The 72,089-nt window shown below is 37.2% G+C and overlaps 3 protein-coding genes across 3 annotated transcripts; 1 reads left to right on the top strand and 2 right to left on the bottom strand.

Moving 5' to 3' along the window:
- Window positions 1-6,271: 6,271 nt before the first annotated feature.
- LOC140154724 (growth hormone secretagogue receptor type 1-like) lies at window positions 6,272-7,414 on the bottom strand. The gene has a single exon (XM_072177290.1). The coding sequence runs from the start codon at window positions 7,412-7,414 to the stop codon at window positions 6,272-6,274; it is 1,143 nt and encodes a 380-aa protein (XP_072033391.1).
- Window positions 7,415-39,006: 31,592 nt separating this feature from the next.
- Window positions 39,007-43,206, bottom strand: LOC140155926 (thioredoxin domain-containing protein 17-like). The gene is made up of 4 exons (XM_072178945.1): window positions 43,031-43,206; window positions 42,344-42,425; window positions 41,085-41,166; window positions 39,007-40,471 (listed from the first exon to the last, which is right to left on the bottom strand). Exons 1-4 carry the CDS (start codon window positions 43,167-43,169, stop codon window positions 40,403-40,405), a joined length of 372 nt encoding a protein of 123 aa, XP_072035046.1. The 5' UTR covers window positions 43,170-43,206; the 3' UTR covers window positions 39,007-40,402.
- Window positions 43,207-43,626: 420 nt separating this feature from the next.
- Window positions 43,627-54,570, top strand: LOC140155925 (nucleolar complex protein 4 homolog A-like). The gene is made up of 11 exons (XM_072178944.1): window positions 43,627-43,817; window positions 45,854-46,081; window positions 46,569-46,673; window positions 46,830-46,976; window positions 48,787-48,918; window positions 49,641-49,803; window positions 51,224-51,284; window positions 51,830-51,940; window positions 52,740-52,903; window positions 53,678-53,874; window positions 54,375-54,570. The coding sequence occupies exons 1-11, from the start codon at window positions 43,722-43,724 to the stop codon at window positions 54,498-54,500; spliced, it is 1,530 nt and encodes a 509-aa protein (XP_072035045.1). The 5' UTR covers window positions 43,627-43,721; the 3' UTR covers window positions 54,501-54,570.
- The last annotated feature ends 17,519 nt before the right edge of the window (window positions 54,571-72,089 follow it).

Genomic DNA, 72,089 nt, shown 5'->3' with positions numbered 1-72,089 from the left:
TATGGGTGAATCGAATTCAAGTGATCAGTGAAGCTGTCAACAACCGATCTCTTGAGAATCACCATGGTATCATCAACATAGCGACCATAGAACACGGGTGGCGTGGGGAATGATGAAAGCGCAAGTTCTTCAAAATGATGTTCCACGAAAAGGTTAGCGATGATGGGGCTAACCGGAGACCTCATCGCAGCGCCCTCACATTGCGAGTAGAATGCGCCATTATGGATGAAATACAGTATGTAGTCTTGAGGCACACACCTAACAAGTCCGAAATCTGTCATGTCTGTTGTGGCGTAAGATTAGTGCGTTCAGGCAATGAGGTATCATTCGTTAACAGATCGTGAATAATACGAAGGCTTTCGTCGACGGGCACAAAAGGGCAGTAACGTCGTACGATAGCAGACACTCATCATCACCGACAATAATGTTAGAAAGTTTGTCAACAAGATCAGCACTGTTCTTCAAGTGCCTGTCAGTTTTTCCTACTAAAGGAGCGAGGAGGTCCGCAACATATTTAGCAGAGTTGTACGTGATAGAGCCACAGCTGGCAACAATTGGGCGAAGGGGCACGAAGCCTTGTGGATCAGGGCAATCCGTAGAATTTCGGTACATCAGACGAAGTTGGGTACAGTCTACGGTACGTGGGTACATTAATAGCACTACTGTCTCTCAAGGATTGCAACACACTAACAAGTACGAGGAAGTAGGGTCTCGTTTCAGCGGAGTGTAAGTCTTAGAATCACCCAAAAGTTCTTGTGATTTCTCTAAATAGGTCTTTTTTTTTTGATCACTAGAGAGCTTGCGATTTCCAAACGTCGTGATCGTACGCCCGTCTTATCCATTCAAAATCACTCTCCGGTATCGATGCGAGGTCGCGTATTTAGCCAGTTTTGAAGATTTTGCACGTATGAAATGAACGTGGAGACAACGTTGAAAATGCACAAGGATAATGAACATACGAAGGAAAGTTTAACTATTAATAATTATGATCCTTTTTGACTTCATTCATACGCGCGGTTCATACGTACAGATGTCCATTGAAATGCGTGTGAGATTGGCCGTGTAAAAAATCAGATTGTAATTTGCCCACGGTCGACGTTGAATTGACATTTTGTACGGCGTTACGACGGTTCATGCAACGCGCCTAATTAAAACAAAAAAAAAAGGTCTCATTTTGAAAGTTAGGTCGTGATATATGGATGTAGTGGTCCTTAATCTACCAAAATATTTGTTTGTTTTTGGCAACCATAATATTTGGGAAGCACTGAATTAATTTTAAGCAGCATGTCAACCTTGGTTTTTATTCAAAATCAAAAGCATGTTGTATTGAAGTAGACATACGACACCAATAAATTTCAATTTGTTCCAGCCGCCTTGTTCTCCTTTTTGACATACGCACATTTTGAACGCCGTATAAACGCATGGTCCATGCAGCACGGATGGAACATCGCTATCTCTCTATACAGCAAGTAGGCAATATCATCTCACATCCCTGGTACAAATACGAGGGTCATTCAAAAAGTTCTACCTCCACCATCGCATCTCTTTTATCTTAAGTGTCAGGATATTGAAATTACCCATGATTTTACTCTTAAATCTTGGCTACAAAATAAAGTAATTAGGTGAAAATGTGGTATTTAGTTGTTTAGATATGTTGGTTAGAGCGAATACAGATTTGGTATGTCGGAAACGGTTTAAAAAAAATTAAGCCTAAAGTTGATTGATAGTATGTGGATCAAATAATCTACCAATATTCTTCCCACTCATGAATCTGCTAAGGTCTTAGCTGACGACTTTGCCACTTTCTTTGATGAGAAAGTCCAAAAGCTTCATGGTAACTTTAAGCAGACAGAGTACTGCCCAGAATAACACTCTCTGGACATGGAAGAAGTAGAAAAACCTTACTCTTTCACCGTAGTCATGGTAGTGTGTCCAATCTGAAATTTCTGTCTAAAGTGACAGAAAAAGCAGCTATTGGGCAGCTCCAAACTTACCTTGATGAAAATTGATTGTGCCCAGAGTTTCAAAGTGCTTATCGGAAACATCACAGCTGTGAAACTGCGCTGAACCGGGTCTTAAATGTCCTCCTTTTGTCTGTTGACGAGCGAAAGGATGCAGTACTAGTTCTCTTGGATCTAAGTGCCGCATTCGACACTATTGACTACAACATCCTCTCTCAGCAGCTTAAGACCAGATACGGCGTTACAGGCAGTGCCCTTATGTGGTTTGACTCTTACATGCGTGACCGCAAGCAAGTTTTCAAAATTGGTGACTCTAGATCAGAACCACACAATTTGCTTACCTGCGTTCCTCAAGGGTCTGTTGCAGGCCCAAAAATATTCACTTTGTACGCCGCCCCGGTTGAAGACATTGTTAAGCGTTACCAAGTCAGCGGGGTGTACTATGCAGATGACTCTCAGTTGTATGTTAAGATCGACACAAATATTATTGTTCCATCTATAAGTGAACTTGAGAAATGTATCAAGGAAATTAAGATCTGGACTGTGCAAAACAAGCTCTCTCTGAATGACAGTGAGACTGAGGCTATCCACATATCATCCCGCTACTCACATAACGTGGACATTGATTACATCATTGTGGGTGATACTGTTGTTGAGACTGTCAAACAAACCAAAGATCTCGGTGTTCTCATCGATGAAAATCTCTCTATGATCTCCCATGTAAATATTCATTCATTCATTCATTCATATTTTATTTCCATAAAAATCAAAGACATTACATAAAAAATAATATATATAAACACGCTACATATGGAAGAAAAGGCTGGAAGACCAAAAAGGTCTGAAAGTTAGCCTTTCCCTGAAATCAAATTAAATTAACAAAATAAATCAACATCACATAACATAACCAAAAGACAAGGGAAGGTGGGGGGAGGTTCTCACGGAAAAGATTAATTATATTTAGAGATCAGTTTTGTTTTGAATTGATTACGGAAATGTTTAACAGATTTTGAAGCTTTCAGATTTTTATCTAAAGAATTCCAAAGAATTTTGACCTCTTGTACGTATGGCATGATCAGAAAAGACTTTCTTATTTTTGGTTAGATTTAGGTCATTTACATATCGTGGTGTCTTGTAGTTATGTATGTCAGAACGTTTGGTAAAATAATTATCAAATGAACAGGGCAGCTCATTTATAGAGTGCCTGTACATGAATGTACCTAATTCCAGTGTGTACATATCTTCAACTTTTAATATGTTATAATTAGCAAACAATGGCGCTGTGTGGTCTCTATAGTGACCGTTTGCCACCGTTCTAATAGCCCATTTGTGAATTTTTACAATTTTATTTAAGTAAGTTTTACATTTATTTCCCCATAAAAGTACTCCATAATTCAAATAAGGCAATATTAACGTACAATAAAGTGTAAATAAAATACGATTTGAAACAAAATGTTTCAATTTATTCATGACACCGACATTTCTTGAAATTGTTCTAGATACGCAATCTATGTGACATTTCCAAGTGAGACATTCGTCTATTAGTACACCAAGGAATTTAGTTTGATGCACTCTTTCTGCTTAACACTTGCCGCTTCGCTTCGCTCGCCATTAGAAATATTAGCCGTATGCGCAAATATCTCGATCAAAATAGTACTGAAAAACTGGTTCATACATTCATCTCCTCAAGACTCGCCTCAAACAATAGCATTCTCTATGGGCTTCCAAATGTTCAGATCAGCAAACTACAACGCATTCAAAATGCTGCCGCCCGGCTTGTTACATTGACTAAGAAGTGCGAACACATAATTCCAATTCTTAAATCCCTTCATTGACTGCCTGTACAGAAGCGCATCATATACAAGCTTATGGTTCTTACTTTCAGATGCCACAACAACCTGGCACCTGACTACTTTGTAAACTCATCACCATCAAAAAGGGTAATTCGTAATTACGTCCTTATTTTAAGCAATACATCTTGACGTGGAAAAAGATGAGCAGTTTCTTTATAACCTTGTATATATTTACAAAATGTGCATACGACTTATTATTTTGATTTTAACTTATACCCCAATTAGTACGACTTAAACCAACAAGTACTCACCCAATCGAAGTCAACAACCTATGGAAAAGGGTCAATATGAAGGCTATTCTGAACATGTATCGGTTTTGTTGTGCAAAAGACACGATACCCAATAATACTGTACTATCTGCAAGCATTATATTGATTCAATTATTCAAACAAAAATCAAGCAGTTTAATCATTTTCAGAAAGAAATCTGTAATGATTTTCATATAAATGTGGGCAACCTTTCTTAAAAATCAAAATTAGCCTTTCTTTTCACGCCGTTTCCGAGGTCCCAAATCTGTATTCGCTTTACCAACACATCTTAACAACCAAAAATCACGTTTTCATCAAATAATTTGTATTTTGTATGAATTTCCTGGCATGTAAGATAACAGAGATGTGACGATGGAGGTAGAACCTTTTGAATGACGCTCGATAGCACTGGAAAAATATAGTTCCTGTCCAAAGAGCTCCATATCATGCATATTAGTACATAATTGACCTCTATGTTCCTGCCATCCCACTCAGTGCCGGCATTTGACGTTCCGGCAGACACAGCCCCCCATAATTTTTTGAAAAAGTGAGGACATCCCCCTAACAATTATAACAAAAGAAAAAATAAAGCAATAATTGTCCTGTATATTTGCCTTCTTAGGGCCGGACGCACCATTAGATATCAAGGGGGACTGGGTAGTTTGGGCCATGACAATATTTGTTTTAGCACCTCTTTTTCAGTGAAACAAAACAAATTTAGCACCTCGACGAAGCAAATTGGGTTTTTTAACACCTCGGCGCGTAGCCAGGGGCAAAATAAACAATTCGGGAGAAAAGACAAAAACAATTCATCAATTTGACCCGGTATTATCGGTGGTATAAATACCTGAGACGAATATACCTAAATAAAATTTTTAGGTATATTCGTCTCAGATAAATACATATTCCGGTTTTTTTTAGAGAGACTGTACATGTAAACCGTAAAGTCTTCGAGCTTCCAAGAGGGGCTTTATTGGGACATTATGATATTTTACTCTCATTTTGGTCCATATTGAAGCTAAACTTGACAATTTGACCCGGTATTATCGGTGGTATAGATACATATTTCGGGTTTTTTTTATTTAGAGAGACTGTGCATGTAAGCTGTAAAGTCTTCGAGCTTCGAGGGCGGGTTAGCGCAGCGGTAGTTCCCTCGCTTTGCACCACTGAGGTCCCGGGTTCAAGCCCCGGCGCGGCCCAAGGACTCATGTGCAATTGGTTTATCCCGATTCCATTCTCGCTCTCGAATGTTTTCTCCGGGATCTCCGGTTTCCTCCTGTATCGCAAAAATCGGTGATTAGTTGTTTGGTTATCAAAAACTTCCTTCACCCAATGGAATTTGGGGAGCTGCATAGATAATTGGTGGATGTTACAATCTAAATGCGGATAGGTGTGCGCCGTTCGGCAGCAACCTAGTTGATGCGATCTGATTGTGATGAGTCACCATTGCAGCGAAATTACAGCGCTTTGAGTCCTCTAAGATCTGGAGAAAGGCGCTTTATAAATCCAAAATTTATTATTTATTATTATTTATTTATTTATTCATTATAAGCGGCTTTATTGGGACATTTGATATTTAACACTCATTTTGGTCCATATTGCCATATTCAAGCTAAACTGGTGAAATATGGTGCAAAAGTGGAATAAATTCGCGCGATCAGTACTTAGGGTAATGTATATGCCCGGGGGGGGCACATCAAAAATTTTTGGTGGGTATGCTCCCCCGGAATTTTGAGGTGGTGGGTCTTTGGGAGCTGGCGGCGTACCGGTAAAATGGGGTCTTTCGGAGCTGCGAACCGGGCTGTGAACAAGTAAAATGGGGTCTTTTGGGGCTGCGAAAAGTCAAAATCAAGGGTCTTTCTTGGCTTTTTGGTTGAAAATCGCCTGAAAAAACAAGAAATATGAGGAATGAGCAATTTTTGGGTCTTTTAGAGCTGAAATTATCAAAATCAAGGGTCTTTCGGAGCTTTATTTTGGTCAAATATAGGGGTCTTTCGGAGCTGCGAAACCCAAAAGGGGGTCTTTCCGGGGAGCATACCCGTATGGTCATTTGTGTTGAGTGCCCCCCCGGGTGTATATGTGACTAAAAAGGTCCTCTAAGTTGCACTTTTTTCTAAGATTGTAGAGTTTACAATTCTATACAATTATGATACAATTATTTTCAGTTTTGGTCTGAAGAAAATGTTATGCTTTATTGCAGCGCTTAGAGTCACATTATTCCACTCTCCATATGTCCTTCGGAAAGAGCTACAGTAGCGATTCCAACGTTAGTCTCGGCACTCTTTTGTCTTTTACCACCAAACGCTTTCCTGAATGCTTCTCTATATCTTACGTTTGTTGCACTGTAAACGAATGGGTTTACTGACGAATTAACGGCAAACATAGCTTTTGCTAACAACACAATCCTATTCGTTGTAGTGTTTTCGATCACACTTACACCCAATAACTCATCCAAAATATCAGTGATATTGAAATAAACAAAAGGGGTTATGCAAATGTAAAAAACGATCCCATTGATGACCAACATTTTTGCTACTCTATTACGCACGTCCACTGGATCGGCAGGTGCAATGGTGATGTCACTTTGATGTCTAGCCCCTTTTGAAAGTACCGCGGAACGCTTTGATAAGTTTACAACAATCCCTGCGTACATTCCGAAGTTTATTATTGCCCCAATAATGCAAGCGACAACTTGCGTTACATCTGAAGCAATTTCAAACACGGAGTAGTACGCTTCGCATTTAACGATAAACCGAGGAAGTTGCAGATGGCTCAGATTTTCTGGCCATCTCAGACAACTTGTTTCAACTAAGGCATGTCCAGGTGCAACTATACCCGCTAGCACAAAAGATATCAGCCAACATACCACAACCAGTTTCTTTGCTCTTCCTTTAGTATTTACTACACGATGCTTCAGAGGAAAGCATACTGCTAAGAACTTTTCTACACTTGTGACTGTTATGAAACAGATGGACGAAAAAAAGCAGGCATTCCGAATCATATGTGAGGAGACACATCCTTGAGGATTTGACCAAATGTTACCTACTTTAATCGGTGTTGAATGGTAATGGACAAGTGTTTCCCACATGACAAACGTTATTGCTAAAATGTCACTAACTGCAAGATTTGCTAGAAAGAAATTGGTAATACTTCTCATTTCTGGTATTTTTGCAATGACATACAGGAAGGCAATATTAGCAATAAGTCCAATAAGCTGAATGCTCGGGATGACATAGGCATACATGATAAACTCGCTATCTGTTACGATCCACTTGTAAGCTGTTTCCATATCAACGTAAAGTATCTTTGATGTATTGGAACACATTTCTTCAATCTCATTCATGGTCAACATCGTTGTATTGCTGCTTTGCGAATTCCACAGATTGTCGTTAGGGTGTCACGAGACACGACTGTTCATTTGTCATCGTTATACATATATCCAACGATGCAAGTCCAAAAAATAAATTTGTTGTTTACATAATTATTATTCATCAATATTCATGACTAATGGCAAAAAACCAATAACCAGAAACTAACAAACTGCAATACGCTTCACTCGGGCGGCCTTCACTGTACGACGTAGCTGCTCCAAAACTATAACTGTATGTCCAGCGCTTCTGATTATTTTATCATGTGTTTACGAATATTTTTCATCAGCCCACATATAATTCTGATGCTGGTACAGAAATAGCAAGAGTTTCCACGCGTGCGTGTGAATTGCGCATGCTCATGCTGTAAATGCGCCGAGCCACTCAAGTTTCACGGTGTACACAATGAGTGGCCAAAGATTTCTTACCTAAACCATTTGTAAACATGATTTGCCCTTTTGAGCAAAAACACCCCTGAACAGAAATTTGGCGCGGATTCGCAAATTGTACTCCCTAAACAAGGGTGTACCTGAAAGATACCACAAAGCTTCGCCCTCTTGTGACAAGATCAGATGTTAGTCTTTGTTCCAGCCCCCTTGTTCTCCTGATGTACACCTCGAGGTACGCACGTTTTGAACGCCGTATAAACGCATGGTCCATGCAGCACGGATGGAACATCGCTATCTCTCTATACAGCAAGTAGTCAATGTGATCTCACATCCCTGGTACAGACACGAAGGTCATTCAAAAATTCATTCCACCATCACATCTCTGTCAGGATATTGAAAATACCCATGATTTTACTCTTAAATCTTGGTTAAAAATTGAAGCCTAAAGTTTAGTAAGCATCATATTGTAGCTTTGGATAATCTCCATAAAATGTGGTTGTCCAATTGCTAACTCGGTATTAATATTTTGTTACTATTTGAACTCCCTGATATGCCTTGAACTTCAAAAAAATAAAACACGTTTTATAGTATAAGAAAGTTTTAACTTACGTCTCACTCGGAGCCACTTGTTTATTCCGTGGTTGTCACGTGACCGCTGGTGTTTCTAGGGTCACATGACTTGATGATGTTGTCATAGCTGAGAGGGAGGATGTGCCGGCCCTGGTCCCTGTTCAGGTTATATGAGAAGAAAACATCGAATTGTTCAACAGATACACAAATATTTCAACTAGACTACGCACACCGACATCGCCTGGCTAATAAATACTTGGTAGGGCCTACAGCAGAGATACTATTAATAAATACCCGGGATCGATACACGTGAATGTGCTATGCACGATTTGATATTCAGACGATAAATCGTTGGATACCGGGTAGAAAATGATGAATATCTCCCGTAATTTTTTTGTTCTAAAGAACTTAAAGAAGGCATATTTAGATCCTTGCACTTGAACATAGGCCTATGTGTTGAAAGGATATGATAGTCATTAGCTTGAGTATTGAGAAAGAAGCGTGCGTCTTGAACTCGAAAACTGACCAAAATTCTGATTTTATATTGCGTTGGTCCTGTATGGACTACAGCGCGTAGGCTATAGCTGCACTCACTACTCCCGTGGAGGCAGTATAAAAGTCGATGACCATTGACCTCAATAGCGTATACAAGCTTACTCACACACAGAGAAATCAATTACCCGGCTATTGTCAGTAGCCTTAGCTAGGTCCCTCGGCTCATTATGCGTCTCAAAGGTCGGAACAAAATGGCCATGCGTGGCTGTGGATTCAACCTACCATGGCGATTTCTGCCATGAAAATATCAGGCCAATGACACTGTGCTACGTTTAAGGGTAATTCGTAATTACGTACTTATTTTAAGCAATACATCTTGACGTGGAAAAAGATGAGCAGTCTGTTAATAACCTTGTATATACTTACAAAATACAACAAATGTGCATACGACTTATTTGAGTTTAGCTCCATATCGTGCACATACGTACATAATATGGAGCTTTATGCTCCCGCCATTTCACTCAGTGCCGGCGTTTGTCGCTCCGGCAGACACAGCCCCCCCACCCCCCCTAAATTTTGGAAAAGTTGGGACGTCCCCCTAACAAACAATAATAACAAAAGAAAAAATAAAGCAATAATTGCACTGTAAATTTGCCTTACCTTCTTAGGGACGCACCATTAGATACCAAGGGGGGCTGGGTAGTTGGGGCGTCCCCCTAACAAACAATAATAACAAAAGAAAAAATAAAGCAATAATTGCCCTGTATATTTGTCTTGCCTTCTTATGGACGCACCATTAGATATCAAGGGGGCTGGGTAGTTAGCACCTCAGTAAAGCAAAAGAAAATTTAGCACCTCGACGAAGCAAATTGGTTTCAACACCTCGGCGCGTAGCCAGGGGGCAAAATAAAAAACTTCCTGAGAAAAGACAAAAACAATTCATCAATTTGAACCGGTATTATCCCCGGGGGGGCACATCAAAAAATTTTGGTGGGTATGCTCCCCCGGAATTTTGAGGTGGTGGTAAAAGGGGTCTTTCGGAGCTGCGAACCGGGCTGTGAACAAGTAAAATTGGGTCTTTTGGAGCTGCGAAAAGTCAAAATCAAGGGTCTTTCTTGGCGTTTTGGTTGAAAATCGCCTGAAAGAACAAGAAATATGAGGAATGAGCAATTTTTGGGTCTTTTAGAGCTGAAATTATCAAAATCAAGGGTCTTTCGGAGCTTTATTTTGGTCAAATATAGGGGGTCTTTCGGAGCTGCGAAACCCAAAAGGGGGGTCTTTCCGGGGAGCATACCCGTATGGTCATTTGTGTTGAGTGCCCCCCGGGGTATTATCATGATTATCGGTGGTATAAATACCTGAGACGAATATACCTAAATAAAAAATTTAGGTATATTCGTCTCAGATAAATACATATTCCGGGTTTTTTTAGAGAGACTGTACATGTAAACTGTAAAGTGTTCGAGCTTCCAAAAGGGGCTTTATTGGGACATATTATGATATTTTACTCTCATTTTGGTCCATATTGCCATATTGAAGCTAAACTGGTGAAATATGGTGCAAAAGTGGAATAAATTCACGCAATCAGTGCTTAAGGTGCTAGATATGTGACAAAAAAGATTCTCTAAGTTGCACTTTTTTCTAAGAGTGCACAGTTTACCAATTCTATACAATGATATGATACAGTTATTTTCAGTTTTAGTCTGAAGAAAATGTTATGCTTTATTGCAGCGCTTAGAGTCACATTATTCCACTCTCCATATGTCCTTCAGAAAGAGCTACAGTAGCGATTCCAACATTAGTGTCGGCACTCTTTTGTCTTTTACCACCAAACGCTTTCCTGAATGCTTCTCTGTATTTTACGTTTGTTGCACTGTAAACGAATGGGTTTACTGACGAATTCACGGCAAACATAGCTTTTGCTAACAACACAATCCTATTCGTTGTAGTGTTTTCGATCAAACTTACACCGAATACTTCATCCAAAATATCAGCGATATTGAAATAAACAAAAGGGGTTATGCAAATGTAAAAACGATACCATTGATGACCAACATTTTTGCTACTCTATTACGCACGTCCACTGGATCGGCAGGTGCAATGGTGATGTTACTTTGATGTCTAGCCCCTTTTGAAAGTGCCGCAGAACGTTTTGATAAGTTTACAACAATCCCTGCGTACATTCCGAAGTTTATTATTGCCCCAATAATGCAAGTGACAACTTGCGTAACATCTGATGCAATTTCAAACACGGAGTAGTACGCTTCGCATTTAACGAGAAACCGAGGAAGTTGCAGATGGCTCAGATTTGTTGGCCAGCTCAGACAACTTGTTTCAACTAAGGCATGTCCAGGTGCAACTATACCCGCTAGCACAAAAGATATCAACCAACATACCACGACTAGTTTCTTTGCTCTTCCTTTAGTATTTACTACACGATGCTTCAGAGGAAAACATACTGCTAAGAACTTTTCTACACTTGTGACTGTTATGAAACATATCGACGAAAAAAAGCAGGCATTCCGAATCATATGTGAGGAGACACATCCTTGAGGATTTGACCAAATGTTACCTACTTTAATCGGTGTTGAATGGTAATGGACAAGTGTTTCCCACATGACAAACGTTATTGCTAAAATGTCACTAACTGCAAGATTTGCTAGAAAGAAATTGGTGATACTTCTCATTTCTGGTATTTTTGCAATGACATACAGGAAGGCAATGTTAGCAATAAGTCCAATAAGCTGAATGCTCGGAATGACATAGGCATACATGATAAACTCCCTGTCTGTTACGATCCACTTGTAAGCTGTTTCCATATCAACGTAAAGTATCTTTGATGTATTGGAACACATTTCTTCAATCTCATTGATGGTCAACATCGTTGCTTTGCTGCTTTGCGAAATCCACAGATTACCGTTAGGGTGTAACGGGTCGAGCTAGTCACGACTATTCAAGTCATTTATCATTACAATACCTCCCGGGTATGTCCAACGATACAATTCCAAAAAAAAAATAAGTTGTTGTTTACATGTTATTCATCAATGTTCGTAAGCAACAGTGTATCAATGACAAAACACTAATAGAAACTAACCAATTGCAATACGCTTCACTCGGGCGACCTTCACTCTAGCTGCTCCAAATTTTTAATTTAATTTCTGCTTACTTTATCATGTGTTTATGAATACCTTTCATCCACCCACGTATATTTCTGATGCTCACACAGAAATAGCAATAATGTTCATGAGAAATTCCTAACGTGCGCATTACGCACATGCTGCAAATGCGTGCGCCTTCCGATCTTGAGTCACAACCAGGCTAGCATTATTTCTTGTCCCGGGACCTCTGCACAAAAATATCGTTGTATGCCTATACATTTTATCAGAGGTTACCATCTTTAAAAATTACCGCATTCACCCATGCATGTACGTCAATATACAGACTAATGTAGACTTTCCTTGTTCCAGACTTCCATACAATCGTGCATGTTGTAGCCATATGGGATGTTGTAAACATACGGTAAGCCTACATACTTATAGAGTTGGAAAAATATGGCTGCCATCCCACTCGCCATATGGCCGAGATATAGTCAAACGTCAGTGCCGGTGTTTTGATGTTGAGGCAGACGCAGCGGCTAATTTCCCGCCAGCGTCTTCAGTAACGGCTGAAATTTGCACCGTGGCTTCCTCTGCAGATCGATCAAAGCCCCGAACAAAGGTAAATCATTTGTAATCTACCGGAAACCTCAGAAGGTCGCAGCGGATAATGCAACCGAAAATGGCTGCGGACACTGGGAAACGCGACGTCTGGTCACTAGTGCAAAAACGTTGGGCTATATCTCTACAGCCTGTCGTGTTGCGCACACGTTCCAAGACTGACAGGTCTCGGGTTCGAATCATTGCCTCATTCTGATATAAAATAGATTTGGATTTTAAATATAGGCTACTCAGTAAATAAATATCGCTTTATTCCGTCAAGCGGGAGTTAAAGCCATATTATAACATTTGCTGAGGAAGACGCCCTCACTGAATTTTTAAAATTCCTTTTTACACGATTAAATTGTACTTTATTAAACCAATATACCCTGCAAAAATCAAGACTCTAGGTGCTGTAGTTTTGTCAAAATCTGAGATTGAATAAAACGCCGGAACCGGCGCTTTATTATTACGATGGAATTATTAGTCGAACACAACGCACAGTACGTACACGGCGTGCGGGACGGTGATATACACAACAAAGGGTCGCACCACAACATGACCGAAGGAGTGGTACGTATTGGCGACATGTGCGCTGGTAGTAAATTCCAATTTTCTTTGCTTTGCCGTAGTTTTTCGGCTCAAAAATAAAAGGGATATATCTAACAGTAAAAGCTAACATTTTATGGCAAAGAAATGCTATTCTATTTTGTTTGAAAATGTTATAATATGGCTTTAAGTAAAGAAACAAGTATAAGTCACCGCGCGTACATACAGGCGTATCAGCTGGGAGGGGAGCATCTTTCACAATTTCAAATTAAACCAACAGACTCACAAAGCAGACTTCATGAGGCATTTCTTACTACATTGTATATAATAAAAGTGGTATCTTAGCTATCTTACCTAATTTGGAACTGCTAAATCCAAAAATGGCGAATAGTATTTTGATTCTATAACCCTCAAATAGATCCCCAAAATGACCCCATGCTCCGATTTCATAGGCTGTAAACGCACATATTTTGTGATCCTTGTGATGTTTAATTTTGATCACTGTATATTTTATTTTGGTGGTCAATTTCAGGGACAAACAGTGACGGCACCAGGAATTTTTCGGTGGGGGGCAAAATCGAAAACTTTTGCGCAAAAATGCCGCAAAAGTTGGAAATTTACTTAATTTTGGGGTTTTTACCTCAAAATTTGGGGCAAACTGGGAGGCAAGAAAAATATTTGGGGTTGCATTTCCCCCCCATGTAGCGTTCGCCACTGGGGAAAAGACTGAAAATAACGTGCGGTATTCGCCATGGCTTTAGCAGGTCCAAATTAGGTAAGATAGCTAGGATACCACTTTTACTGTATACACTGCCTCATTTCAAATATTGAGTTTTAGTTTTGGTTTTGGTTTTGGTCACGTGGTTTTCTATTGTCCTGCCTAACCACTTGAATCACAAGATATCGAACTCATTGTTTCTACCTTTTGTTTAAAACTAAACATTTGTGACAGGTAGTTTCGGTTTTGGTTTCAGTTTCTTATAAGTGGTGTGACGAATAAAATTACAGGATTTTCGAGTTACCTGATCTAAGTATACAAAAGAAATGTTTAAATTTCGCAGTGCAATATTCACGAGCAGAGAAGTCGAACAAAGCAGTCTACATTTGAAAGCATTGATTTAGTTTGAAAGCATTGACTTGAGACTACGAAATAGCCTAAGCTGATTTCACTGTGAAAATATATAGACCATCGAAATATTTGCATTCGACATTACAAAAGGGGCCACTATTGTAATTGTATAGGTGCTATAAACAAAATCGATTCATGTCCTTTATCCCATGTACCAGAATCGATGGAAGGCCATTATATGACCTCTAATAACCTAATGACTTTTACTGAAGCAATTTTTACTGCAAAAAGTAGAAGATAGAGGGGAGAAGAGATTGTGTGATGTGTGTGTGGGGGTGTGTGTGGGGGGGGGGTTGGAGGGCAAGGGGATATGGACCGGGAGAGAGAGAAACATATGAGAGAGAGCATTGGAAGTGAAAGAGAAGGGGAGAGCTCGAGATGAAGATATCGAATGTAGGGGAGGAGGAGGGGAAAGGGGTAATTTAGGGAAGATGTGGTTATATAGGAGGGAGCCCCTCTTAAAGAGGTATGGGTTGTGCTTCCTGGGATAATAAACTAATTCATAATCAAATCATCTCCATGCATCATCGTTTATGTTTCATACAAACAAACAAATACCCCACCCCACCCCATCCTCAATATACGCGCATGTATATGATTTCTATAGGCCTAGAACTCGTGAGTGTAATATGCCACCTACCGTCGACAGAGAGCATCAACTGTCGTCCGCGGGATAGATTTCCGATATCAATCATGATAATAATTATGTTAGCACAATAGGCTATTGTATACTTCTGGTTATATACCCTATACTGTGTCCTCCCAGCATAATAGTGTTATGATTGCAGACCAGATCAGCTCTACTTTTTAATCCCTTGATTTTTGGTTTCTGAACAAAAGAGAAACCAAAACTATATATTTGAAATGAGGGAATGTAGTAAGAAATGCCTCGTGAAGCTTAAGTCTGCTTTGTGAATCTTTTGGTTTTAAGTCACGCAAATTGCTCTTGCATTATATATAATGAATCAATAGACCCATATGGAATATGACGACCTTGGGTTTATAAATTACAATAATACAAAGCAAGCGATTCCCTTGCGACGGATTCCCAGTTCTTCTTTCGAAATGGCTCACGTATATTTTTCAATTTCCAATTCTAATTCAATGCATTTGTCTCTACGCACGTTCGTTCATGATAGTGTATGGCTTGGCTCGATTATTGATATCGCTATTAAATAAAATTGCATCATTCACAATGCATGGAATGGTGCAAAAACCCAAATAACTCGAAAAGTGACACAGTCAATAAAGTGACACATTTTTATATGATCAAATTAATAACCGTTTGTGTAAAATTTAATTGTTGGGTCAAATTGAATACCTGAATACAAAACCCACCCAAGTCCATACGTTTGCCAAATTGAGTTAAGCATGTGAAATTGCTGCTTCTACATAATCATGTAAAAACGAACGACACAGATCCACCCTCTATATACGTGCGTCTATTGAGCATGTGAAATCTTTTGCACACATATTATAGTACCCTAGCAAACAGGGGAAGATAGCTGACGAGCTAAATCAAGGTGATAGCCACAGTGATGACGGCATAAGTGGTACAAAAAACCCAGAAATGAAGCTGAATGGGCACAGAACATGATAAAAAAAGGCTGAAAGCAAAGGGTAAAGAATACACTATGTGATTCAAAAAACAACCCAAGTCCGGCACACCATACGAAGTCCACGAAATGCTAATTGTCATACCTAATACAGTTTAACCTTTGCATTTAAAACTTGCCCTATTTACCAGGTAAATCTAACTGACGGGAATTAAATACACAGGTGTTTTTTTGTTTTTTTTCTCAAAATCACTTTCCATGGACTTGAGTGGGTTTTGTATTCATGTATTCAATTTGGACAAAGCACAAAAATACTGCATTTTACTCCAAGTATCGCATCAAGATACATGTATAGGAATTGTTGGAATGAGAAACTAATGTGCCAAGCCAATACACCTATGCCCCTGTTATTGAAAGTCATGCTTCACCGAATGTGTCAGAGCACTAGGGTCTGTGGTCAGAGCAACAACATCTTAACTCCAGTGGAGTTCCATAGAATGTGCATTGGCTGCAGGGGGTCTTTTGCACTCGACACCACAAAATCTTATTTCCACGGAGTTTACGATCATGTGGTTTTGTCCTGGTTTTTGTGGTTTTTCTCAAAATGGCAATTTTGGAGTTAAAATACTCTTACCATGAGCCCTCGTTTTGTTATGTGGCTCTCCAATCTTCCCGACATTGATTGAGGGGATGGGGGAGGATTGTACTCGTCATAATATAGTAACACTAATTTAATACTATCAGAGCGGCAATGAAGTGTGCACTACTTTTTCCTTAATTGTATAGTCGTACTTCTTCTTCATCTTCTTCAGATGGTTCAGATTGGTTTTGAATTTCTTGCTAGCCACAACTTGTATGTAGCTCTATTAGGGATGTTCTTGCTCCAGCATCCATTGCCATTTTTTATTTCTGTTACAAAAATCCTCTAGAACCCGTCTCCTTCTGCTTGACCTTGAGTTTTTCATGTGTCCGACTGCTATAGGTTCTCCTCGGCTTGTACCGTCAATTCAGTTCCCGGGCACAGCGTCATTATCCCTATATCTTCGTGTCTGAAATTGCCATGACAGTAGGGCGAATCCACTAGTTGTTCAGCCGATTTTGTTCCGCCGTAATTGAATAGTTTCGAGATAAAACGCCGAGCACTCCAGGCAAAGTATAACACGCCACCTGTACCTGTACAAACATCACATGTATGATAGATGCATAACGTTTCTTTTCCACTACGAATATACGCATGCTCCGCTGCTGAAATCACGATCTGCGCATGCTCATTACCCTCTTTAACGTTACTAACTAAGGAAATTCGATTTTTTTCCCAGTTTTTTTTTCAAGACGCAGAATAAAGGTTGTCATCTTTCATTACAATCATATATCAAGTGCAAGCCTTCTAAAGAAAACATTAAGGCATCCACAGAATCAGATCTAAGCATCAATATCAAAAGGATATGGCACCACCATATGAATGATGAATGACATGATAGTATACAAATATTAACTGTCTATGAGTGTGATGGTCGAAATATAATCACGAGGTGAAAGATGGATTGTTCCACGAGCCGGAAAATGGAACAATACATCTTTCACCGAGTGATTATATTTCGACCATTATACACGAATTTAAGACAGTTAATATTTGTTTTATATCACTCATACATAAATTCTATTACTAAAATACTATTTAAGGTAGGAAATACATTTTTTCATCAACATAACAGGCGCACTTCGGCAGAGCACTATGATAGTATCACAGAGGAGTAAGATTATCTTACTCCTCTGTGGATAGTATACAAATATTAACTGTCTATGAGTGTGATTGTCGAAAGATGTATTGTTCCATTCCACTCGCCGTTCCGGCTCGTGGAATGGAACAATCCATCTTTCACCTCGTGATTATATTTCGACCATTACACGAATTTAAGACAGTTAATATTTGTTTTATATCACTCATGCATAAATTCTATTACTAAAATACTATTTAAGGTAGGAAATACATTTTTTCGTCAACATAACACCATGTTTTGCCCGTGATATACTTCATATTTTGGGGCCCACCCCATAACTAAATCGGCGAGTCCAAGAGGCAGCGCACGGCTTGGCGCAGGCGCACTACGGCAGAGCACATGATGGTAAAGACTATCACACGGAGAGGGTGATAGTAAAAATGATAAATGGTAATCAACCAATGAACTGTCTAGAATTTATGTATGAGTGATATAATAAAGACTATCACACGGAGAGGGTGATGGTAAAAATGATAAATGGTAATCAACCAATGAACTGTCTAGAATTTATGTATGAGTGATATAATAGCATATATAACCCATTCAGACAAACGTGCTTTTCTGTTAACATTATAGCTATAGAATATAATCACAAGGTTAACAGTTCTATAGTACAATGGAGCATAGTAAAATACTATACATGCTCTACAATCTTCTTTATTGTCTGCGTCAGTAAGACAAGTATAATATCAATATATCTCAATCAGGAGCTCACAGTTCTATGGAATTCTGTGCTCAGCATACAAAAATGACAACACACATTGGCTCAAAAAACGAAACAAATAAGCTCAATTTCAACGTTTTACGGGGACTATTTACGGGTTGCACATTTTGATTGCGAAATCTTATTCTGTTGTGCCTCCTTATCTCGTTCAGCAGACAAAAACGACAGCCAACTACGCATTTAAATTTGAGCCATCGCCAGTTGATAGCAAAAACACACGAAGTCAACATACACCAAATTAAAACCAACAGATAGAGAAATCTAATGGCTTTGTTTCAAAGTTTGTTTCAGCATCATACTGTATTCCGTTCTTGAGATATTTCAATTTTAACATTCACCGTGTAAGTCAATGCATGAGCTTAATAAACACCGGGTACCAAAATCGAGCAAATTACGGCATGTCTTGCGACATTTTCTTTCGTTAAAAAATCATGATATAAAATTCGTGTTTTTACTATCTTCTGAATATAGCTTCAATTAAATTGATGTGTAATTTTGGTCTCCACTTGTGCTATCTTCTGGAGTTCAAGTTGGGTAAAACATTCAAGCAGTTAGGCCTGCAGAGTGTTGTTGCGACATTATTTTGAAAAAGATTTAGGCCTAGTCCGTACGTCATACAAAGCGTAGAGCGGATGCGCGCAATACGCGTGGCACCAAAGTCGCGCGTTGTTATTTTACGCAATCAATTTGCAGTATGTGGCAAAACCAGCATGAGAAACAAAACAATAACATTGACCAAATGACGAAAAACTTTTGTTCATAATCCCATGTCAGAATATTATTAATTAAAAATTGTGTAAGACAGCATTTTGTTTAATCAATATATTTCTGCTCATAAAACATGTTTAGAGCCAACAGCAAGCCTTTTCCTAACATATTTTGAATTCATGCACTTTTGCTATCTTCTGAAGATAGCTCAAATTTAATGCATTTTGTTAATCTCTATAGACCTAACGAAATAATCGATGTTTTTACTGTTGTTATGAGTGGTGCTATCTTCAAAAGATCAAATTAAAATTTCTTAAGTGTTGCGATATGTTCTTTGGGTAGGCCTATAATTTTGTTACATCCATGTGTTTTTACTATCTATTGAAGATAGGCCTAACTGAAATTAAATGGATGTCACATGGATGTTGTCATTTTGTCTCCTCAACGAGGTAGCTTTATTTTAAAGCGGTGCTGTCTACTGAAGACAAAGAAATTTCCAATAATTATGACGGTCAAAAATAACCGTTTTTAAAGCAAGCAGAAAATAAACATGTTTAAAGGAAATCTTCACTACTTGAAATTTCACTTTGATCTTCAGTCGATATCATAGCACCAGTAGGCCTGATTCTATTCGATAATATCAATATATTATATCTTAATCAGGAGCACACAGTTCTATGGAATTCTGTGCTCAGCAGACAAAAATTAAAACATTATTTTATTTGAGCTATCTTCAATTTGCCGTTTTTACCCCATGCCGTGATTTCTAAGCTGTTGAAAACTCAAATTGAGATTTTACATTGATACATGATTTGCGCGATTAGTCCGCCAGAACAGATTGGAAATCAGTTTTTTCCTACACATAATTTCATAAAAACCATCCCAGGTTTAATATCGCATCAAAGAAACGTATCTCAGACACACGTTGGCTGAAAAAATTATACAAATAAGCTCAATTTCAACGTTTTACGGGGACTATGTACGGGTTGCACATTTTGATCGCGAAATTTTATGTTGGTGTGCCTCCTTATCTCGTTCAGCAGACAAAAACGACAGCCAACTACGCATTGAAATTTGAGCTATCGGCAGTTGATAGCAAAAACACACGAATTCAACAAACACCAAATTAAACCCGACAGAGAGAAAATCTAATGGCTTTGTTTCAAAGTTTGTTTCAGCATCATACTGTATCCCGTTCTTGAGATATTTCAATTTTAACATTCACCGTGTAAGTCAATGCATGAGCTTAATAGACACCGGGTACCAAAATCGAGCAAAACGGCTTCATGCAGATTAACAATGTCTATTAACTTTAAAACCCGGTTTTGAGCCTTTTTGAAGATTTTTGGGTACAATTTCTAGACTTTGAAGGCGCCTGCTAGGCCAATAAAGCGTTTTTCCCAATAATAATTCATCAGGGTGACTTTTTGTAATACTTGTTTATCATCATGGTTGAAATAGAACACATTTCATGAAACGCATTTCTTATTTTGCGCGAAGAATGTAAAAAGAACGCGTTCATAGCGACGGCCGTTACAAGCATTTAAAAGTTTTCAAAATCCCCATTTGTCACTTGTTAATTGAACTAGAGAAAATTTGTAGCTCAACACCGAAGATTTCATGTCTCTGCGACATTTCGTTCAAGAGAAATGGTGTTTTAAAGATCAGTGCCGAAACGCGGAAAATCGCATATTTCGACTTTTCCTCCAATATGCGAGAGTTTGTACAAAACTCACTAAACTGGTGACAGACAACAATTTAAGCACGTCTTTGAACCAAGTTTAATTTCTTTTCTAGATTTTCTGTCTTGCCATTTTGTTTTGGAAAGCACTTGTTAATGAGTGTAAAGTATAAACACCCCCCCCCCCCTGTTTCAGTAGTAACAATTATGATCTTTTTGCATAGGCCTACTGAATATGCAGCAAAACGGCTTCATGCAGATTAACAATGTCTATTAACTTTAAAACCCGGTTTTGAGCCTTTTTGAAGATTTTTGGGTACAATTTCTAGACTTTGAAGGCGCCTGCTAGGCCAATAAAGCGTTTTTCCCAATAATAATTCATCAGGGTGACTTTTTGTAATACTTGTTTATCATCATGATTGAAATAGAACACATTTCATGAAACGCATTTCTTATTTTGCGCGAAGAATGTAAAAAGAACGCGTTCATAGCGACGGCCGTTACAAGCATTTAAAAGTTTTCAAAATCCACATTTGTCACTTGTTAATTGAACTAGAGAAAATTTGTAGCTCAACACCGAAGATTTCATGTCTCTGCGACATTTCGTTCAAGAGAAATGGTGTTTTAAAGATCAGTGCCGAAACGCGGAAAATCGCATATTTCGACTTTTCCTCCAATATGCGAGAGTTTGTACAAAACTCACTAAACTGGTGACAGACAACAATTTAAGCACGTCTTTGAACCAAGTTTAATTTCTTTTCTAGATTTTCTGTCTTGCCATTTTGTTTTGGAAAGCACTTGTTAATGAGTGTAAAGTATAAACACCCCCCCCCCTGTTTCAGTAGTAACAATTATGATCTTTTTGCATAGGCCTACTGAATATGCAGCAAAACGGCTTCATGCAGATTAACAATGTCTATTAACTTTAAAACCCGGTTTTGAGCCTTTTTGAAGATTTTTGGGTACAATTTCTAGACTTTGAAGGCGCCTGCTAGGCCAATAAAGCGTTTTTCCCAATAATAATTCATCAGGGTGACTTTTTGTAATACTTGTTTATCATCATGATTGAAATAGAACACATTTCATGAAACGCATTTCTTATTTTGCGCGAAGAATGTAAAAAGAACGCGTTCATAGCGACGGCCGTTATAAGCATTTAAAAGTTTTCAAAATCCACATTTGTCACTTGTTAATTGAACTAGAGAAAATTTGTAGCTCAACACCGAAGATTTCATGTCTCTGCGACATTTCGTTCAAGAGAAATGGTGTTTTAAAGATCAGTGCCGAAACGCGGAAAATCGCATATTTCGACTTTTCCTCCAATATGCGAGAGTTTGTACAAAACTCACTAAACTGGTGACAGACAACAATTTAAGCACGTCTTTGAACCAAGTTTAATTTCTTTTCTAGATTTTCTGTCTTGCCATTTTGTTTTGGAAAGCACTTGTTAATGAGTGTAAAGTATAAACACCCCCCCTGTTTCAATAGTAACAATTATGATCTTTTTGCATAGGCCTACTGAATATGCAGCAAAACGGCTTCATGCAGATTAACAATGTCTATTAACTTTAAAACCCGGTTTTGAGCCTTTTGAAGATTTTGGGTACAATTTCTAGACTTTGAAGGCGCCTGCTAGGCCAATAAAGCGTTTTTCCCAATAATAATTCATCAGGGTGACTTTTGTAATACTTGTTTATCATCATGGTTGAAATAGAACACATTTCATGAAACGCATTTCTTATTTTGCGCGAAGAATGTAAAAAGAACGCGTTCATAGCGACGGCCGTTACAAGCATTTAAAAGTTTTCAAAATCCACATTTGTCACTTGTTAATTGAACTAGAGAAAATTTGTAGCTCAACACCGAAGATTTCATGTCTCTGCGACATTTCGTTCAAGAGAAATGGTGTTTTAAAGATCAGTGCCGAAACGCGGAAAATCGCATATTTCGACTTTTCCTCCAATATGCGAGAGTTTGTACAAAACTCACTAAACTGGTGACAGACAACAATTTAAGCACGTCTTTGAACCAAGTTTAATTTCTTTTCTAGATTTTCTGTCTTGCCATTTTGTTTTGGAAAGCACTTGTTAATGAGTGTAAAGTATAAACACCCCCCCCCCCTGTTTCAGTAGTAACTATTATGATCTTTTTGCATAGGCCTACTGAATATGCAGCAAAACGGCTTCATGCAGATTAACAATGTCTATTAACTTTAAAACCCGGTTTTGAGCCTTTTTGAAGATTTTTGGGTACAATTTCTAGACTTTGAAGGCGCCTGCTAGGCCAATAAAGCGTTTTTCCCAATAATAATTCATCAGGGTGACTTTTTGTAATACTTGTTTATCATCATGATTGAAATAGAACACATTTCATGAAACGCATTTCTTATTTTGCGCGAAGAATGTAAAAAGAACGCGTTCATAGCGACGGCCGTTACAAGCATTTAAAAGTTTTCAAAATCCACATTTGTCACTTGTTAATTGAACTAGAGAAAATTTGTAGCTCAACACCGAAGATTTCATGTCTCTGCGACATTTCGTTCAAGAGAAATGGTGTTTTAAAGATCAGTGCCGAAACGCGGAAAATCGCATATTTCGACTTTTCCTCCAATATGCGAGAGTTTGTACAAAACTCACTAAACTGTGACAGACAACAATTTAAGCACGTCTTTGAACCAAGTTTAATTTCTTTTCTAGATTTTCTGTCTTGCCATTTTGTTTTGGAAAGCACTTGTTAATGAGTGTAAAGTATAAACACCCCCCCTCCCTGTCTCAGTAGTAACAATTATGATCTTTTTTTTTTTTTTTACTGAATATGCAGCAAAACGGCTTCATGCAGATTAACAATGTCTATTAACTTTAAAACCCGGTTTTGAGCCTTTTTGAAGATTTTTGGGTACAATTTCTAGACTTTGAAGGCGCCTGCTAGGCCAATAAAGCGTTTTTCCCAATAATAATTCATCAGGGTGACTTTTTGTAATACTTGTTTATCATCATGATTGAAATAGAACACATTTCATGAAACGCATTTCTTATTTTGCGCGAAGAATGTAAAAGAACGCGTTCATAGCGACGGCCGTTACAAGGGGGCGCAACACTAAATAAGCGTCCCATAGGATAACGTGTGATTTCGGCCTACTTCGAGCGCCATTCCTGGCGTCCCTGCAATACTTGGCAAAATAAATTTGGTATCAAATTAAAGCTGTGTTTCTGTAGATTCTAAAACTTTTGTCGGCATATATCGATGACCGTTGACTTTTTTCGCTATTTCGCGGTGCAAAAATATGGCCTAAAAATATACTAAATTCACCACTCACATTTCAAAATCGGAAGTTGTCTTCATCCGCCACAGAGAATTGCTTTTGAGATTAAATGTCCGGTTTTTCTGCATCTTATCATTGAAGACACTTGTCGAATTCATATGAGCCGATTTTGAGTGATTTAAAGTGAACATGTCGGTAGATATGGTCGCTACAATCTTCTATTCACTATGGACTATATTAGCCGAATTTCGTTCTTACATAAAATGCGTAGTGATTTAGTGTTGCGCCCCCTTATAAGCATTTAAAAGTTTTCAAAATCCACATTTGTCACTTGTTAATTGAACTAGAGAAAATTTGTAGCTCAACACCGAAGATTTCATGTCTCTGCGACATTTCGTTCAAGAGAAATGGTGTTTTAAAGATCAGTGCCGAAACGCGGAAAATCGCATATTTCGACTTTTCCTCCAATATGCGAGAGTTTGTACAAAACTCACTAAACTGGTGACAGACAACAATTTAAGCACGTCTTTGAACCAAGTTTAATTTCTTTTCTAGATTTTCTGTCTTGCCATTTTGTTTTGGAAAGCACTTGTTAATGAGTGTAAAGTATAAACACCCCCCTGTTTCAGTAGTAACAATTATGATCTTTTTGCATAGGCCTACTGAATATGCAGCAAAACGGCTTCATGCAGATTAACAATGTCTATTTACTTTAAAACCCGGTTTTGAGCCTTTTTGAAGATTTTTGGGTACAATTTCTAGACTTTGAAGGCGCCTGCTAGGCCAATAAAGCGTTTTTCCCAATAATAATTCATCAGGGTGACTTTTTGTAATACTTGTTTATCATCATGGTTGAAATAGAACACATTTCATGAAACGCATTTCTTATTTTGCGCGAAGAATGTAAAAAGAACGCGTTCATAGCGACGGCCGTTACAAGCATTTAAAAGTTTTCAAAATCCACATTTGTCACTTGTTAATTGAACTAGAGAAAATTTGTAGCTCAACACCGAAGATTTCATGTCTCTGCGACATTTCGTTCAAGAGAAATGGTGTTTTAAAGATCAGTGCCGAAACGCGGAAAATCGCATATTTCGACTTTTCCTCCAATATGCGAGAGTTTGTACAAAACTCACTAAACTGGTGACAGACAACAATTTAAGCACGTCTTTGAACCAAGTTTAATTTCTTTTCTAGATTTTCTGTCTTGCCATTTTGTTTTGGAAAGCACTTGTTAATGAGTGTAAAGTATAAACACCCCCCCTCCCCTGTTTCAGTAGTAACAATTATGATCTTTTTGCATAGGCCTACTGAATATGCAGCAAAACGGCTTCATGCAGATTAACAATGTCTATTAACTTTAAAACCCGGTTTTGAGCCTTTTTGAAGATTTTTGGGTACAATTTCTAGACTTTGAAGGCGCCTGCTAGGCCAATAAAGCGTTTTTCCCAATAATAATTCATCAGGGTGACTTTTTGTAATACTTGTTTATCATCATGATTGAAATAGAACACATTTCATGAAACGCATTTCTTATTTTGCGCGAAGAATGTAAAAAGAACGCGTTCATAGCGACGGCCGTTACAAGGGGGCGCAACACTAAATAAGCGTCCCATAGGATAACGTGTGATTTCGGCCTACTTCGAGCGCCATTCCTGGCGTCCCTGCAATACTTGGCAAAATAAATTTGGTATCAAATTAAAGCTGTGTTTCTGTAGATTCTAAAACTTTTGTCGGCATATATCGATGACCGTTGACTTTTTCGCTATTTCGCGGTGCAAAAATATGGCCTAAAATATACTAAATTCACCACTCACATTTCAAAATCGGAAGTTGTCTTCATCCGCCACAGAGATGCTTTTGAGATTAAATGTCCGGTTTTTTCTGCATCTTATCATTGAAGACACTTGTCGAATTCATATGAGCCGATTTTGAGTGATTTAAAGTGAACATGTCGGTAGATATGGTCGCTACAATCTTCTATTCACTATGGACTATATTAGCCGAATTTCGTTCTTACATAAAATGCGTAGTGATTTAGTGTTGCGCCCCCTTATAAGCATTTAAAAGTTTTCAAAATCCACATTTGTCACTTGTTAATTGAACTAGAGAAAATTTGTAGCTCAACACCGAAGATTTCATGTCTCTGCGACATTTCGTTCAAGAGAAATGGTGTTTTAAAGATCAGTGCCGAAACGCGGAAAATCGCATATTTCGACTTTTCCTCCAATATGCGAGAGTTTGTACAAAACTCACTAAACTGGTGACAGACAACAATTTAAGCACGTCTTTGAACCAAGTTTAATTTCTTTTCTAGATTTTCTGTCTTGCCATTTTGTTTTGGAAAGCACTTGTTAATGAGTGTAAAGTATAAACACCCCCCTGTTTCAGTAGTAACAATTATGATCTTTTTGCATAGGCCTACTGAATATGCAGCAAAACGGCTTCATGCAGATTAACAATGTCTATTAACTTTAAAACCCGTTTTTGAGCCTTTTTGTAAGTTTTTTGGGTACAATTTCTAGACTTTGAAGGCGCCTGCTAGGCCAATAAAGCGTTTTTCCCAATAATAATTCATCAGGGTGACTTTTTGTAATACTTGTTTATCATCATGGTTGAAATAGAACACATTTCATGAAACGCATTTCTTATTTTGCGCGAAGAATGTAAAAAGAACGCGTTCATAGCGACGGCCGTTACAAGGGGCGCAACACTAAATAAGCGTCCCATAGGATAACGTGTGATTTCGGCCTACTTCGAGCGCCATTCCTGGCGTCCCTGCAATACTTGGCAAAATAAATTTGGTATCAAATTAAAGCTGTGTTTCTGTAGATTCTAAAACTTGTGTCGGCATATATCGATGACCGTTGACTTTTTTCGCTATTTCGCGGTGCAAAAATATGGCCTAAAAATATACTAAATTCACCACTCACATTTCAAAATCGGAAGTTGTCTTCATCCGCCACAGAGAATTGCTTTTGAGATTAAATGTCCGGTTTTTCTGCATCTTATCATTGAAGACACTTGTCGAATTCATATGAGCCGATTTAGAGTGATTTAAAGTGAACATGTCGGTAGATATGGTCGCTACAATCTTCTATTCACTATGGACTATATTAGCCGAATTTCGTTCTTACATAAAATGCGTAGTGATTTAGTGTTGCGCCCCATTAAAAGTTTTCAAAATCCACATTTGTCACTTGTTAATTGAACTAGAGAAAATTTGTAGCTCAACACCGAAGATTTCATGTCTCTGCGACATTTCGTTCAAGAGAAATGGTGTTTTAAAGATCAGTGCCGAAACGCGGAAAATCGCATATTTCGACTTTTCCTCCAATATGCGAGAGTTTGTACAAAACTCACTAAACTGTGACAGACAACAATTTAAGCACGTCTTTGAACCAAGTTTAATTTCTTTTCTAGATTTTCTGTCTTGCCATTTTGTTTTGGAAAGCACTTGTTAATGAGTGTAAAGTATAAACACCCCCCCCCCCCTGTTTCAGTAGTAACAATTATGATCTTTTTGCATAGGCCTACTGAATATGCAGCAAAACGGCTTCATGCAGATTAACAATGTCTATTAACTTTAAAACCCGGTTTTGAGCCTTTTTGAAGATTTTTGGGTACAATTTCTAGACTTTGAAGGCGCCTGCTAGGCCAATAAAGCGTTTTTCCCAATAATAATTCATCAGGGTGACTTTTTGTAATACTTGTTTATCATCATGGTTGAAATAGAACACATTTCATGAAACGCATTTCTTATTTTGCGCGAAGAATGTAAAAGAACCCAACACGAAATAAGCGTCCCATAGGATAACGTGTGATTTCGGCCTACTTCGAGCGCCATTCCTGGCGTCCCTGCAATACTTGGCAAAATAAATTTGGTATCAAATTAAAGCTGTGTTTCTGTAGATTCTAAAACTTGTGTCGGCATATATCGATGACCGTTGACTTTTTCGCTATTTCGCGGTGCAAAAATATGGCCTAAAAATATACTAAATTCACCACTCACATTTCAAAATCGGAAGTTGTCTTCATCCGCCACAGAGAATTGCTTTTGAGATTAAATGTCCGGTTTTTTCTGCATCTTATCATTGAAGACACTTGTCGAATTCATATGAGCCGATTTAGAGTGATTTAAAGTGAACATGTCGGTAGATATGGTCGCTACAATCTTCTATTCACTATGGACTATATTAGCCGAATTTCGTTCTTACATAAAATGCGTAGTGATTTAGTGTTGCGCCCCCATTAAAAGTTTTCAAAATCCACATTTGTCACTTGTTAATTGAACTAGAGAAAATTTGTAGCTCAACACCGAAGATTTCATGTCTCTGCGACATTTCGTTCAAGAGAAATGGTGTTTTAAAGATCAGTGCCGAAACGCGGAAAATCGCATATTTCGACTTTTCCTCCAATATGCGAGAGTTTGTACAAAACTCACTAAACTGTGACAGACAACAATTTAAGCACGTCTTTGAACCAAGTTTAATTTCTTTTCTAGATTTTCTGTCTTGCCATTTTGTTTTGGAAAGCACTTGTTAATGAGTGTAAAGTATAAACACCCCCCTGTTTCAGTAGTAACAATTATGATCTTTTTGCATAGGCCTACTGAATATGCAGCAAAACGGCTTCATGCAGATTAACAATGTCTATTAACTTTAAAACCCGTTTTTTAGCCTTTTTTAAGATTTTTGGGTACAATTTCTAGACTTTGAAGGCGCCTGCTAGGCCAATAAAGCGTTTTTCCCAATAATAATTCATCAGGGTGACTTTTTGTAATACTTGTTTATCATCATGATTGAAATAGAACACATTTCATGAAACGCATTTCTTATTTTGCGCGAAGAATGTAAAAAGAACGCGTTCATAGCGACGGCCGTTACAAGGGGCGCAACACTAAATAAGCGTCCCATAGGATAACGTGTGATTTCGGCCTACTTCGAGCGCCATTCCTGGCGTCCCTGCAATACTTGGCAAAATAAATTTGGTATCAAATTAAAGCTGTGTTTCTGTAGATTCTAAAACTTTTGTCGGCATATATCGATGACCGTTGACTTTTTTTCGCTATTTCGCGGTGCAAAAATATGGCCTAAAAATATACTAAATTCACCACTCACATTTCAAAATCGGAAGTTGTCTTCATCCGCCACAGAGAATTGCTTTTGAGATTAAATGTCCGGTTTTTTTTTTTTTTTTTCATTGAAGACACTTGTCGAATTCATATGAGCCGATTTTGAGTGATTTAAAGTGAACATGTCGGTAGATATGGTCGCTACAATCTTCTATTCACTATGGACTATATTAGCCGAATTTCGTTCTTACATAAAATGCGTAGTGATTTAGTGTTGCGCCCCCTTATAAGCATTTAAAAGTTTTCAAAATCCACATTTGTCACTTGTTAATTGAACTAGAGAAAATTTGTAGCTCAACACCGAAGATTTCATGTCTCTGCGACATTTCGTTCAAGAGAAATGGTGTTTTAAAGATCAGTGCCGAAACGCGGAAAATCGCATATTTCGACTTTTCCTCCAATATGCGAGAGTTTGTACAAAACTCACTAAACTGGTGACAGACAACAATTTAAGCACGTCTTTGAACCAAGTTTAATTTCTTTTCTAGATTTTCTGTCTTGCCATTTTGTTTTGGAAAGCACTTGTTAATGAGTGTAAAGTATAAACACCCCCCCTCCCTGTTTCAGTAGTAACAATTATGATCTTTTTGCATAGGCCTACTGAATATGCAGCAAAACGGCTTCATGCAGATTAACAATGTCTATTTACTTTAAAACCCGGTTTTGAGCCTTTTTGAAGATTTTTGGGTACAATTTCTAGACTTTGAAGGCGCCTGCTAGGCCAATAAAGCGTTTTTCCCAATAATAATTCATCAGGGTGACTTTTTGTAATACTTGTTTATCATCATGGTTGAAATAGAACACATTTCATGAAACGCATTTCTTATTTTGCGCGAAGAATGTAAAAAGAACGCGTTCATAGCGACGGCCGTTACAAGCATTTAAAAGTTTTCAAAATCCACATTTGTCACTTGTTAATTGAACTAGAGAAAATTTGTAGCTCAACACCGAAGATTTCATGTCTCTGCGACATTTCGTTCAAGAGAAATGGTGTTTTAAAGATCAGTGCCGAAACGCGGAAAATCGCATATTTCGACTTTTCCTCCAATATGCGAGAGTTTGTACAAAACTCACTAAACTGGTGACAGACAACAATTTAAGCACGTCTTTGAACCAAGTTTAATTTCTTTTCTAGATTTTCTGTCTTGCCATTTTGTTTTGGAAAGCACTTGTTAATGAGTGTAAAGTATAAACACCCCCCCCCCCCTGTTTCAGTAGTAACAATTATGATCTTTTTGCATAGGCCTACTGAATATGCAGCAAAACGGCTTCATGCAGATTAACAATGTCTATTAACTTTAAAACCCGGTTTTGAGCCTTTTTGAAGATTTTTGGGTACAATTTCTAGACTTTGAAGGCGCCTGCTAGGCCAATAAAGCGTTTTTCCCAATAATAATTCATCAGGGTGACTTTTTGTAATACTTGTTTATCATCATGATTGAAATAGAACACATTTCATGAAACGCATTTCTTATTTTGCGCGAAGAATGTAAAAAGAACGCGTTCATAGCGACGGCCGTTACAAGCATTTAAAAGTTTTCAAAATCCACATTTGTCACTTGTTAATTGAACTAGAGAAAATTTGTAGCTCAACACCGAAGATTTCATGTCTCTGCGACATTTCGTTCAAGAGAAATGGTGTTTTAAAGATCAGTGCCGAAACGCGGAAAATCGCATATTTCGACTTTTCCTCCAATATGCGAGAGTTTGTACAAAACTCACTAAACTGGTGACAGACAACAATTTAAGCACGTCTTTGAACCAAGTTTAATTTCTTTTCTAGATTTTCTGTCTTGCCATTTTGTTTTGGAAAGCACTTGTTAATGAGTGTAAAGTATAAACACCCCCCCCCCTGTTTCAGTAGTAACAATTATGATCTTTTTGCATAGGCCTACTGAATATGCAGCAAAACGGCTTCATGCAGATTAACAATGTCTATTTACTTTAAAACCCGGTTTTGAGCCTTTTGAAGATTTTTGGGTACAATTTCTAGACTTTGAAGGCGCCTGCTAGGCCAATAAAGCGTTTTTCCCAATAATAATTCATCAGGGTGACTTTTTGTAATACTTGTTTATCATCATGGTTGAAATAGAACACATTTCATGAAACGCATTTCTTATTTTGCGCGAAGAATGTAAAAAGAACGCGTTCATAGCGACGGCCGTTACAAGCATTTAAAAGTTTTCAAAATCCACATTTGTCACTTGTTAATTGAACTAGAGAAAATTTGTAGCTCAACACCGAAGATTTCATGTCTCTGCGACATTTCGTTCAAGAGAAATGGTGTTTTAAAGATCAGTGCCGAAACGCGGAAAATCGCATATTTCGACTTTTCCTCCAATATGCGAGAGTTTGTACAAAACTCACTAAACTGGTGACAGACAACAATTTAAGCACGTCTTTGAACCAAGTTTAATTTCTTTTCTAGATTTTCTGTCTTGCCATTTTGTTTTGGAAAGCACTTGTTAATGAGTGTAAAGTATAAACACCCCCCTGTTTCAGTAGTAACAATTATGATCTTTTTGCATAGGCCTACTGAATATGCAGCAAAACGGCTTCATGCAGATTAACAATGTCTATTAACTTTAAAACCCGGTTTTGAGCCTTTTGAAGATTTTTGGGTACAATTTCTAGACTTTGAAGGCGCCTGCTAGGCCAATAAAGCGTTTTTCCCAATAATAATTCATCAGGGTGACTTTTTGTAATACTTGTTTATCATCATGATTGAAATAGAACACATTTCATGAAACGCATTTCTTATTTTGCGCGAAGAATGTAAAAGAACGCGTTCATAGCGACGGCCGTTACAAGGGGCGCAACACTAAATAAGCGTCCCATAGGATAACGTGTGATTTCGGCCTACTTCGAGCGCCATTCCTGGCGTCCCTGCAATACTTGGCAAAATAAATTTGGTATCAAATTAAAGCTGTGTTTCTGTAGATTCTAAAACTTTTGTCGGCATATATCGATGACCGTTGACTTTTTTCGCTATTTCGCGGTGCAAAAAATATGGCCTAAAAATATACTAAATTCACCACTCACATTTCAAAATCGGAAGTTGTCTTCATCCGCCACAGAGAATTGCTTTTGAGATTAAATGTCCGGTTTTTTCTGCATCTTATCATTGAAGACACTTGTCGAATTCATATGAGCCGATTTTGAGTGATTTAAAGTGAACATGTCAAAGTTTTCAAAATCCACATTTGTCACTTGTTAATTGAACTAGAGAAAATTTGTAGCTCAACACCGAAGATTTCATGTCTCTGCGACATTTCGTTCAAGAGAAATGGTGTTTTAAAGATCAGTGCCGAAACGCGGAAAATCGCATATTTCGACTTTTCCTCCAATATGCGAGTTTGTACAAAACTCACTAAACTGGTGACAGACAACAATTTAAGCACGTCTTTGAACCAAGTTTAATTTCTTTTCTAGATTTTCTGTCTTGCCATTTTGTTTTGGAAAGCACTTGTTAATGAGTGTAAAGTATAAACACCCCCCTGTTTCAGTAGTAACAATTATGATCTTTTTGCATAGGCCTACTGAATATGCAGCAAAACGGCTTCATGCAGATTAACAATGTCTATTAACTTTAAAACCCGGTTTTGAGCCTTTTTGAAGATTTTTGGGTACAATTTCTAGACTTTGAAGGCGCCTGCTAGGCCAATAAAGCGTTTTTCCCAATAATAATTCATCAGGGTGACTTTTTGTAATACTTGTTTATCATCATGGTTGAAATAGAACACATTTCATGAAACGCATTTCTTATTTTGCGCGAAGAATGTAAAAAGAACGCGTTCATAGCGACGGCCGTTACAAGGGGGCGCAACACTAAATAAGCGTCCCATAGGATAACGTGTGATTTCGGCCTACTTCGAGCGCCATTCCTGGCGTCCCTGCAATACTTGGCAAAATAAATTTGGTATCAAATTAAAGCTGTGTTTCTGTAGATTCTAAAACTTGTGTCGGCATATATCGATGACCGTTGACTTTTTTCGCTATTTCGCGGTGCAAAAAATATGGCCTAAAAATATACTAAATTCACCACTCACATTTCAAAATCGGAAGTTGTCTTCATCCGCCACAGAGAATTGCTTTTGAGATTAAATGTCCGGTTTTTTCTGCATCTTATCATTGAAGACACTTGTCGAATTCATATGAGCCGATTTTGAGTGATTTAAAGTGAACATGTCGGTAGATATGGTCGCTACAATCTTCTATTCACTATGGACTATATTAGCCGAATTTCGTTCTTACATAAAATGCGTAGTGATTTAGTGTTGCGCCCCCATTAAAAGTTTTCAAAATCCACATTTGTCACTTGTTAATTGAACTAGAGAAAATTTGTAGCTCAACACCGAAGATTTCATGTCTCTGCGACATTTCGTTCAAGAGAAATGGTGTTTTAAAGATCAGTGCCGAAACGCGGAAAATCGCATATTTCGACTTTTCCTCCAATATGCGAGAGTTTGTACAAAACTCACTAAACTGGTGACAGACAACAATTTAAGCACGTCTTTGAACCAAGTTTAATTTCTTTTCTAGATTTTCTGTCTTGCCATTTTGTTTTGGAAAGCACTTGTTAATGAGTGTAAAGTATAAACACCCCCCTGTTTCAGTAGTAACAATTATGATCTTTTTTTTTTTTTTTACTGAATATGCAGCAAAACGGCTTCATGCAGATTAACAATGTCTATTAACTTTAAAACCCGGTTTTGAGCCTTTTTGAAGATTTTTGGGTACAATTTCTAGACTTTGAAGGCGCCTGCTAGGCCAATAAAGCGTTTTTCCCAATAATAATTCATCAGGGTGACTTTTTGTAATACTTGTTTATCATCATGGTTGAAATAGAACACATTTCATGAAACGCATTTCTTATTTTGCGCGAAGAATGTAAAAAGAACGCGTTCATAGCGACGGCCGTTACAAGCATTTAAAAGTTTTCAAAATCCACATTTGTCACTTGTTAATTGAACTAGAGAAAATGTGTAGCTCAACACCGAAGATTTCATGTCTCTGCGACATTTCGTTCAAAAGAAATGGTGTTTTAAAGATCAGTGCCGAAACGCGGAAAATCGCATATTTCGACTTTTCCTCCAATATGCGAGAGTTTGTACAAAACTCACTAAACTGGTGACAGACAACAATTTAAGCACGTCTTTGAACCAAGTTTAATTTCTTTTCTAGATTTTCTGTCTTGCCATTTTGTTTTGGAAAGCACTTGTTAATGAGTGTAAAGTATAAACACCCCCCCCCCTGTTTCAGTAGTAACAATTATGATCTTTTTGCCTAGGCCTACTGAATATGCAGCAAAACGGCTTCATGCAGATTAACAATGTCTATTAACTTTAAAACCCGGTTTTGAGCCTTTTTGAAGATTTTTGGGTACAATTTCTAGACTTTGAAGGCGCCTGCTAGGCCAATAAAGCGTTTTTCCCAATAATAATTCATCAGGGTGACTTTTTGTAATACTTGTTTATCATCATGGTTGAAATAGAACACATTTCATGAAACGCATTTCTTATTTTGCGCGAAGAATGTAAAAAGAACGCGTTCATAGCGACGGCCGTTACAAGCATTTAAAAGTTTTCAAAATCCACATTTGTCACTTGTTAATTGAACTAGAGAAAATGTGTAGCTCAACACCGAAGATTTCATGTCTCTGCGACATTTCGTTCAAGAGAAATGGTGTTTTAAAGATCAGTGCCGAAACGCGGAAAATCGCATATTTCGACTTTTCCTCCAATATGCGAGAGTTTGTACAAAACTCACTAAACTGGTGACAGACAACAATTTAAGCACGTCTTTGAACCAAGTTTAATTTCTTTTCTAGATTTTCTGTCTTGCCATTTTGTTTTGGAAAGCACTTGTTAATGAGTGTAAAGTATAAACACCCCCCCCCCCCTGTTTCAGTAGTAACAATTATGATCTTTTTGCATAGGCCTACTGAATATGCAGCAAAACGGCTTCATGCAGATTAACAATGTCTATTAACTTTAAAACCCGGTTTTGAGCCTTTTGAAGATTTTTGGGTACAATTTCTAGACTTTGAAGGCGCCTGCTAGGCCAATAAAGCGTTTTTCCCAATAATAATTCATCAGGGTGACTTTTTGTAATACTTGTTTATCATCATGGTTGAAATAGAACACATTTCATGAAACGCATTTCTTATTTTGCGCGAAGAATGTAAAAAGAACGCGTTCATAGCGACGGCCGTTACAAGCATTTAAAAGTTTTCAAAATCCACATTTGTCACTTGTTAATTGAACTAGAGAAAATTTGTAGCTCAACACCGAAGATTTCATGTCTCTGCGACATTTCGTTCAAGAGAAATGGTGTTTTAAAGATCAGTGCCGAAACGCGGAAAATCGCATATTTCGACTTTTCCTCCAATATGCGAGAGTTTGTACAAAACTCACTAAACTGGTGACAGACAACAATTTAAGCACGTCTTTGAACCAAGTTTAATTTCTTTTCTAGATTTTCTGTCTTGCCATTTTGTTTTGGAAAGCACTTGTTAATGAGTGTAAAGTATAAACACCCCCCCCCCCCTGTTTCAGTAGTAACTATTATGATCTTTTTGCATAGGCCTACTGAATATGCAGCAAAACGGCTTCATGCAGATTAACAATGTCTATTAACTTTAAAACCCGGTTTTGAGCCTTTTGAAGATTTTTGGGTACAATTTCTAGACTTTGAAGGCGCCTGCTAGGCCAATAAAGCGTTTTTCCCAATAATAATTCATCAGGGTGACTTTTTGTAATACTTGTTTATCATCATGATTGAAATAGAACACATTTCATGAAACGCATTTCTTATTTTGCGCGAAGAATGTAAAAAGAACGCGTTCATAGCGACGGCCGTTACAAGGGGCGCAACACTAAATAAGCGTCCCATAGGATAACGTGTGATTTCGGCCTACTTCGAGCGCCATTCCTGGCGTCCCTGCAATACTTGGCAAAATAAATTTGGTATCAAATTAAAGCTGTGTTTCTGTAGATTCTAAAACTTTTGTCGGCATATATCGATGACCGTTGACTTTTTCGCTATTTCGCGGTGCAAAAATATGGCCTAAAAATATACTAAATTCACCACTCACATTTCAAAATCGGAAGTTGTCTTCATCCGCCACAGAGAATTGCTTTTGAGATTAAATGTCCGGTTTTTTCTGCATCTTATCATTGAAGACACTTGTCGAATTCATATGAGCCGATTTTGAGTGATTTAAAGTGAACATGTCGGTAGATATGGTCGCTACAATCTTCTATTCACTATGGACTATATTAGCCGAATTTCGTTCTTACATAAAATGCGTAGTGATTTAGTGTTGCGCCCCTTAAAAATCATGATATAAAATTCGTGTTTTTACTATCTTCTGAATATAGCTTAAATTAAATTGATGTGTAATTTTGGTCTCCACTTGTGCTATCTTCTGGAGTTCAAGTTGGGTAAAAACATTCAAGCAGTTCGGCCTGCAGAGTGTTGTTGCGACATTATTTTGAAAATGATTCAGGCCTAGTCCGTACGTCATACAAAGCGTAAAGCAGATGCGAGCAATACGCGTGGCACCAAAGTCGCGCGTTGTTTTTTTACGCAATCGCTCGCGCCATTCGATCAATTTGCAGTATGTGGCAAAACCAGCATGAGAAACAAAACAATAACATTGACCAAATGCCGAAAAACTTTTGTTCACAATCCCATGTCAGAATATTATTAATTAAAAACTGTGTAAGACAGCATTTTGTTTATATCAATCAATATATTTCTGCTCATAAAACATGTTTAGGGCCAACAGCAAACCTTTTCCTAACATATTTTGAATTCATGCACTTTTGCTATCTTCTGAAGATAGCTCAAATTTAATGCATTTTGTTAATCTCTATATAGACCTAACAAAATAATCGATGTTTTTACTGTTGTGATAGTGGTGCTATCTTCAAAAGATCAAATTAAAATTTCTTAAGTGTTGCGATATTTTCTTTGGGTAGGCCTATAATTTTGTTACATCCATGTGTTTTTACTATCTATTGAAGATAGGCCTAACTGAAATTAAATGGATGTCACATGGATTTTTGTCTCCTCAACGAGGTAGCTTTATTTTAAAGCGGTGCTGTCTACTGAAGACAAAGAAATTTCCAATAATTATGACGGTCAAAAATAAACGTTTTTAAAGCAAGCAGAAAATAAACATGTTTAAAGGAAATCTTCACTACTTGATATTTCACTTTGATCTTCAGTCGATATCATAGCACCAGTAGGCCTGATTCTATTCTATAATATCAATATATTATATCTTAATCAGGAGCACACAGTTCTATGGAATTCTGTGCTCAGCAGACAAAAATTAAAACATTATTTTATTTGAGCTATCTTCAATTTGACATTTTTACCCCATGCCGTGATTTCTAAGCTGTTGAAAACTCAAATTGAGATTTTACATTGATACATGATTTGTGCGATACGGTCCGCCAGAACAGATTGGAAATCAGTTTTTTCCTACACATAATTTCATAAAAACCATCCCAGGTTTAATATAGCATCAAAGAAACGTATCTCAGACACACATTGGCTGAAAATAATGATACAAATAAGCTCAATTTCAACGTTTTACGGGGACTATGTACGGGTTGCACATTTTGATCGCGAAATTTTATGTTGGTGTGCCTCCTTATCTCGTTCAGCAGACAAAAACGACAGCCAACTACGCATTGAAATTTGAGCTATCGGCAGTTGATAGCAAAAACACACGAATTCAACAAACACCAAATTAAACCCGACAGAGAGAGAAATCTAATGGCTTTGTTTCAAAGTTTGTTTCAGCATCATACTGTATCCCGTTCTTGAGATATTTCAATTTTAACATTCACCGTGTAAGTCAATGCATGAGCTTAATAGACACCGGGTACCAAAATCGAGCAAATTACGGCGTCTTGCGACATTTTCTTTTTACAAAGCGTCATTATTCCGCAGGGCCATTACTCTGAATTCATGTCAAGGGTCGTTATTCCGAACGACCATTATTCCAAAATTCGGAATAATGACCCTTCGGAATTACGAACCTAAATGTAAATTCGGAGTAATGACCCTTCGGAATAACAAGCCTCATTTTAAATTTCGAGTAATGATCCTTCGGAATAACAAGCCTTGTTTTAAATTTGGAGTAATAATCCTTCAGAATAACGAGCCTTATTTTATATTCAGAATAACGAGCCTCATTTCAAATTCAGATTAACGAGCCTTGTTTTAAATTTGGAGTAATGACCCTTCGGAATAACGACCCTTTGGAATAACGACCCTTCGGAGTAATGATCCTTTAGAATAATGAGCCTTGTTGTAAATTCAGAGTTGTGAACCTTCGGAATAATGAACCTTCAGAGTAATGACCCTTCAGAATAATGAGCCTTGTTGTAAATTCGAAGTAATTACCCTTCGGAATAACGGTCCTTCAGAATATCGACACTCCCCCACACAACTTTGTATGATGTACGGACTAGGGCTACATTTTATTCAAAATAATGTTGCAACACTCTGCAGGCCTAGTGAATGTTTTTACTTAACTTGATCTTCTGAGGTACCACAACCTCTGGGTATTTAATGCAGTGATCACTTATGATCCAAAGGATGACATGACTTGTATATAAGGACAACTTTCCAAAGCAGAAACTGCTATGTACAAAAAATGACTAAAATGCTAGGAGCAGTAGAAAGGTCTTTTAGTGGAGTAGGGGTATTCACTATCTTTAGGGTGAAGGTAACGTTCGCTCACATTATCAGCAGGGAACTTTTAATCTGGGCCCCTTTATGGCAAAATTCTCATTGATTTACATGACCATGTTAGTGAAAAAATGTATGTACCCCCCCCACACACACACCCCCCACCCCAATAATGGTTCTTGTACATCCATATTCTGAGAAAGTCAACTTTTATTCTTTTCACCTTATATTATATAATTCAAAGCACAAATTTTATACTTCCAAGGACCGGGGTCCATTTCACTAAACTTTTAACCCTTCGTATCTCAAGTAACCATTCGTAAAGTTACGAATACCCAATACTAAATGCAACTTTACGAAGGGTCTCTGTAGTAAATCCCTATTACTTACGAAAGGTACCGTTCGTAAATGAGTTTAGTGAAATAGAACTTACGACTCGTCGTAGGTTACGAACGATTTCAAAACTTATGAAACTTCTTAAAGTTTAGTGAAATGGAACCCATGTCGATATAAAGTTAACAACGGCATGACAGGCTTAAGTGAAAAACTGAATGACAAACATCCATGTTTGAAAAACTCAATGTGCAATTGAATGACAAACATCCATGTTTGAAAAACTCAATGTGCAATTTTTGCAAAAAACAAACCACCTACCTGTTTAATTTGTGGGCATGTTTGTAAAATGATCTTTTACATCAGGGTTTACATGTAAGTCTATGGAGAGGATGGTCATTGAGGGAACTAAATAGTATTACCTTTCAGTTTTCCTTCAGTTTAGAGCTTGTAGTGTTTTGTTTTTCATAAAAGTTGCACAAAATGTCCTTCAAACAGAGAGGTACATCATGCAATAGTACACTTTCCTGCGACCTAAAATATAGGTCCTATACCTCAATGCTTCGATGCGTAAAAAACATCTAGGTGTATTTAGTTATTTATTTTTTGCCATAATTTGCCCAATAATTTAAAATGAACTAAGCACTTACAGAGTACAATATCCAAGTTCCATTGGCTCTTTTGCATTACATGCAAGCAAGTGCTAATTTTCATTAATTTTGGGTAAAATAATTTCCAATAGAAATTAGATTTCCCTTTGAACACATAGATATAGGCCTCCTTGAGATCTTGTTCAATGTCCATCTCCTTAACATTTTAGACTTTCAGAAGCCCTGTATGAAATTCATGAGCTTGTGAAAATAATAACATGGTATTAAAATTGCATCATGTGTTAGGAGCTGTGCAATAATTATGAGCCCTGGGAGGATAAAATTAGGGGCAAGAATTTTTTTGGCCAGCTTAAATGGGGGGGGCAACAATTTTGGCACATATTCAAGGAAAACAGTACAGAAATGCTTAATGTGCACATTTTTCCTGCTCACTGCACTCCAAATACTAGACATTTACAGTTAGTAAATTGGGATCCTAAAAATTTGGCATGTGCATAAGGGAAGGCAAAGATTGTTTGGCAGGCCAAGATGGGGGAAGCAATTTCTGGCCGGCCGAGAGGGGGCAAGGATTTTTTGGCATGCCGTTTGGACATTTTACCCCCTGGACTCATAATAATTGCACAGCCCCTTATGTCTTCTGTCTCTCAATCTTCTTCAAAAAGCATGTCAACCAGATCAGACTTCTGGCAATCTTCTTCAACTAGTCGTTTTGCCTGAAATAGATGGATAAGAAAAGCACAAGTTAGACAAACCTATACATGTATGTACCTTTTTGCATTTTACTCATCTGTTTGAGTAAGGGTGTCAATGTTTTTGTGTGTTTGTTTATTATTCATGTTGATATGACTTCCAATCTATTCTTCAGAGGAAACAAGAGACTTTTCTTCCAGGTATTTATGTCAAGCCTGGAATCTCAGAAAGGCAGTGATACATTGTGTATGTGAGTTTTACATGTTTGTTGGGGTGTACAAGCATGAATCCATCCATATCTCAAAGACAAATAAGGGGGTTAAAAAAAAACAGGTCCAAAGTAATTTACTTCTCTCTTAGTCTTCCCTTTTAGGGGTCCCTGGATCTGCCCATGGGGTAGTGGCGGCGCCAGGAATATTTTTCGGGGGGGGGGGGGGCGTTGGGGGGGCAAAGGGAATTTCAGGGGGGGCAAAATCAACCAATTTTGCGCAAAATTACCGCAAAAAGTGGAAATTTTCATAATTTTGGGTTTTTTCTGACTGGGGGCATTTGCCCCCCCCTCTGTGGTGCCGCCACTGCCATGGGGTGTATGTAATATGCATAATTATGTCAGTGTGGGATGTGTGTATTACTTACTGTTCCCCATTTAATGAGTGTTGGCACTCCTGTTAACTTGAGGGTAGAATTTGTCCGGAATGCATTGTCTTTATTCTTCCAGCTGATGAGTCAACAACATAAAAACACATGGTATTATCATGCATACATATGTGATACAGTCTATAACATATACGTGGGAAATACTACCAATACAAGATACAACAGAACAGGCTTTTCCATACAGTGAACAATAAACAAGAAATTGAATCCAATGTTAACATATATCTGCACAAGCGACTGATAGCCTATCTTTAGTATTGATGCTTTGAGGCGTTAAATGATAGCAAGAAATGGAAATCGCCCCAAAGGAAAGATTTTAATCGTGAAGTTGATCGCCACATCTTATGGATTCACATTATCCTCCGGCGGAACTGTCAAACTGTCAATTACAACGTCTACTAGTGGACTGGTTTTTAAATCCACTCTCATCAAACTAATCAAAACTGTAAACTACAATTTTATCGAAAAAATCAAAAGAAGAAATACTAAATATTGCTTAGTTTCAATGATGCTTACCGATCGAGTCGCCTTGATGGTGTATTTCCGATAATTTTGCAACGTGGTTGAAAAATATTTTCAAGACGCAAGTATCGCCATTAGCATGGCCCGGTAACCTGGATAAAATTTAACGCAATCGATCGTCCAATCCTAGTTCACCTGAGTGATCACGTGGTTTGCTGAATGAAGCCGAATGAACGGTATCGGTGTCGGAACAAGGATTGTTACTTGTAAACAAATCGTTTCGCCGGCATGTTTCAAGAAATTAAATTTACGATCTTTTGATAATTAGTTAGGGATCGTTTTATTTTAACCTCTGGCATGAGAGATTGAGAATGTGGGTTAAAGATAAGCCACTCTGTGTTCTCATTTTGCAACTGAAATAGGCTTCTCATAAAGCTTAAATTTGCGGGCCATTATGCTGGCCATCCATGACTTTGAAACATGGCGGATATACCAAGCACCCTCACTACGTTCGGGTCTGTGAGGATGCTTGACCAGGCATATCTATAACATACCAATGATTCAGAGTCAGGCAATAACATGTGCATAATTTTGAAGGTTTAAATTCTAGAAATTAAAAAAATACCATGGTGTTTCTTGTTGGCATTTAGGGTAGCAGCACAAAAATGAAAATTCTTAAAACATTCTTTAGATTTTGCCACTAAATATTTTTAAATTCTTGAAAGAAAAGACTGCTATTTATTTGGAACAAAAAAGCTAATTGTGAGGTTACTTACAATGGTTTGTCTCCAACAGAACAATAAATAAATACAGCATCATCAGGAAGCTTTGAAACTGCTTTATCTATTACTGGCTCAGCTGTAAAGTGAAAAGGAGAATAACTTTATCAACATCAACTATATATTCTTAAATAATACCTGTATTTTTTAGAGAAAGTTAGCTGGAATTTGACAACTGAAAATGATCAACTCCTGTTCTGCATTTTATATAACAGGTTTTAACACTGAGATCAATTTACATTAATTGCTTTAACAAGATGATCTGATCTGACTAACATCAAAATTGTTCGCTTAATTTGTTGAGAGTGGCCTTTCCTCCACTGGCGCAGATTTCTTTTCAACATTGGAAAAAAATATCTTGAATTATAGTGAATCCCCGAGTGAATCCAGCACCTTTTGGCGACGTGCGCGAAGCCCGTGAACATTTTTCCCATATTGACGCTAAACTGATGAAAATATTGCGCCAAAGGGAGTAAATTCGCTCATTTGACATTTTGTGGCTAAAATGGCCATATATTGAAGCTAAATTGATGAAATATAGTGCAAAAGTGGAACAAATTCCTGCGAATCATGCAAAACCGCACATACAGGCCTCAAGACTGGGGGAGTATACATCATTGTAAATGATGTAGTATACTTAAAAATGAGTGACAAAAAAGGCATTAATATACAAATGATACATACCAGCCACACAATCTGGACACCAACTTTTTCCACTGTCATCCTTCCCTCCACAAAACAATACATATGCTTCTTTGTCTTTGTGTTGATCTATGACTGATTGAAATTCATCAATGCCTGTAACTTGTACGTGCTGAGGCATTGTTTAAGCTTCAAAAGTTAAATGACCTTGGACAAAAAACTTTATTTTTACTACCTCAACCGTTTACCGAGATCGTGTTTCTGGCAATACATGTACGTCAAGTTAATTACTTGTAATGTCACCAGTCCTGAGAAATAATACACCTGTCTTACTTCCCAATTATCTGTTTTGCTGAAAGATTAAAATCTTGTCATTTTCCTATACAGCCGCTAACTACAGCTCTGTTTACTTTGACCCTTCACGAACTTCCCTAATTTTATTCTATTTTTAGATATTTTCTTTACGCCAAACACATAGATCCCAGACATAGATCCGCAACAAACATATTTTATATTTATTGAGCAACATCGAGTGATTTGATATCATGCAAATGGATAAAATTTACATTTTTAGAGATGTTAAATTATTCCTAGCACTTCCCAGTTTCTAGATATTTTTCACTAATTGGCGACTTTAATTGGCGACAAGCTGTGGCTAGCGAAATCGAAATTCCCGAATTTGCACGCGTGTTTTTTTCTCTGATTTATTATTAGTAATTACAGCACAAATAGAATGGAGAAAGTAACGGGGATTCGAGAGAAGGGCGAACAATTTTTAAATGACCGAAAACAAGCGAATAATTTAGTCGAAATTCTGGAACTGCTTCAGGTAAGAGTTCGTATGTAAAAATTTGTTGTCACACTTCCGAATTCGTCACCCTGTGTGGTGACGATTAAAGTTAATTTTTATTACTTCCGGGTACGCGCTGGTGAATTGCGACGCGTAGAAGTGACAAGGTCGCCTACTGCGCGCCGCGCCGAAGACCAATGGGTCAACCGGCTTGTTGTCAAGTGCGTTGATCAGCCAATCAGCGTGATTGTTTATTTCTTCTGTGTGTACGCTCGTCTACGCTTGGCGCACAGCTCGGACCACGGAAGTAATAAAAATATTTTCTCAATTTGAATTTTATCCTTTCTAGGTATGACTGATTGCTGCGGCATACTGTGAGAGGGGGATATTCTTAGTTTTCAGTGTTGTTTCAGAATTCCAAATATTATAATATCATGATTCATGAATATAGTCATCACAGACTAGCTCAGTTGTAGTAACTACAAATTTCGAACGTTTGAGGACTTGTTCTGAAGTTAGCAAGTATACTAGTTCCAATAATTGGAACTCACGGCTCTGACCGTGAGTTCTAAGGTCAGCTATGTGTATGTGGTGCCGCGATTTAGCGAGCATTCATCACCATATTCACATGTACATAGTCGTGGATTGGACTTTTCGCTGCTCATAAAACTCACTCAAAAATCATCTTTTTAAATATTTCTTTGGACAAAAGCTGATGCTTAGAATAAGTTGAGCAATCATAGATGACATACATCGGTGACACAGGTTTCTAAAGTGAGTATTTTACTAGATATTCTAATGCAAACTTGCCAAAATAAAACCCTGGAGGCACCCTATGGGAGTATCAACTTGAGAACAAGTCCTCAAACGTTCGAAATTTGTAGTTACTACAACTAGCAACATAAAATGTCAACAATAATCATACAATCATAATGAGAATATGTATGATATAGGATGCCTCATGCCATGCATGCCTGTGTTACTTGTTTTCATTATAAATGTCGCAAAATATTAATATTGACAATAATTTGGCCTCTCCATATTCATACATTGCTCACCTGTGTTTTTCATGATTTATATTTTGTGGTGAAAAATGATTACACATGTACAAATGTGTAGTTTGCAATCATTTATGGAGCAACGATTTCTTGTACCGACGGCTAAGTATGTATGTGAATGCACATTAAACACATATAGACACATACATGTACACAGCACTTCCAGTCAGAGCCGGGAGTTTCAATTATTGGAACTGTGACTAGCTAGACTGGAATTTGGTCTTACATGATAGTCAGTCATTTATCTGTTGGTCATTAAATGACTTTCATTTGCATTGCTTGAGAAGTCTAGACAAGAATTTGCTCACCAATAGCTTCACATTTTAGGCTAGAGACCATTGCATTCAAAATCTAGTCGGATTCGCTGAAGCATGACAACGTGTAAACTTAAGCAATGGAAGTTCAGGAGTAAACACAACCAATCATGACAGGCGATCGCATCAAAAACGTTGCTAAAATTACACTTCAGTAAAATTTTAAGACTGTTAAATATATTAGGAAAATCTTGCTCAAAAGATCACAGTTGACTCATCGAAATAACTTTCATCCAAATTTCAATTTTAACAGGATAAATAACCTCCGTTGCAAACAATTGCACCACTATCCAACCGGAAAATGATAGTAGTTAACACACTCTAGCATCGAATGCATAAGTATCGTGTACAAATTCGAAGCTAGAGTTCTCGAGTAACATTTGAAGACTGAGTTCTTACATCCTATGTCTAAATTCGAAATAAAATGAATGGCCAAGCATCGACTGAGAACTCTGCCTTAAATTTTGACTCCTTATTACACTATACTTGTTTGTAATTGTCGTCTTCAATTTCAAGAGTTTTGCCAGAGATGAAGGGGTGTCCCCCATCACTCCCGCTTCTGCTGCCTATGGATACCAGGCACCTCTAGAATTTGAACATTATTGTCGCTTCCTGGCTTCCTTCTTCTCGTCAAGTTACAAATCCAATGTCCTTTCATCAGATTCTCACAATTAATATTCTCTTTTTATTTGTTCCAATGCAGAGTGATGAGAACAAAGTGGTAGTGACCAGTATGAAGGTTGTCCTTAAAATCTTCTCCCATCTCTTGTCATCAGACAAGATGCTCACAACTGGTACAAAACATAAGAATGGCACTGAGACGGATAATGCAGAGGCAGAAGATCAGTACAAGTATTGGCTACAGGAGAGGTATCATGATTGTATCAAGTGCTTAAGCAGACTCTTGGAATCTGAATCACTGCACATTCAGGTATTGTATTCATGGCTCGAAAAAGTGGGGGATTTGAGAAGCTCATTCCCAGAAAATTTTGGTGTTTGGAGGGAAATTCTGGTATTTGGAGGAAAATTGTGATATAAAAACATGCCATAAATTGTGGGAAATTTAGATTGCTTCCTGCAAAATTAACATTTTTTTCAAGCCCTGACTGTATTCTTATAGCTTTATTACACTACACAGTGGTACAAGACAAGATCTGTATCAGGTTTGACACATTTTTAATTCTTGATAAAAAGCAGCAGATGCGGGTAAAAAGCAGGGATGCAGAAAGTGGGAGAGAAACGCTCTTGGGAAATGCCTATCAAAATTAAGGCAATGATGCATGTGGGAACAGGGGTTGCTATTGCACCATGTATGGCTGTGTTGTACACATCACTCCGAGCATGTTCAGCGCATACTGGAACAACGCTGGCTTTAGTAATGATTGACTCTCTATATATAAATGTTTTCCTTTTCATAGAAACTGGCCCTTACAACTCTGATGAAATTACTACAATTGGAATGCAGGAACCCATTACGGAAGAAAGATAAAGAGAGCTATAATTTTCAACCAATGATATTACAAGTGAGTAAATGGTTCTTTTTAAAGGGATATACAGTCATTCCAAAATTTAGACCAAATTTTAAAGACTATTGAACTATTTAAGAACTTTTCTTAATAGCCACATTTTATATGTTAAAGTAAGATTTATGATGTTTTTCCAACAAATTATGTTCACAGAATGTGCTAAATAAGCTGGTTTCCAAGACTTCAAATATGAGTGTTGTGATTGGACGATTTCAAGAGTACCTTGAGTATGATGATGTGAGATATGAGGTACTTATTCAGCTAGCTAATCAGATGGGGTCACAGAGGTCACGAGAACAGGTGAGTAGGTTCTCTGTGCATACTGTATATGAAAATAATAACGGTAGGAATGCAGCATGGTTCTTGGAGACAGACAAAGGCAATTCTGCCAGACCAACTACAATTCTGTCAGACCAATTACAATTCTGTCAGACCAACTATACTTCTGTCAGACCAACTACACTTCTGTCAGCCCAACTACAATTCTGTCAGACCAACTACACTTCTACCAGACCAACTACAATTCTGTCAGACCAAGTACAATTCTGTCAGACCAACTACACTTCTACCAGACCAACTACACTTCTACCAGACCAACTACAATTCTGTCAGACCAACTACAATTCTGTCAGACCAACTACAATTTTGCCAGACCAACTACCCTTCTGCCAGACCAACTACAATTCTGTCAGACCAACTACAATTCTGTCAGACCAATTACAATTCTGTCAGACCAACTACACTTCTGTCAGACCAACTGCACTTCTGTCAGACCAACTACAATTCTGTCAGACCAACTACACTTCTGTCAGACCAACTACAATTATGTCAGACCAACTATACTTCTGTCAGACCAACTACACTTCTGTCAGACCAACTACAATTCCTCTCAGACATTTACAATTCTGTCAGACCAACTACACTTCTACCAGACCAACTACAATTCTGTCAGACCAACTACAATTCTGTCAGACCAATTACAATTCTGTCAGACCAACTACACTTCTGTCAGACCAACTGCACTTCTGTCAGACCAACTACAATTCTGTCAGACCAACTACACTTCTGTCAGACCAACTACAATTATGTCAGACCAACTATACTTCTGTCAGACCAACTACACTTCTGTCAGACCAACTACACTTCTGTCAGACCAACTACAATTCCTCTCAGACAACTACAATTCTGTCAGACCAACTACACTTCTGTCAGACCAACTACAATTCCTCTCAGACATCTACAATTCTGTCAGACCAACTACCCTTCTGCCAGATCAATTACAATTCTGTCAGACCAACTACACTTTTGCCAGACCAACTGTAATTATGTCAGACCATCTATACATCTGTCAGACCAACTACAATTCTGTCAGACCAACTACACTTCTGCCAGACCAACTGTAATTATGTCAGACCAACTATACTTCTGTCAGACCAACTACAATTATGTCAGACCAACTATACTTCTGTCAGACCAACTACACTTCTGTCAGACCAACTACAATTCCTCTCAGACATTTACAATTCTGTCAGACCAACTACACTTCTGTCAGACCAACTACAATTCCTCTCAGACATCTATAATTCTGTCAGACCAACTACCCTTCTGCCAGATCAATTACAATTATGTCAGACCAACTACAATTCTGCCAGACCAACTACACTTTTGCCAGACCAACTGTAATTATGTCAGACCATCTATACATCTGTCAGACCAACTACAATTCTGTCAGACCAACTACACTTTTGCCAGACTAACTGTAATTATGTCAGACCATCTATACTTCTGTCAGACCAACTACAATTCTGTCAGACCAACTACACTTCTGCCAGACCAACTGTAATTATGTCAGACCAACTATACTTCTGTCAGACCAACTACAATTCTGTCAGACCAACTACACTTCTGTCAGACCAACTACAATTTTGTCAGATTGACGACAATTCTGTCAGAATACAGAACAACAACAATTCTGTCAGACCGTTAATAGTTGCATGAATTTGTGCTATGACTAGTAGACAGGAAAACAGACATAAGTTTTGATGAAATTTTCAGATTTTATTTGTCAAATAATTACATACTTAATGAGCATTTATTTGTTAATACTTAGGTTGCTGTAGCTACCTTCTGCAATAATTGCATGTCCATCTTGGAACTCATCACCATGCCAACCTCAGAGGATGATATTCACAACTTTTTAGGTCAATCACCATCTTCTCAAGACAAAGTGCAGTCATTTAAAGTAAGTCAATTGAAAATATCTAATATGGAAAGAGGAACTTTTGCTCTTTGTTTGTGTAGCATTTTCCTTTGAATTTAGTACAAAAGCTGTATTGTAACTGAATTATGTGTAATTCTTCATTGAATTTTTAAAGTGACATTGATCTCCCACTGTGAGCATGAAAGATTATACTGCAATATCCATTAATTTTGAATAAATAACGAATAAGCTGGCTCACTAAAAGACATTTTACAGAGAGTGTGAATTTCAAGTTGGTTGACTCCATTTGAAATCTACACCCCCTGTGTGGCAGATTAAAGTCATGTCTTCCATAGGGGTGTATGGATTTCAACTGAAATAGCCCATTTAGAGAGAGAGCTGTATACTTAGATATACCCTCTTTAATGCTTCACAGCATGAAATTAGGTGTCACATGTCTGGATACGGGGTCAGAAATTGGCAACCAAGTGCGAGAATCCTTTTGGATTGTCCCAGTGGAATTTTGCAAGAATCTATGGATTCTCGCCATATAACTTTGTATGATAAATTGAAATATTTACGAGAATCCATTTAGATTCTTGCCATTTTGTTGACGAGAATCTTTGCGAGAATGGATTCTTGGATTCTTGCTGAATATTGACCCTGGGATAGCGGAGAGATCCAGAGGTCCGGATAAGAGAGGTTGAACTCTATGCCATAATTTCTGCATATCACTGTATTTTGTATGTTATCATTTATTTCAGGAACATAAAAGAGTGTTCACCAATACTTGGTTACAGTTTCTGCGGTTACCATTGTCTACAAGTGTATATAAACGAGTACTTATCATGCTTCATGAATCTGTTATGCCACACATGACTAACCCATTGCTGCTGACAGACTTTCTCACTGCATCTTATAACATAGGTATAATAAGATAAGAGATTATAGAAAGATTGTGATTTTCAAACATACATATCAAACATACATGGAATCTATTCAAAACCACTCTCCTGTGACGGGATTTTGAATAGATTCCATGTACGTTCAATGCTACATTTGGAAATCGCAATCTCTCTAATTAGGGTGTTAACCCCCCCCCCAACTATGAGACATGGGACTCTGCAATATCTGTGTATTGTTCAGTGTGTTATCATCATGCATCTGTGGATATCCATTTGCATATAATGCATTGTGTCAATTACGCATGCCTGGCACACATGCTGTAAGGTAATAATAATACTGTGCGATTCCAGGCCATTGCCAAGAATGCCAGAGGTTTATTATTTGGTTTACATGCATGACAGTCCGATGTTAAGAAGTTTCCAATTGCATTACATGCAAAGCTATACAGAGTCTGGAGTCTTCTAGTCTGGGGTTACCCCATGACAGCTCTCAATGATTATAATTGTGACACGATCTGGTCCATGGGGGCCAAAGGAGGCATTTTTGAAAATTGAGTTACTGTAATTATCACATTACACATACAATAGGCTATCATTTACTGAAAACACCAAAGGTCTAGCATACTTGGTTCTAAAGTTATGAACGTTAATGATGTCTATTTTCTTATGTATTTTATTGTTTTTTACTCTATATTTTTACCTTTATCTCAAATTTGCCGCCTTTGGCCCCCATGGACCAGATCGTGTCACAATTAAAAAGTTTTTTAAAAAATGTGATGGGAAATAAGTTTTCTAAAACTGAACTGAACTGGGGGTTGTTAAAATGTGAGATCAGTGTTGCTAGATGCAGTTGAATTTTATTCAACTGAGTATAGTGATGTCGCTTTTGTAAAAGCAATGAGTAATGTGTATCAGTCTTTGGTCTGAGATCCCACCTTATTTCAAGCACTGCCTAGGTCTAAGTGACGTAAAGGTTAATCAGTTTCACCAAGTTGTGTGTGTGATGAGATTAAGCAGTGCCACAGCATTGGCATAATGTTCAGTATAAAACACTCCAGGACAAGACAAGCTACTTTCTGTGTAGATAATGATTTCCAGACCAAGTCAGGTTTGTGATCTTGTTTTATAATAAATATTAAGGCTTCGTGTAAATGTAGGCCTGTTGAGGGCAGTATTCAGTCGGGGTAAAACCGGCAAAATTAAAAAACTTGACCCACTTTGTGCAGGACTTTGTAAAATACATAAGAAAATATAGACATTACTAAACATCAGAACTTGAAAAACCCAAGTATGCTAGACCTTTGGTGTTATCAGTGTATGATAGCTTAATGTTTGTATAAGGTAATAATTAATTGTCAAAAAATGCCTTCTTTACCCTCCATGGACCAGATTGTACCACAAATGAGCATTTTTTAAATGAATCTAATGTGTGTTTTTTTCAGGTGGTGCTATTAGTCTCTTGGCTCTGCATGGTTTGTTTCTACTCATCAGTCAGTATAACTTGTAAGTATTCCAATTATCAAGTATGTCAATTTCAAAAGGACAAAACATAATGTATAGTCAGAATTTACGACACAAAGAGATGACCGTCTTCCACCTATATAAAGTGTCGATATATGATACCCCTACCAATCTGTGCCGGCAATCCTTGTGTATTGCTATCAAAACAAGCATGTCTGCATCAACATTTAATCAACATAACAAAAGGTCCAAAATGGCAGATTTTGTGTGTATATAACTGTGTCTGAATATGCTTATAAACTGCAGTTGGTATACTTGTTATAATAACAATACTTACTGTGCACTTCAATAGATGTTGAGGCAGAACAAGTCAAAAGCTGGCTCCATGGATTAAACCCCTCAAATGATAAACAACATCAGACAAGAACTGCAGACCTATGGTACCAGGCAGTGGGGATGTATGTCTGAAACACATGAAAAGGGAACATAGATGAGCTGTGGTACAGTAACGTGCAAATGCTGTAATGTACCCCTGCACCCCACACCCACACACACAAATTCACTCTTCAATGTTTCTCACATTTCAGAGAGTATCCAGAATTCTACAAGAAATTATATGGTCTACTTGAGCCGTCCACATTCCATGCCAAATACAGGGCAAGATTCTTCCATCTAACTGACTTATTCCTTTCATCCACGTGAGTACCAAGTAAAGTTTTCTTTATTTTCCATTTTAACTTTCTTAACTGATAAACAACCTTTTATTTGAAATTTAGTCTGCAATGTTACATGCTTTCAGTGAACTGCACTAATCTTATAAACTCATCCCAAAAAGAAAGTATCCAGTTTAATTTTGGTCCATAAGTCAAAGAAGGGGTGTTAAATCAAGACCTACCAAAAGTATGTTACTGATAAATTTATGTCACACAGTTTGATACCTCATTTGTCAAAATCGATGGAGAGATTAATGACACAATGACTATTTGAATGCAATCACCTCAATTATAAAAGTTGCAGTAATTGCTATTGATTTGGTCCTGCTACTCAATATTCATTTTGTTTTACTGAGAGCATGTGCAGATGTCTGGCAGTCATTGATGGACAGCAGGAGGACATACCAGATATTGACAGTGAAGTGTGAAGGGTAAAACATTGAGGAAGGAGTAAAAGAGTATCTGTATTCAATAAAACACATGAAGTGAAGTCGAACAGTCTTAGTCCGTCTCTGATATGGTGTACCTTAATGAAGAATCAGGAGAGGCAGGAAAGCGACATCAATAGGAATTACTGCAACTTTAATATCCTGGGTAGGTGCATTCAAAAGGTCATTGTGTCATCAATTCTGCATTGATTTGGACAAATGAGGTATCAAAATGTACGCAATAAGTTTGGGTAGGTCTTGATTTAAGACCCCATCTTTGACTTATGGACCAAAATCAAAATGGATACTTTCTTTTTGGGATGAGTTTATATGGTTGTTATCTTTTTACTTTTCAGGCATATACCAGCTTATTTAGTAGCAGCATTTGCCAAGAGGTTATCACGGCTTGCCTTGACAGCGCCCCCACCAGCTTTAGAGATGTTGATTCCATTCATATGTAATCTACTCATGCGTCATCCTACCTGTCAAATACTAGTTCATAATGTTGATGGACCAAACGGTTAGTGAATATTTGGGAGTGTTTGTGTAGTTGTAGGTGTGTGGAGTGGGTGAGTGTGGGTATGAAAGAGAGAGAGAGAGAGATGGCACAACGGACCAATATTGACTCATAATAACAAAGTTGTCTCTTTGCATCTTCTGTGTGGTGCATTTAGGCCGTGGATAAATAATTGTTTTGTTAGGGTTCCCAACTGACCATAGCACAGATCTCCAGATCCAATTTATTTTGAGGCCTCTGTGAGAAAAATAAAAAAAGTTGGTCAAAATGAATTATATTTATTAGTGTAGATATTCTACTCATTGTCATGTCCACATGCATATAAAAGTGCAATTCTTTAGCATTATGCTAATCGATAGTGCATTAACAGTGTCCCAGACAATGATGTTTATCATGCGAAATATGCGAATAAGATAACATGGCCTTAGATGACTTAGACAAGGTTTACCTCTTTTCCCACCTGTTATTTCATCACTTCTAGGTGTCTTGTAGTTTGAGATCCATGCATAATCCCAGCCCCAATATTCAGATCGTATTTTAGTTGTAAAGGAGCATGCATAGATTTGTTACCACATGCAGTTCCCACCCCTGCAGTAAATAAGCCAGATTTGTACAGAATTTCTTGTACCAGTTCTGGTGTCTGCTATGTTTACTAACTTTACTTGGCTTCTTTCTTAGTTCTGTTATCAACAGTGTCATAAAAATGGATTAATATGAATGAGTTTTTGCTTTGTTTGCTCTATCAATAAGTGAGTTGTTATGTTTTGTCTGTTTCAGATGTAAGCAGTGATCCTTATGTTATGAGCGAACCAGATCCTGCTAAGTGTCATGCGATGGAGAGCTCCCTCTGGGAACTTGAGTCCCTCAAGTCTCATTACTACCCTGGAGTTGCTACAGCAGCAGGGCTTATTGGTAGACCATTTCCAAAGGTGGAATTTGATGTTGCTGAGAAACTTGAACTTACTACAGAAGAGGTATGTTTTTATTCATAGTTAAAAGTTTGAGTAACTATATTACTGATACAGGCAGCTTTACAAACATGTATTATTGTAAGCCCAATCTATTGTTGTGTTTTTGTGGAGGGTGTCTTGCCTTTTGTCCAAAAAAGCACTTATTTAGAGGCATATGCTTGCAGACAGAATTCTGTGTAATCTAATCATCTTGAAGTAAGCATGCTTTACAGAATCAGGACTATAGGGCCTAATAATCAAAGAGTTTACATTGAGATATTGGTTTCAGGGATTACCAATCATCATTGGTGTGGTACACTTACCATTATGTTTCACTGTGTCCAGCTATGTGAACAGTCCTGTAAAAAATATCCCCAAGAAAGAAAGTTTCTACTAAGATTTCCTCAATGAAATATTGTCATTTCCAAAAATTTGGGTCAGCCAGATATGGATATTAAACGTACACATTTGATGGCAACAGCATTCCTGCCTAACAGGAAAGTTTGATTTGTTGTTTCTTTCAGTTAATTACCAAGGAGGTGAAGAAGAAACAGAAGACTGTGGCTTTGGAATACAACACTCCTAAAGGACTTTTTGATGCCAGTAAATATGGAGGACATTTTAGGGACTTGTATTGGAACACTTCATGACATTACACTAAATTGATACACTAAATTGAGTTTTTACACCAATTATCTTTTTGAAAGACATCTTTTTTATGTGATGCAGTTATTGTAATCTATTCATAACCTCATTAATATACGCGAAGCCTGTAATCCAATCAAAAGTAATTGATTGCCTGACCGCACACTAATTGCGAGGTCATTAATAACTCACAATGACTCGGACGTGCAACAATGACTTCTGATGCAGCGTGCGCAGTATAAGCTACGCGTTATGGCAACGCACACGCCTACGCGATGCCGTCGCGCTTCTGTGATTGGTAGCTCTTAATGTCGGTATTTTTCCTCGGGAGCTACCGCTCCCTCGGAAAAATACCTCAGCCCAAAACAAAACCCTCCGATTTCACACAATGACCTCAAAATAGATGGTGCGCAGTTATTATTGTCTAATTATAAAGATGGCCTAACTTGGATTGCATGTAGAAGTAAGCATTGTAATTAGAAAAGGGCCAGAGCAGACACCAGATACAGGAGTTCTTAAGCATCATGACAAATTTGTTAAGTCTGTATAATCTTTTTAGAATGCATCAACTAAAAGGGAATTTTTAGCAAACCAATGAATAGGGATGTAGAAATTGATTTCTTCCTAAGGAGCAATTTTTTTTTTTTTTTTTCTCCCTGTCTTATTTCTCCCACATGCATCATAATTCATGACCTCAATTTTGATCATCATTTCCTAAGAGCGGTACTCCCCACTCCCCCACTTTCTGCATCCCTGCCAAGGATTTTCTTAACATCATGTGAGAAATGGTTGCAATCTTCCTGTACTTTTAACTCTTCATCTTCCCAAATATGTTTTGAAAATTAAATCCCTGATCTTTGAAGACATGAGGTCAAAAAAACATAGTGCTCCATTTTTAACCTAATTAATAACACATTTTAAGGTCTGGAAAAAGCAGCATAATTTAACCTTTTTTTGCTTAACTTTTTTGGAAAGTGATAAATTACATAAATTAATTTTATCCCGAAGGCAATCTGTAATAGTTTTTCATATGCTATTTCCTTGATCATTAATTATCTCATAGATATTTAGTGACAGATGACATGCTATATATTGGCAAATCACTTGCCTCTGAATAATTATACCATTTTTCACTGATATGGCAGTGGCAGTGATGTCAGTGTGTATTTTATTGGATGCAGGTTCAAATAACTATTGTTCACTAAAAGTGCTGGCGTACACACACGTTTTAAGACGTGTACGTGAAACAGCTTCCTCAATACATTGATGTGACTACATGTACCACATATTAGAGTGAAAAATAGTGTAGGTACTTGCCTGTGGTACATATGGTCCTGGATTGAATTCTCAACTTATTATTGGCTTCATGAAAACCTCAACCCTAGCCATTATCCTAACCCTAACCTTAACTCGAAGCTTAACCGTAAACCTTAACATTATGATAGTGGTTGTCTTGCCTAAATAAGTTTTCATCATTGTGTATTGCTTCTCCTTAAAGGCTTAATGTATGATTTCCTTCAAATTTTAAATTTGTCATTATATACTCAAAATGCTGAAATAATACTAGTAATAATGATCGGGAATGGTTTCTGTCCATTTTGAGCTGAAATAACGAGGTAACGTGAAAGAAACACTGCTTGTTATTTTGGCCGTTTAACACGCAGTTCTATGGGCGGACATAAAGTCATAATTTCTTGAATTATGACTTTATGTCGAACTTTGCTCTGTTTACCTACAAACACAACAAATTTGGCTGATTCCATTTAGGTGCAAGTTGTGACATGTGTAAACATTACAAATATGCCAAAAAATCAGGTTTGAAAAAAATTAACCAAATTCATATTATAAGATCGTACATTATGACTCTAAAGGAAGTCTCCAGCAATGCTCAATTTGTGTTCACTTGTCATCAGCCTTCATTGTATTACTGGGACGTCATTGCACTAGACAATTTCAGTACCCAGGAATATCACATGTTGAGAGACTGATGCTTTTATTCATTTTTATGGCCAATATGAGTTTGTTTGAAATAAAATCATGTGATTTGTGCTTGATCATTATTTTTTTCTAACATATAAGGCATATGTTTTGATTGCCGGAGACTTCCTATAAGGGGATTATGTGATCAAAGCTGGACATCCATAAGTTATTACCTATACAACCATGTAGAATAAACACACTATCAGTGATTTGCTAAATCACAAAATATAAGAAAATCAGCAAAAATCAGATTTTACATATTTGTGAAGGGTGTATATGAAGAGCTTTGTTTCAAAACCCCTTACATCCACTTGCCCATTTTTGAGAACACATCAAAAAATCATCAAAAAAATCACTGATATATGGGGCTTTGCAACAAAAGCAGTTTTTGGTGGGATGCTTGGGTAAGATGAGCATCCTGCCAAAAACTGCTTTTGTTGAAAAACACCTTTTATCAGTGATTATTTTGATGATTTTTTGATGTGTTCTCAAAATTTGGCAAGTGGATGTAAGGGGTTTTGAAACAAAGCTCTTCATATGTGATAACATACCCTGCATAGTATACAAATATATGCTGCCATGAGAAGTTCTGGTTAAAACTATGGGCCCGAGGTGAGATCAAAAGTACTATTTTCCTTAGAGGAGCAGCCCTGAAGGAAATTAGTATTAATTGATCTCAACAGGGGAACCATAGTCTTAACCAGAACCTTGAATAAAGGCAGTTTATATTTGTTTTATATACTTCATTGATTTATTCTTTGTTTATTGATTGGTTAAAAGAAAATTATTCAGCATTTATACTCTCCAGCTTATATCTTGAGTTAACAGCACAACCAATTCGAGCACAACCTATATTATGCCCTGCAAAAAACTTAAACAGGCCAAAAACTGTTCCATCACATTGGATGCAAGCATGCGGAAGACATTGTCAAAAGTACTATATCAGTTCGGGGGCACTCGTAATAACCGGACGTCTCTGATTTCAGAGACGGGTCAGTGATTTCACATACGGAGGTCTGTGATATCACATACGTCAAGCTTTGTTGACAGCTCGGCACCCGATGCAGCACATCGGAACGAAGCTGAGTGTATTAGAATAAGCTTTCCTATGTTTAGAAAATATCTACCTGTGCAAAAATTATAGGCCTATCTATCTGTGCAAATTCTGACAAATGGTCCCAGAACACACTTAGATTGCAATGGCCAAAATCAAATGTTTTGAAGTAAAAAAAATCCCAATTTTACTATCCAATTCATGAATTGGATAGTAAAATTGGCAGGCACTCAACATGCTCAACTTAGGCTAGCTACAACCCTGATAAGGCCTATACACAAAATTATTCCCACTGCCCTGGCACGTTCGTCAAAATTACTTTTATCATTTGCGACTGGGTTTTGAAACTAGGGAGTATGTGATTTATGAGACGTCTCTGAAATATGATACTGTTATGTGACATGACGCTTCAAGAGTATTTGATATCAGAGACGTCTTTGAATTAGCAGTGCCCCCGAACTGATATACGGCTTGGAGGCATAAGCGCCAATCCAGCTTGAAATGTGGGGTCAAAAAGTGACTGAAAAGAACAAAAATGGGTAATTTTGCTGAAAGGTGGGGGGGGACACATCCCCCTGCCCCCCCCCCCCCAATGTTCATTATTACGTTTTGACAAATCCAAGTGTTATGCTTTACGCCTAATATTTATTGGTCTTGCTATGAGTTTTAAAATATTGGACGAGACATATATTTTTAAACTCATAGCTCGACCAATAAATATGGGCTCAATCGATCCAATTTTATATCAAACTTTCATGAGGATCACTGTTATTGCCTTTAATAGAATACTTGTTGAAAGTTTGTTTCAGGGTTATTTAAACATGAAAAACTAGTTGATGTAACTCTAAGCATGTCATTGCTATAATGTGATGATTTTGGCAATTGTCATGTATCAGTTAATTCTGCTTTGATTTGAATTAGGTCATTACCTGTTCATGTGCCTTTAATCAATTGTAATTAATTAATTAGTTGTAATACCAAGTAGATTGTAAAAATCATGAAATGTATTGAATAAATAGTATAGTATCACTTCAGGTTTCACAACCTGGTACAAACAAAATATTGATACTTTGCTTCTGGCTCTCTATGAAATAGTTCTTCTTTTGATTGTTGTTATTTTGCACATAATTAATTCCTTTGATGAATTGTGTATGCAAGAAAAAACAAAAGCAAAGGATAAAGAACTGAAAATATTACTACATTAAATGCCGATGCTCATTTTTGTTAAATAAAATGTAACTAAATATGAAAAAAAAGTGCATTCTTCTAATCATTTTCAATGTTTTAACCCTTGCCCACTAAGCAGCAAAAACACATTGCTGCTAAAAATGAGCTCATTCATTTCAAGTCCACACTACCCTGTGTTAGATTTTGGAAATATTTTCCACAGGGGGAGGATGTATTTCAAATGGAATTGACACATTAACCAACTCCATTTGGAACTCACCCTCCCTTGTTGAACATTCAGGTTGATTTTTTTTCTTCAGGTGTATGAAATTCAAATGGAGCTGCCAAATGTATTCATTCCATTTGGAATTTATGTTCCCCTTGTGGAAGATATTTCAAAATTTCCCACAGGGGAGTTTGGACTAGTCCAATACCATGACTTGTCACATTTAATGCCAAGCTAATATAAATCAACATACATGTGTATAATTACATGGTTTAATATAATTATAAGTTTGATATTCCGTAACAAATGAAGCATAAGAGAAGTTAGGAAGAAGTGTTCAACTGTTCATTCTATGCCCATGGTTATTTAATTTTTATTTTATATTGTAACCATGGTTACAGATCCCATGGACATCCGTAGTTGATTGAAAGTTGCTTCTTGACATGCCAAAAAGTGGCAACGCTTTCTTTTTCGAGCATTTTCCTTAGGATTGTTATTCGCTGTTTAAATTTTAAAACAATGCATTTGAATAATATACAAAAATATCTTATCAGTGAAGTAGTATATTGATTGATGAAACACATCAGTACAGTTGTTGATATGTTTGATGTGTTCATAACTGCACTGGCAGCCTGGTATTTGCTTATTTTGTATTTTTGAATCAAACGGCCTACAATTTTTGGTAGATTTTCCGGTGATTTTTAAACATGACATATTTGAGGGTTATTATTAAAGGGGTGGGTAGTGCTAGAATTCTATATATATATTTGCATTTTTAAATATAAAGTGTTGATTAAATATCATGAAATATAGCTACTACACGACCATAGCGACGACCTTGTGTCTTTTTCATGAACATCGATCATTCCAAAATGACACACATTTCATTCCATTTGACACACATATGGATGAGTTTTGTTTCCCCTGTGCTTATAACAAAAGGGGTTTTATGACTAAACCTGTTGAGAAAGGTTACAATCCATGTTCCATGCAAACGGTACGACTAATTCAAAGTGCCACAGGGGTTTATTTTTTGTGTGCTATTATAGTAATTAATTTTGACAGTGACAAGACAAACACGTGTGACAGTGCCTGAAGCAATATAGCATCATGAAATTGTGTACATTAATATTTTCATCCCCAAAATATCTGGATTAGGTGTGGAGATCCAAATTGTTTAATTTTTGGGTTTTGTTTTTTTACTTTTTGTAGTCATTACCATGACTGTCATCAGTGCCTGGGCATGTTTGTACTGATCAGAAGGTTATTGTACACATTTGTAATACTACTAGACAAGTTTTCTAGGTAATGTTGATAGTTAAATGCATTAAAGGAATCGATGGCAACTAACTTGAAACGTGTAGACGACCGGATGCCATGGAGTTCAAACTTCATGACCTTCCCTTCCCTGTCCTCACGTATCGTATCGGACATGTCAGTGGAAATCTAATAAGCAGTAGCGTAGCCAGGGGGGGCAGAGTGTCCTCTGACAAAAAATGAAAGAAAAAAGTGCCCCTCTGACAAAAAAAGAAAGAAAAGATCAGGAGGGCAAAGTAAAAGAAAAGGGGCAAGGGGCCTTTTCTACCAAAAATTCAGCCCGATCATGGACCAAAGGGGCTTAAATAGTGTAAAATACAAACTTTTAATAAAGCCTTTTTTGGAAGCTCGAAGACATACAGTCTCTATGTATTGTATGATGTAACTGTAATTTTTTCCGTCTGTGCCCCGAAATTTTATTTTGCCCCCCCGAACAAAAAAGCTGGCTACGCCCCTGCTAATAAGACTGAGTGTTTCGGGCTACCAAGTGGGAAAGTTATTCTGAAAATAAGGGGGACAAAATGAGTTCAATCATTCAATATGAAATCCCTAGCAGCTGAAAATCGTTGTACACGCGCAGATCGTGCAGAATTGTGATTCCGAATAATGATACAAATAATGTACATTCATTTATCTAATTATATGAATATGGCCGAGTATATTTTAAACAATATCGTAGTTAGGCTATTAATTATCAAAAATGAGATCGGATGGAATACTGATGCGTGCAGATTGTCAGAGAAATGACGGGTCGTACAAAACTGTGATTCCGAATATACCCCGGGGGGGGGCACTCCCTATCTGAAATGGCAGGGATGTGCCTCGGCCATGTTAAAAGTAGGGGGCATTCAGGTCAAATGTACAATTACAAAAATAGGGGGTCATTCAGTACACAACCTGAATAAAACTGGGGTCATTCGGTATGAAACTTTGAAAAAAGGATGGTCATTGGGGTAACAAAAAAAAAAATGGGAGTCATTGAGTACAGGATTGCCAAAAGAGTATCATTAAGTACACATAAATAAGTGCCAAACTGCGTAAAAACAACTTGGCCACCTTGGAAATGTGAAAAATCTCATTCTTTCTGGAGGAGAACACAAATACCACCTAAATTTGGGAATTAAAAGGGGGGTCATTGGGTATAGCAGGAAATAGAAAAAGGGGGTCATTGAGTACATGAATTTTTTTAAAGGGGGTCATTGGGAAATAGGTAGGACCATAACACAAAAAGGGGGTCATTGGGTACGCGCCGGTTTGAAAAAGGTGGTTTATCTTTTGGCACATGATGCATATCTGTCATGGAAGTTCCCCCCCCCCCGGAATATACTAAGAGCCAGAGTAGTTTAATGTAGGCTTATGTTGTTGAATCATTTAATAATATAAATATTGTATAGTAAAAGTATGTTTGACTTTAAACAGAATCGCTATATAGCAGCTGCTAATGCAACTTGAATTTACAGGGTGTCCCAGAAAGAATTGTAGGCCTATCATCGGAAACTTCCAGTTTTAAGTATTCTAATGCCCGAAACAAGGAGAACTAAATAAGTTGATGTGGTTGAGGAATAAAACAGCTATCAATTAAACAGCTATTTGACAATTGGTTGCGCCATTCTTGATATAAAAATTTTTTTTTACGATACTGCTTCAAAAACCGATCCACACGGATCACTCAATGACCTGTATCTGGAGTACCAATCACTGCGCGCGCATCAGCCGTCTATATTGCCCGGCTATATTATTGTCCTTGGTCGATATTTGAATTCATGGAAAGTATTGAAAATGGGGCATTTTCGTAAAATTCTTAAAGCCTTAATGTACGATTTTATATACTCAAATTGTTTTATTATATACTCAAAATGCTGAAATGATACTAGTAATAATTATTGGGAAGGGTTTCTGTCCATTTTGAGCTGAAATAATAAAGTAAAGTGAAAGAAACCGTACTGGTTATGTTGGCCGTTTAACATGCAGTTCTATAGGAAGACAAAGTCATAATTCAAAGAATATGCTCTATTTACCTACAGACACAACACATTTCGCTGATTGCAACTAGGTGCAAGTTGGGACATGTGTATACATTACAAATATGCCAAAAAATCAAGTTTGAAAAAAAATTAACCAATTTCATATAGATTATGGCTTTAAAGAACAGGGTGATTTTAGTTTCCGACGATACAGTTCTCTCAGTGACACTGACACTCTGTATATGGCGTATACTGCTCAAAACAATGTACAGGAAGGCAATTGTACAAAATTGCTATACAAGAGTTTCAATTAATAATGTATTATATGATTGTATTTATTTTATTTTAAAAAATACATGTTTTGAAAGGACTATGAATATGAATCAAAAGTCCGCTGGAGGGAATCTATACCGAGCAATCACAGATGGGCACTTAACGTAAGAGCATGACACATTATGAAGCTGGTTTGAACAGCCTGTTTAGAACAAATAGGCTAATTGTTTGTTTGTCTGTCCTGCACCTCTTCACAAACAGGGCCGGCCAATCAGATTTGTTGTTGTTGCTGCTTTTGTTTTTTGGCCAAACCTGCATGCATATAATTAGCATAAAATTCTTTAAACTTTTTAAAGGGGCATTTTGTGATCCATAGCGCAGCGGTGATGTTTGTACCATCGACGGAAACCTCTGGCTACGTATTGTTTGTATTTTGTATACAAGGTCATTCAGAATGTTCCAAAAGTTCTATGGCAAAAATTACATATTAAATGAGCCTTTTCAGTCATTTTAGCTCTTTAACTACATTGATTATTGATTAAAAAACAGCAAGATACAAAGAAACTGTAAAGGTGATCTTTTGTGATTTTTTTATGATTGCAATGTAATTCTTTTTTGTGTAATTTCTTGTAAAAATTTTTTAAAAACACTGAAATAAAAAAAAATACAAGAAAATTTAATTTGATGTATTGTGAAAACCGTATGTCCGATTTGATTCAAACAAAAGGCATATTGATCAGTGAGTATAGGCCTATACTCTACCCTACTCAATGATCTGTTTTTAATAAACATACTCGTAACTTGAGGATAGCATTTCCTATTCAGTTATTCTACCTCAAATTGAATACAGTTTGTAGACAATCCGTCAGAAATGTGTCTTATCTTGACAAACTTGTAAATAGCAACTGTAAGTCAAGCATTTATAACCCTCTTGTTGGTATTTATCACGTTTATGATGATCATTAACTCAGTCCAGCGTCATCCTCTTGTCTTTCAATGTATCACATAATGGTTGTGTAACCAAGGCACTGTGAAAAGTCAAACAATAGGCACATGCAATAAACTTAATGTAACCTTGATAAGTTCCATATCAAATATATAAAGCGAATGCAGTTAAATTGCTAGTAGGTTCTTTTCAATTTCAAGCAAGCAAGCAAGCAACTATTATACTGTGAAACTATTTACTTTGGTCATGCTCTAGTGACAGGTCGGGCATTAGCCATTCAAGCAGGCTCGGTGCCACTGATTCAACAACTACTGAATGCCTGTAGGCAGCATTTGGCATTCACATGGTGAAACGACTGTCTCCAGTAGATAGCACAGCGCAGTAGCAATGTTTGATCGTTTAGTGTAAATTGGAAGCTATTGGACTTGAATAACGTACGGACTTATGTAATGCACGCTTAGTAAAGTGGTCATTGGTGCATGGTCGATCCAGGCCGAGAACTGATGTGTTATTGCGGACCAGTATTCAGGACACCACATGAACAACTGTGAACAGGTAAGTTTGTAGTGTTGCACGTTCAGGTCAGGTACAAGGTATAGGTTCAAACTTGTTAAGTGTCGAAATGCCAATTTTTAGTTCCGTGTTGCAGGTTGTTGGTGAATAGTTAATCTTTGTATTTGTCTAAACATTACTAGACCATGCGAACTTGATTATGGTATTTCTGGAAATCGCGGGCTGGAAATGCTCTAATGCACTTGTTTTAATCTATGTAGGCATATGCTTATTGTAATAATGTGTATTATATATTATATGGTTGAATTAGCCCCGGAATAGCGCAATGTATGATCATAATATAATACTGAACCGAATGCAATGTCTATGGATTTTGGGCTAAATTAATATGCCTTAGTTATTGTTTTGCTACTTGTGACCAACTTCTAATGTATTTCAGCACACGGCGCAGCTATATAGCAGTCCATTAGTGCCATTTTAAGGTGCATGTGGATTCATCAATCAACATGTTGATCCGACAGTTACTTGCTGGTTGGTGGAGCAAATATTATAAGTAATATAGCCATAATACCTTGGTTGGAGCATGGAAGTAAGAGGGGGGACAGTTGCCATAAAGTGTGTGAACCACCACTCTGACTACACACAGTGGGGCCCCCCCACTTTTGAGGCAAAACCCGAAAGATAACGTAAATTTCCACTTTTTGCGGCAATTTTGCGCAAAATGTGTCGATTTTGCCCCCCCCTTAAATTCACTTTGCCCCCCGAAAAAAATTCCTCAAAAAATACTGTCGAAACGCCATAAACGCTCATTCTAGATCCCTTAAGGTGGTACTGCACCCTCTGATAAAATTTGTGACTAATTTGGCATTTTTCTCAAAAAATAACTATACACACTGGTAACAAAAGTTATGTATGTTATACATGTAGGGGCAAGGAATCCAATTACTTCACTGAAATTTCAGTGATTCAAGACAAGTGGTTCATTATTCTAGCGGTAGCCCTACCTCTTTTCTTATCATAAATAACGTACCGCTTGTCTTGAGTCACAGAAATTCGAATGTAGTAACTGGATTCCTTGCTCCTATAATATACATAACTTTTGTTACAAGTGTTTTATTATTTTTTGAGAAAAATGCAAAAATAGTCACAAATTTATCAAGGGGTGTAGTGCACCTTAATGCTAAATTTTGATTTAATGGTCGCATGTTCCGGTGTGACTTTTGCATCAACAGTATACAACCCACAATTAGGGCTACAAGTCATTATCGTCATCAGATCGTAATTAACGAGTTACACGCTAAGAGCATTGTATTAAATAAGTATAAATTAATGGCATAACCAGGGACCGTGTATTCGCCAAGCCATAGGTTTCATTATTAAAGTTGTTGCACGGCCTGTCCAATCGATCCGTCTTAATCATGATTCCCCTTTAGCTCTATCCAATAATGACCGTCAATTAATACTCTTGTCGTTGTTGTTGCGATTGTTGTCCTGTTGTTGTAGTCGTTGTTTGTCGTCGTCTTCAAGACAGTCATGTTACAAATGTAATATAATTATGCATAATTCCTGGGGCAGTTTAACCCTCATGACCGTCGTTCTCTATAATTATGGTCACCATATAGAGCCGCTGCATCAACACAGGCATTGTAATTATTACGCTAGTTATTTTAAGTAATTTGTATAATCCAAGCTTAATTATCATCAATTCATATTGATTGGGAGCTTTATATAGTACGACTTCATCTTGTAATTAGTTGTACATGTATATGCCATCCTTTGTCAGTATTATCGTGATTATATCATGTTGTATAAGCATCTGCTTGAATTGATTTTCAAAAATAATCTTAAGCAAGGATTCTAAAAATATCTTATTAACCATTAATGAGGATTAAGGGATCTGGAATGAGCGTTTCGACAGTATTTTTTGTGGAACATGAGAGCACATCAGACATATCGAATTGCATTCTGAATGCGAAGAATGTCTTTCTGATATCAAATAATTTTCATTTTTTGAAATTCACGATATAGTACAAATTTTATGACATATTAAAATTTGATAGTTTTCACATTTTTGAAATATAACAGTCCTCGAAGTAAATTTTATAAATCTAATGATATATTCTTAAAGTGTATGTACTATATAGCTGGGAGGAAATGCCGACGATCAATTGAAATTTTTGACCTTTCATATTCAAGATATGGATTTTTTCCCAAAAAGACCTAATTTTTTTGTGTGTTTTGGGGAAAAATCCATATCTTCAATACGAAAGGTCAAAATTTTCAATTGATCGTCGGCTTTTCATCCCACCTACATACACTTTAAGTATAAATCATCAGATTTATAAAGTTTACTTCGAGTACTGTTAAATATCAAAAATATAAATTTTAATCATTTGCCATAAAATGTGTATTACAAATTGTTGCGAATTTCAAAAATCAAAATTATTTGATATCAGAAGGACATTCTTCGTATTCAGAATGCAATTCGATATGTCTGATGTGCTCTAATGTCCCACAATAAATACTGTCCAAACGTTCATACCCCATCCCTTAACATAATACAAAAACACAGACAAGGAGTCATACAATTTACTGACGATAAGAGTCACGAGTGCTATCTACTGAAGATAGCGGCTGTGTTATCCCGCTGTATTGTTTTGTGTGCATTTTGGGCCCCGAAAATAATCACGCTGCGGTGCTAAAACAATGGAAGTATGCGTATATACAGTGTAAAATATTACCGTTATTTTACGGCACTTTCCTGTATACTTTACGGTTATTTACCGTAACATTGAATCAATATTTCACAGAAAATAGGCATGTTGTTACCGTTAGACTGTATTTGTTGTGTGCAACCCAATAATATTGTATTGTGATATAAATGCAATCAACAACCTGCTGAAGGAAGGAGAGGAGAGAAATTAAGAAAAAGATGACTTGTCTATAATAGGAAGAATACGAAAAAAGGAAGGAAAGAGTTAAAGAAAACGGACGAAAGAAAGAAAGAATACCAAGATGACTCTATAGGAAGGACCAAGCTGTAGCTTAAGAGCCACGAATATCAGACGATGACTTCAAGAACAAGATAAACCTGCAGGGGAAGAACAAAACTAATTGAGAACAAGAAGACGGATTTATAAGAAGATTAAGATGAAGCCAAACAGTAAAAAACAGCAATTGCGTCTTTAGTTTACGGCTTCTTTTTCTGGGATATACGAGTACGTACGACTACGAGTGCATGCATATATATATCCCAGTTGCTATCTTCAGTAGATAGCACATTCGCACTTGTCAGCAAATACCGTAGCAGACACCGCAATCCGCTGTAGAAATATTTTCGGTGAATTGTTATTCAAGGCAAACGAGGCAAAATAAAGCATTCAATGTCAACCTCTGTTTACTGTTTTATTTGGTCTATAACTTTTTTTCGAATCGCCTCCTCTCCTGCGCCAAGTATATGAAACACGATAATACATCACGTATTGGAGTAAAACATTTTAAAACTTAGTCGTCTTGTGCACACCATTGCCCGGAGATTATCGTATTCAGTAATCGTTCTAATATTTTGCACTCGTAGTTGAAATATCAGTGGTCTACCAGCTGGTATCATCACTGATTATGATGCCTGTCTGTCAGGACGATAAAAGGGGACAGAGGGCAAAATGGATTGAAAAGGTGAAGCAATTACTATCTATTGCCGCAAATGCGAGTCTGCCTATCCCCACGGACCACGGCTTGTCCTCATGTGAATCATTTTAAAGGATCGACTGCATTACGACGTTACATAATCTAGGCAGAAGATTAATTACAATGGTTACAAACTGACAGTAATTGGTAATTATTACCATCGTAAATTACAGGTCACTCGAAAAGAAGAACCTTCGATAAAATTTAAAATCAGTATAAGCTTTGCGAATTATAGAAATTGGCCAAATATATTTTAGTGATGGACCAAATAAATCAACTTAAAGGGATTATTACTATTAGTGATTTTCCAAATCAGAAAAAAGCACAAAAAATCATATTTTTACATTTTCGTAAAGAGTATGTGTGCTATCCTATACCGTACCTTGAAAGGCATAAAACCAAAAGTGTCGCAACTTTGCAAGTCATAAGCCTTAAAAACGACATACGACTGATACAATTCGACATTTCTGTCAATATCTTTGAATGTGACGTTGAAGGAGTTTTTGTACGCAGTTTTTATATGTAGAAAAATACCCAACATACAGTGGCGTAGCCAGGACTTTTTCAGAGGGAGGGGCAAGGCAAATTTCCAGGGAGGCAAACTTTGACGAAACTGGTCAAAAATGGACTGAAAATTCCTTGAGAAATTTGCATAAGCCTGGTGCCATCGTGACCCAATGTATGTCCACCACTGCAGACCGGCTAAAACAACAATATATTTACCCTTTGTCACTGTTTGTGGAATCATCCTTAATTGAAGATAAATATAGAAGCAATATAGGAGAGTGCATCATTTAAAACAAACAATTGCATCTTGTTGTGCTATTAGTATGCATCCGTCGTGGGCGTACATTAAGTGGATATTTTCTTCCCACGTCATGCACGTACATAATTATTGGGCAGTCAGGAAGTAAAAAGGACAAAGTAACATCAAACACTTTGATGAGGCAGATTAAATGTATCTTGATTGTATGACATCAATAATTTGCGTGACACAGATATTACATCTATTTGCATCAATATCAAATTAGCAACACAGCTAATAAAATGTATTTTATCATTCATCGTTTGATTTTCATCTTTAACTTTATAACCACACTACTAAGCCGATGGAAATGAATAAACTTCCAATTGCCCGGTCGCGTCAATTGTTTTTGTAATTGTTGGCATTATTTTGAAAAACGTGCCAGTTTTCTTTAAAAAGTATATATCTCTGCCAAACTTGACAGTAAAATTCCTCGTATCCTCTTGAAGATTTTAACACAGTTTCAAGTTAACATGGGTAATGTATTATGCTTATGCTTGTAAAGGTCTAATTAAAGCCAACACATTGGACCAGTGCAGTGTGTAGTTTTACCTATAATGAATAATGAAATGTGACCTCATCCTCCTTTTTAGGTTTCCTTATTGGAAAATATCAATTTCCATTTGCGTAATAAGGATATGTGCCAGAGAGAGGGAGGCTGAGTGCCTGATTTGACGGCAGCCTTCGACACCATAGGCTAAACCATACACAAGGTTTCAAATGATCATTTGCACAACGTCCCGTAGTTTTAAGAATTTTTTGTAAGAAGCAAGGAAAGACAACAACAAGTTTAAATCAAGCAGATTTAGTTGATTTTTAACTTGTTGCCATTTACGGTGGTGGCTGAGTGTTCTATTGTGGTGTATTATGTGCAGTGTGTTGGGTTGGGTGGAGATGGAGGTGGAGCGGGTGAGGTGAGTTGGGTTGATGGTATGGTTGTGGGTGTTTACCATGCACTCTGCCATAATTATATTAAGATAATATTCCATCATTTCCCATAACGACATTTTTGTAAGGAAGCCCGGCGCAAAGAAAGTCTACATTAGCAGACAACTCAACAAAGGTGTCGCCACTTTCAGTGAGGGTCGAGAATTTAATGTGGTATAAATGGGGGTGTGTTTGTTGGTGGTTGGGTGGAGGGGGTTCCGTGAATATAGCCTACTGTTTCTCACTATAAACCGGTACCGTGATATTTTTGTAAGGAGGTCCGGAGCAGGGAAAGTCTACATTAAGGGCTGGGGTATGAACGTTTGGACAGTATTTATTGTGGGACATTAGAGCACATCAGACATATCGAATTGCATTCTGAATACGAAGAATGTCATTCTGATATCAAATAATTTTGATTTTTGAAATTCGCAATTTAATGCACATTTTATGGCAAATCATTAAAATTGATATTTTGATATTTAACAGTACTTGAAGTAAACTTTATATATCTGATGATTTATACTTAAAGTGTATGTAGGTGGGATTAATAGCCTATGATTTAATGAAAACTTTGACCTTTCGTATTGAAGTTATGGATTTTTTTTCCAAAACACAAAAAAATTAGGTCTTTTGGGAAAAATCCATATCTTCAATATGAAAGGTCAAAATTTTCAATTGACCGTCGGCTTTTCGTCCCTGCTACATACACTTTAAGAATATGTCATTAGATTTATATAATTTACTTCGAGGACTGTTATATATCAAAATTTGAAAAATATCAAATTTTTATAATTTGTCATAAAATTTGTATTATATTGTGATTTTCAAAAAATGCAAATTATTTGATATCAGAAAGACATGCTTCGTATTCAGAATGCAATTCGATAGGTCTGAGGTGCTCTCATGTCCCACAAAAAATACTGTCGAAACGCAATAAATGCTCATTTTAGATCCCTTAAGAAAATATAATTTTTAACAGGTATTGGTGACAACTCAACCATGTCAATTATGAAGGCTTGCCATTTACAGTTATGGTTCAGTGGGTGTATGTGCAGGATGTGGTGTATATTATGTTGGGGTGAGTGTTCATTTTATCCTGTGTATTTGTGTGTGGAATCTGTGGTGGAGGGGTGGGATGGGATAGGAGTGAGTGCGGTTGGGGTGTAATATTATGGCGTCAGGTAGGGGTGTGTGCAGGCTTACTATAAGCTACATGTGAAATGAAGTTCAAAAGTCCTATAATTGTCAAAGCCGATATTTTGTTGTATGTATAGGCTACATGCATTTCGATCATCGTATCAAACATTCACACCACTCCACGCCATACATAAATTCTGCCAGTCACATTTCCCCAATATGAAATTTTTTTAAAGTAAAATTTTAATTTTACTTCATTAAAGTTTGGCGGAGGCGGGGTTCGAACTCACGGCGCACTACTTTGGACACACTATGAACCCAGCGCCTTAGACCACTCGGCCACTTGTCTTGTTACAATCCATTTGAAACTTATTTGAAGATATAATCGCAACTTCAACATAGGCCTACCACGTGACAAGCAAAGGCAGAAAACGTACCATATTTTGGAATTTTATTTACCTAAAAACATTAATGTGTATTATTAGCGCTCAATTGTTGTTAACTGATGCGTGTTCTATAGGCCTATACAAAAAATCCAACAATAAACATGATAAATGGGCGTCTATATGGACAATACATTATATCGATTTTGACACGTGCTCGTGTGTCAGTACATTTCCATGGTCAGTAAAATACTATAGAGAAACCTACCATTTTTCTTGTATAAACGTTCGATGTTTTGATCAAGTATGTGAATAATCGACATAGACCCTTAATGTTTTTTCAGGAAATAAAAGATTAGATTACCATAAAAACGAAACAGTAATCTTTGGTTGGGTCTAATGTAATATTCACATAGGATTTTCAACGTTTTTTCTATCCTTATTCTTGCTCAATTAAAAAATATTTTGGCGTATATAAAATTGAAATAAAATTCTCTGCCTCTTAAACGACATCAAATGTGCTACAATTGGGTATCACGAATCGTTATATATGATGTGCAGTTAATATTCATATTTTCTTTTATACGGAGGATGCTTCAGTTTTGACAGGAAAAATATTTTCTTGAAAACCCTCTCACTCGGTTATTTTAAAAAGGTTACCACGCTTCCCTAGAATGTGCAATAAATTAGCATTAAAATGTTTCTTATTCTAACAGCAAGCGTTTCTAGAATGCAGTATTGCGAAATGTGGTGTAATCAATGTTCATTGGAACGTGTTCATATGCTGTATTTGACACAGACATTGTGTTTGGTATAACTGCGTGTTATGCCCTTTGACAAAGCAAATGAAACAAAGCATTAACCTAGACTTTGGTTTAGCTGTTTATGCGTGATTTTATTGCACAAGGAAGTATTTTTGATTGAATGGCAAACACATATTTTGAAGTACATGTACATTAACATGGTTTGAGCTCTTTTGCTTGAGCCAACATTTTACTATCAACACCACACAGAACGGCTAAACAAAGAAACATATAAGGCCTATAGGCCAAGGCCTATAGCATTTTTCGTTTGAAGTTCGCCATAAGGTTGTAGGCCTAATGTGGGGAAAACAATTGAAAGGTTCTCGTGTTTTTTGACATTAATAAACTTGATGCGAAGTAGTATCATTTAGGTCATATTTTTCCCGAAGTCATAGGTCAACACTAGTAT

The sequence above is a fragment of the Amphiura filiformis genome, chromosome 6 (genome assembly GCF_039555335.1).
Source record: "Amphiura filiformis chromosome 6, Afil_fr2py, whole genome shotgun sequence".
Taxonomy (NCBI): Eukaryota; Metazoa; Echinodermata; class Ophiuroidea; order Amphilepidida; family Amphiuridae; genus Amphiura; species Amphiura filiformis.
Note: the sequence above shows the minus strand (reverse complement) of the source record. Positions and strands in the feature narration are given on the sequence as shown.

Coding starts and splice junctions, on each gene's coding strand:
- LOC140154724 (XM_072177290.1), bottom strand. CDS start 7,414: ATGTTGACCATGAATGAGATTGAAGAAATGTGTTCCAATACATCAAAG.
- LOC140155926 (XM_072178945.1), bottom strand. CDS start 43,169: ATGCCTCAGCACGTACAAGTTACAGGCATTGATGAATTTCAATCAGTC. Junction 42,426..43,030: donor GTGTCCAGATTGTGTGGCTG/GTATGTATCATT, acceptor TTCACTTTACAG/CTGAGCCAGTAATAGATAAA. Junction 41,167..42,343: donor TCTGTTGGAGACAAACCATT/GTAAGTAACCTC, acceptor TTGACTCATCAG/CTGGAAGAATAAAGACAATG.
- LOC140155925 (XM_072178944.1), top strand. CDS start 43,722: ATGGAGAAAGTAACGGGGATTCGAGAGAAGGGCGAACAATTTTTAAAT. Junction 52,904..53,677: donor TAATGTTGATGGACCAAACG/GTTAGTGAATAT, acceptor TGTCTGTTTCAG/ATGTAAGCAGTGATCCTTAT. Junction 53,875..54,374: donor TTGAACTTACTACAGAAGAG/GTATGTTTTTAT, acceptor TGTTTCTTTCAG/TTAATTACCAAGGAGGTGAA.